The 60,948-nt window shown below is 41.0% G+C and overlaps 2 protein-coding genes and 1 long non-coding RNA gene across 3 annotated transcripts; 2 read left to right on the top strand and 1 right to left on the bottom strand.

Moving 5' to 3' along the window:
* Window positions 1–22,025: 22,025 nt before the first annotated feature.
* Window positions 22,026–33,024, bottom strand: LOC107649583 (uncharacterized). Its single transcript, XR_001623464.2, has 3 exons — window positions 32,644–33,024; window positions 27,475–27,537; window positions 22,026–23,967 (listed from the first exon to the last, which is right to left on the bottom strand). It is a non-coding gene; the product is annotated as an uncharacterized LOC107649583 (long non-coding RNA).
* Window positions 33,025–39,164: 6,140 nt separating this feature from the next.
* On the top strand, window positions 39,165–39,691 carry PRM1 (protamine 1). Its single transcript, NM_001032967.1, has 2 exons — window positions 39,165–39,363; window positions 39,491–39,691. Exons 1-2 carry the CDS (start codon window positions 39,237–39,239, stop codon window positions 39,538–39,540), a joined length of 177 nt encoding a protein of 58 aa, NP_001028139.1. The 5' UTR covers window positions 39,165–39,236; the 3' UTR covers window positions 39,541–39,691.
* Window positions 39,692–48,079: 8,388 nt separating this feature from the next.
* LOC103099669 (mitochondria-eating protein-like) lies at window positions 48,080–50,248 on the top strand. The gene is made up of 2 exons (XM_007498642.3): window positions 48,080–48,529; window positions 49,964–50,248. Exons 1-2 carry the CDS (start codon window positions 48,169–48,171, stop codon window positions 49,978–49,980), a joined length of 378 nt encoding a protein of 125 aa, XP_007498704.1. The 5' UTR covers window positions 48,080–48,168; the 3' UTR covers window positions 49,981–50,248.
* Window positions 50,249–60,948: the final 10,700 nt, after the last annotated feature.

The raw sequence follows: 60,948 nt of genomic DNA, 5'->3' as shown, positions 1-60,948 counted from the left end.
TCATGGGTGATTCATTTAATTTCTTTGTTCTTTAGTTCCCTCATCCATAAAATGGGGATAATAATAGTATTGACCTCACCGGGCCATTGTGAGTTTTCAAAGGAGATATGGACTTTAAAAATCTTAAAAAGCTACATAAAATCAGTTATTATTTTTATTCATATTCATCCTAATATGATTTTACTTCCCTAAAATATCATTTAAAAATGAGTTTTACAAAAGCACTTTACAAAAAAAAAAAATCATGGTATGATTGTCTCCATGTCCCATACCTCCTTAAAGTTGGCCCACCAGGCAGGCAACTTTTCCCCTTGCCCCTAGGTCCCCTCACATCCTTGCTACCTTTTCTAAAACCCAAGGATCTGATGTTAACTCCTTCTGGGGTGAAGGCATCTCTGGAGAACTCTAAAGCAGAGACTTGTTGTCACACTTGAACCTCTGAGAAGGAGAAAGGAGCCATAGTCAAGCTATCTCTAAGTCCTATCATCTCCCAGTGTGAACTTGATCCTGGAGGTTCTTCACACAGGATGGTAATACCTTTGGGTCAGAGAGAAGGTTCTGGAATTTGGACTTCTGTTTCATGGCATCTCTAGAAAGCAAGAGTGCTGTTGGGGGAGAGGAGGAAGAAGACGGAAGCCCAGTGTTGCCCATGTGAAAGAGAAATGCCATTTCCCTAGGTCTCATTCTCAGTCTTCCATGCCTCAACCCATCAACATCCTCCTTATTCTCACGAAAGGCTCCTATAGGGCTCAGAGGCTGTGTCAGCCCTGGAGGAAGAGGCTTATTGCACCATCCTCCAGACTCACGGCCTCCCAAAGCAAACCTCCCCAAAATGAGACTTGCAGTGCGCTTCCCCCTGTGGTCTTGGACATCTGCCTGATAACCCACCAGCCCCTTCTAGCCTCCTGTCCTCCTGCCACTTTAGCCCAGTCCCTACTTCCTCTGGGAGAAAAGACTGCTTTGGAGGGGCTGAGCCTTCCCATCTAAGCTAGACATGGGATTGGCTTGGAGCCCTGACTTTATCCTCCCCATCAGGGAGCGTGGCAGAGAGGCCGTCTGGGGTTCCAGCCACATATTACATGAATTCAGTGTTTTAATTGCCCAGAATTCCAGGAAACCTTACTCAAAGGCAGTCCTGGGTCCCCTGAGGGGCAGCCTGGGAAGTAAGTTAGTCTTTGGAGAGTGCCAAGGGAGGCTCTAAATGTGGCCTCCACATTTGGGAAGCTGTCAAGAAATGAGGCTGGAGAACCAGGAAGATTCTAAAGAAAGACTTCCATGATGCTGTCCTGACGAAGGGGGAAACTTAAAGGATGGGAGAGTGCATCACTCAGGGTTGAGGCAGGAATGATTACATGAAGGACAAGGTAAGGTAGTAGAATACTGGATGGTGTATGAAAGAGAAACCTTTCTAAATGGGGTGGGGGGGTCTCAATACTGAATAATAACAATCATGGTGGCTAGCATTTATATATAGCGCTTTTGAGTTTTACAAAGCACTTCATAAGTGCTCTCTCATTTGATCCTCAAAACAATTCTGGGAGGGAGGTACTATGGGCATCCCCATATTACAGATGAAGAAACAGAAGCAGTGCTGCCCAGGGTTACCCATTCAGTAAGTATCTGAGGCTGGATTTGAACTCAGGTCTTTCTGACCACTATTATCCAGTGTGCCAACATCCAAGACCTCATATGGCTGTAATTGTTTGCAATATTGTCTCTTCCATTAAAATGTAAGCAGAGGCAAAGGACAGAGCCCAGATTCTTGTCTCACCCACCACTAAGACTGGCACTTAGTAAGTGTTTAATTTATTTGTGACAAATTGTTGTGTTCTTGTTGACCATGTTCAAATCTTAGCTCCACTGATCCCCAGGCAAGTCATTGTACTTGACTTCCTTCCTCTCTGTGTAACCTAAGGATAATCATGCTCAAACTGGGCTAGATGGCACAGTGGATAGAGAGCCAGGCCTGGCATCAGGAGAATCCAGGTTCAGATGTGGCTTCAGGCACTTCCTAGCTGTGAGACCCTGGGCAAGTCCCTTAAACCCTCTCTGATTGCCCAACCAAAGGAGAAGGAAATGACAGACCACTCCAGTATCTTTGCCAAGAAAATTCCAGGGTCAAGAAGAGTTGGACGCGACTGAACAACAACTTCGTGAATGTGGAAGACTGTGGTTTTGGAACTTTGTATATGTCAGCCTTGTTGATGGATTGGCTAGTTTCCCCCTGTCTTCTTGACTTTTTGTCATGAATATCTTAGTGGGAAAGCATCTCAGGGGCCATCTAGCACAACCCTTTCATCTTTTACAGATGAAGCAACTGAGACTAGATAGGCTAAATGACCAGGACAAGGTCACCCCATTCAATAAGCATCAGAAAGTGAATTTAAACTCAGATCCTCTGACTTCTGAGCCAAGATGATTCTTCACCTCTTCCCTAAGGTAGCAATTAAAAATAAAATACAATTCATCTAGAAACTGAACGAGGAGGGCTTTAACTGTGAGTAGGACTCTCTGGAGTGGGCTAGGGGCCCAGGTTTGGCACCAGGTCACATCACATCTTTCTACCATTATTTGCATTCAAGTTAGGAGGAATCAAGGGAAGCCTTCAAGGCAGAATTTGTAGGGAATGGAAGGCATGCATCTGCAGGAGATGGAGGGTTTGGGGAACTGCGAAGGGACAGACAGACCTTGACTGGTTAGGACAGCTTTCATGACATGCTTACAACAGCTTCAGGTCTTTTGGTGAGCCTCCTCTATTAGGGTAAGGCGTTCCTTAGCCTTAGTTAGCAAAGCACAGGCTTATTCCAGGAACAGTTAAAGAGCTGATGATAAAGAACCTGTTTGTTCTAAGCAGAGGCTACCAAGGAAAGTGGCTCATATCTCCTTCCAGAGAAACTTTTAAGAACAGGATTCAAATCATTAGCCTTAGCTGGTTTAGCTATAATATCCCACCCCCCCCTCCCCAAGAGCAAGGAGATGGGTGGGAAGTAAGTCTGGAGAGAACTTCTCCTTTCTAATAATAGCTGAGAGGTAGTTCAATGTGGGTTACTAGATAGATGGCTCAACTGGAGGTCAGAAAGACCTAGGTTCAAGACTTGCCCCTGATACCTACTAGCTATGTGTCCATGGACAATTCACAGCCTCTTAGTATTCCCCAATCGACTTCCTAAGGTTTTATATATTGTATAAATAAATAAAAAACATATATACATATATATGCAGAGAGAGAGGGGAGAGGGAGAGGGAGAGGGGGAGGGAGATATGGAGAGGGAGAAAGGGGGAGAGGGAGAGGGAGGGGGAAAGAGTCATTGAGGAATTGCTGATTCAGAAGGAGGTTTCCCACTGGGAGTTCCATCAGTGATGAAGTCCGAAGGGTGAACAAAAAATAAAAACTGATGCTTATATTTTCAGTCATTTTAGTTGTGTCCAACTCTTCATGATCCCTTTTAGAATTTTCTTGGCAAAGGTACTAGAGTAGTTTTCCATTTCCTTCTCCAGCTCACTTTATAAATGAGGAAACTGAGGCAAACAAGATTGAGTGCCTTTGCCCAGCGTCATCCAGCTGGTAAGTGTTTGAAGTTGGATTTGAACTCAGGAAGATAAGTCTTCCTGACTTCAGGCCCAGCACTTACCACCTAGCTGCCCTGACATTTAAATAGTGTTTAGCATTTATCATCTCATCTGATCTTTACAATAACAGTAGGAATTATTATCATCACTTGGCCAAGGCTAGTAAACTTCGGGGGGGTGGGGGGCGCAGCTAGGTAGGGCAGTGGATGGAGAGTCTCCAAGTCTAGGTGTTGCCCACTGTCCATCTCATCTCCAAAGTCTCTTAGAGCCAGGTCAAAAGGCACACCTGTCCAATGGGGTCTGAGGATTACAGTCATAGTTTCATTTCCTTTTTTTAATAAGAGGAAACAACTAATAGAAACGAAATGATAGCAATCTCTACTTCATTGTTTCTGTTACAAAATGCTATTTTCTGGAAATGAGAGTAGTCTGAACCACTCATCACTGACCTTTCCCTCTCAGGAAAAGGAAGAACAAAGACTAGCCACTGATTGGCCTCAATAAGAAACGTCCAAGAGACCACCCAGGGCCCCAGACTCAATGCATACCGTAAGCTTTTAATAAATGTTTTATTCATTCATTCACTCAAAGAAAAAGACTCCAGTCAACCTAGTCTGTTTCTCAGATCTTTGTGGCTCAGAGTATATCTACCAAAGTTTTAAAAAACATGTGGAGTCTGAAGGCTAGAGAGCTTTGTCAGTGGATAACAAGAGGACAAAAACCACCTTACCTTGGTTCCGATGAACTCAAGAAATCTTCACAAAGGGGACCAGACAAAGCTTAGAGCTTCCTGAGAGGTGGCCAGTCTAGCCCTGGGCTCCTCGGCCTTCTGAAGCAGTCCCATCACAGGAAAGCACCATCTTCTTGGGCTGGGATACCTTTTCCCAAGGCAGAGCTAAAAGTGGGCCAAGATTGTGGAATTGGGGAAACCAAGGAATAGTGGAAGGGCAGCAAGGGATGGTATCAAAGAGGGTTCCACAGATTAGTGGGAAAAGAGGATACTAACTCCTAAGGGGGGAGCCCAGTCACAACCAGGAAAGAGAAGAGCAAATTCTAGAAGAGAGCAATCCAAATGGTGCTGAATCAGAGCCATAGGAAGAGAAGAAAGGGCTTCTTTGAAACAGCCCCAAAAGGAAGAAATGCAACCAGACAGAGGAAACCGACTGAATTTCCCAGTAGTAGTCTTGATTTCTTAAAATCACTTGACTAGTTGATGAATAAGAATTCTAAAAGATGAGGCACCTGGATCAGAAGGATGCCTTTTAAAGGAAAATCCGGAAGGAAGTCGTACTTGGCTTGGAATCTTTACTGGACAATGGAATAAAGCAATCTCTTACATGTTGTGATATGGTGACATGGTGTGATCTGTCCAGTGTTTTCCTTCCATCCTCCAACACTTTCATGGTCCCATAATTTCTGCCCAGTCATTCCTTTACAAGGCAACATAGGCAAGGCTATTTTTCTCTAGAAAGTCATTATCCAGATGTCAAAATGCATATTTTCTTCCCCTATTTACTGAGGAAAGACAGGAAGAGTGCAGAAGGAAGGAGTCTCTCTTTATTCTTTTTTTTCCCATTAGGACAATAATGTGGATTAACTCATCAGATTAGCTAATTGTTCTCCAAAGAGTCTTGCCATGAAGGGATGAAATATAAAACTAAACTTCAGTAACTGATGAATATTGAAGGCTGGATGAGATTATATTCTTGGGACGGAGTGGGATATCCCATGATAAGCCAGGTCAGGGAGGTCAGATCTCAAATAATCATTGCTTTAAAGCTGAATGGGACCTTAGTTATTATTTATAATAATACCATTTTTCAGATGAGCAAATTGAGGCTCCCAAAAGTTAGATGACATGCCTAAGGTCACACAGATAGTAAATAGCAGGCCAAATGCATGGATGGAGTAGTGAAATCCTGAAAACAGTCTGGAAAGCCAAAAGGGAAGGAGCCAAAGCAATACTTGGTTTCAAAATTCATCACACATATTGTTGGTTGAGTTGAATTCGATCCAAATAAAGAGAAAGGCTTGTTCCCGGACCATGAGCAAATCACTTAGAACTTGGTTGGAGGGCAATGAGGTGGCACAGTGGATGGAGCACCAGATCTGGAGTCAGGAGGACTAGGGTTCAAATGAGGCCTCAGATACTTCCTCACTGTGTGACCCTGACCAAGTCACTTAACCCCAATTGGCTAGCCTTGCCCTTCTGTTTTAGAGTTATTTTTAATACAGAAAATTAAGGTTTGGAAGGACAAGAAAAGAACTTGGATGGACATATCAGAATAGAATATCAGGTCTGAAAAGGAACTGAGAGGTGATCTTACATAGCTGAGTTTATTTTATTTTATTTTGGGTTTTTTTTCTGGGTTTATTTTTTAAAGAGAAACTGAGATGGGAAAAGTGAGAGTGACTTGGTAGGGGCAAAGTAGTAAAAGGGAGAATATTGTAGTGAATACACAGAATTAGGAGCCATATGGCTTCTTTGTGTAGCCTCAGCCACTCACTAGTTGTGTGACTTTGAGTAAGTCATTTAACCAACCTAAACCTGAGTCTACTTATTTGTAAAATAATCATTTCTGGTCAGCAAGGTGGATAAAGGGCCGGCCTGGACTCAGGAGGACTTGGGTCAAGTTTGGCCTCAGACACTGTGTGACCCTGGGCAAGCTGCTTCCCCCAGTTTGCCTAGACCTTGCCCCTTCTGTCTTAGCTAAAACAGAAAAGTAAGGGTTGAAATAAATAAAGGCTAAATAAAAAGATCTATTTCCTCTGTCCAGTTGCATTCTTCCCTTTGGGGCTGTTTCAATGAAGCCTTTTCTCCTCTGATTCAGTACCATGTGGTTTGCTCTCTTTTAGAATCTGCTCTTCTCCCTCCTGGGTGTGATGCTGGGGCCCCCATAGTGTCCCCTTACCTCACTAATTATGTAATCCTCTTGTAATTGCCCCTTTCTTTCCTTCCACTATTCCTTGATTTTCCCGATTCCACAACCTTAGCCTACTTTTAGCCATTCCTGTCTCATAGGTATGTCAGAAGATTAAATAAGATTAAAAGTACATTAAAGTATTTTGTTTCTGTAGGGTACTCTATGAATATCAGCTCTTAGGGTCAACATTCGAACCCAGATCTCCTGGCCTCCAGGTGGGTGCCTGTTTCACTAGGCTGTGCTGTTATAACCCTTTTCTGGACTTAAATTTCCTCACCTGGGAAATAAGGACACTTACCCGACCAGGATGACAATTTTTAAATGAGGAAGTGAAAGTGAAAGCGCCAAGCTATAGAAATACCAGCTATTTGACTATTATCAGTCTTTATTGGGTTGACTCCAGCTGTTCGGTCAAGCCTGATAGGCTTTGAAGGCAAGAAGTGTGGTGGGGGTGGGGAATGCTGGGAGAAGGCCACCATTTCCAAGAAATAGAAAGCAAAAGGTGACTAGATAATCATTAAGTGGCTGTTTAATCCTACAAATGATTTTATGGCCCGATGGGGAAAGATTCTCAATTGCTCTTCTTTATCATAATTAAGTGATTCTCTGATATACTACAGTTTATCCTGCATCCACCCTTTTTTCCCAGCCCATATCAGATGATCAGAATGGTCCTTACCTTTTCCTTCTTTAAGAGCCTGACTCTTTTCCCTTCTCTGTCTCTGAACTCTCAATGTCCAGGGTCTCATCTGTCCTTACAGGTATCTTTTTGTTTAAGCACATGCTTCCATCACTCCATTTGCCACGAGCCAGTGGGAGAGGCTTCTAGGAGTTCTACATCCCAGGAGATGTCCACCTAGGCACGGGGATATTTCATCATCAGAGGGGAAAGATGGAAATCTTGGGAAGATGAAAAGGGAAAAGAGGGAGCCCAAGGGGAGCTCTGTAGAAGAGCAGATTAGGCATGATGTCTCAGATGGATGGCATGAGATACAGTTGGCTAAGTAGAAATGTCTTTCCTGTGGATTATTCTTGCCACATTCTAGTGCTGGAGAGGGGAGCCCAGAGCTAAGAGCATCCTGGAATTGCCCAGGAATGGAAGGATCATTTGACTTCTGGACAGTAAACAAGAGGAGCTAGAGGAGGTGACCAACAGAGAGCAGAGTTCAAACACTTCCAAGGCTGGCTGGCCCAGCATGGAAAGACAGATGGCGGAGGGCTGCCTCTGGAATGATGACTCTAAGACGTAAAAGTAGTGTGGCTTGTGGCCCTTTTGCATAATGTGTAGAGAGGAACATGGTTCGAGAGACATGTCTTCTCTGGAATGCTGTGCTGGGGAGATAGAAAGCAGAAATACACTCATTTGAGGAATAGTTCCTAAGAATATTTGTAATGCTTCATTTCCGTTTCTTTTTCAAATTAAATGCATTTACTAATTCTGTGATGTTGTTTGCTTAGATATCTATCAGAACAAGAACTGAGTATTTCTACTGAAGGAAACTTTAGAGGCTACCAATTCCACTCTGGAGTAGGGACTTACTTAAGCTGTGTTAGAACTCTCTGCATTCATGCATAGTATGTTCTTCTAACTAAGGGATTCTTAATTTGATCAAAATATGTATATCAATGTGCTCTTAAATAGCTAATGTATCACCACTATGATGGAATGTATAACAAAGTGATTTCTTTTCTTTTTTTTTTTAATTTTTATTTGGTCATTTCCAAACATTATTCATTGGAAACAAAGATCATTTTCTTTTCTTCCCTCCCCTCCTCCCACCACCTCTCCCACAGCCGACGCGCAATTCCACTGGGTATCACATGTGTTCTTGATTCAAACCCATTTCCATGTTGTTGGTATTTGCATTAGAGTGTTCATTTAGAGTCTCTCCTCAGTCATATCCCCTCCACCCCTGTAGTCAAGCAGTTGCTTTTCATTGGTGTTTTTACTCCCACAGTTTATCTTCTGCTTATGGATAGTATTTTTTAGATCCCTGCAAATTGGTCAGGGACATTGCCTTGCTACTAATGGAGAAGTCCATCACCTTCGATTGTACCACAACAATTATATCAGTCTCTGTGTACAATGTTTTCCTGGTTCTGCTCCTCTCACTCTGCATCACTTCCTGGAGGTTGTTCCAGTCTCCATGGAATTCCTCCACTTTATTATTCCTTTTAGCACAATAGTATTCCATCACCAACATATACTCCAATTTGTTCAGCCATTCCCCAATTGAAGGGCATCCCCTCATTTTCCAATTTTTGGCCACCACAAAGAGCGCTGCTATGAATATTCTTGTACAAGTCTTTTTCCTTATTATCTCTTTGGGGTACAAACCCAGCAGTACTATGACTGGATCAAAGGGCAAAAAGTCTTTTATCGCCCTTTGGGCATAGTTCCAAATTGCCCTCCAGAATGGTTGGATCAATTCACAACTCCACCAGCAATGAATTAGTGTCCCTACTTTGCCACATCCCCTCCAGCATTCATTACTTTCCATAGCTGTTATGTTAGCCAATCTGCTAGATATGAGGTAATACCTCAGAGTTGTTTTGATTTGTATCTCTCTGATTATAAGAGATGTAGAACACTTTTTCATGTGCTTATTAACAGTTTTGATTTCTTTGGCTGAGAACTGCCTGTTCATGTCCCTTGCCCATTTATCAATTGGAGAATGGCTTGACTTTTTGTACAATTGATTTAGCTCTTTGTAAATTTGAGTAATTAAACCTTTGTCAGAGGTTTTTATGAAGATTGTTTCCCAATTTGTTGCTACCCTTCTGATTTTAGTTACATTGGTTTTGTTTGTACAAAACCTTTTTCATTTGATGTAGTCAAAATTATTTATTTTATATTTTGTGACTCTTTCTAAGTCTTGCTTGGTTTTAAAATCTTTCCCTTCCCAAAGGTCTAACAGGTATACTATTCTGTGTTCACCTAGTTTACTTATAGTTTCCTTCTTTTTGTTCAAGTCATTCACCCATTCTAAATTTATCTTGGTGTAGGGTGTGAGGTGTTGATCAAAACCTAATCTCTCCCACACTGTCTTCCAATTTTCCCAGCAGTTTTTATCAAATAATGGATTTTTGTCCCAAAAGCTGGGGTCTTTGGGTTTATCATAAACTGTCTTGCTGAGATCATTTACGCCAAGTCTATTCCACTGATCCTCCTTTCTGTCTCTTAGCCAGTACCAAATTGTTTTGATGACCACTGCTTTGTAATATAGTTTGAGATTTGGGACAGCAAGGCCACCTTCCATTGTATTTTTTTTTCATGATTTCCCTGGATATCCTTGATCTTTTGTTCTTCCAAATGAACTTAGTCATGTTTTTTTCTAATTCAGTAAATAAGTTTTTTGGTAGTTCAATGGGTATGGCACTAAATAAGTAAATTAATTTCGGTAGGATTGTCATTTTTATTATGTTAGCTCGTCCCACCCATGAGCAATCAATGTTTTTCCAATTGTTTAGATCTAGTTTTAGCTGTGTGGAAAGTGTTTTGTAGTTGTGTTCATATAATTCCTGTGTTTGTCTCGGCAAATAGATTCCTAAGTATTTTATATTGTCTAGGGTGAACAAAGTGATTTCTACCAGGGTCTTAAAATTGACCAAACACGAAAGACCTGAATTCATTGCTAAACTTCAAACAGACCTCCAAAACTGATTCTTTAGTGAGCTGTAAACTGAACTCAAGGTTTTTGTTTTGACAAAATACCAGTGAACTAGAGCCCAACCATTGTATATTCTAAAACTACTAAATGGGACAGTTAGATGTTCAGTGGATAGAGAGCCAGGTCTGAAGTTCAAATCCTAGACACAAGTCAAATCTGTCCTCAGACATTTCCCAGCTGGGTGATCCTGGACAAGTCACTTAACCCCAATTGCCTAGCCCTTACTATTCTTCCGTCTTGAAACCAATTCTTAGTATCAATTCTACGATTGAAAGTAAAGATTAAAAAAAAAAACCAAATAGGGGACATCTAGGGGTCTCGGTGGATTGAGAGCCAGATCTAGAAATAGGAGATCCTGAATTTAAATCTGGTTTCAGATACTTCCTAGCTGTGTGACCCTGGGCAAGTCACTTAACCCCTATTTCTCAGCCTTTACCACTCTTCTGCCTTGGAACCAAAATGCAGCATTGATTCTAAGATGGAAGGTAAGCGTTTAAACATGAAAAAAACCCTACTAAAAAAGAACAAAGTCAAATATTCTCTGAATTAACACTGAATAATATTTAATGCACATTTGCAAAATTGTTGACAGCAGGAGGTAGCTGGGTAGCTCAGCGGATTGAGAGCCAGGCCTAGAGATGGGAGGTCCTGGGTTCAAATTTGGCCTCAGACACTTCCTAGCTATAGGACCCTGGGTAAGTCACTGAACCCCCATTGCCTAGCCCTTACTGCTCTTCTGCTTTGGAGCCAATACACAGTATTGATTCCAAGATGGAAGGTAAGGGTTTAAAAACAAAAAATTGTTGACAGCAGTGGAGGGAATGTTAGATCTGTAGTCAAGAAAAGTTGAGTTTAAAAATGATTTCAGACATTTACTAGGTAGGTGACACTGGGCAAGCCATTTAACAGCTGTCTGCCTCATTTTCCTCAATTGTAAAGTGGACATCATGTTTAGCACCTACCTCGTAAGGCTGCTGTGACGATCAAAGGAGGAACTTAATAGATGCTTGTTCCCTTTCATTTGTTGAGCTGAAATGAAAATGAAACCTTCCCGATTCCCTTTGGACCGAGTGTCCTTACTGGAAGAAAAGAACTGTGTAAAGTGAGGTCTACCACTACATTCTAGCCAAAAGCACTTAATACAGTGTTCTGTTTCCTGTGGATATTTAGTCTAGCCTCACAAAAGCTCCGAGTGATGGACTTAGAGAGAGAGAACAGGAAGGGAACCTCGAAGTTCCTCCACTTCAGCTCATAACTCACCAAAGATCCCCTTGAACAACATCTCCAACAAATGGGAAATGGCTGGACAAATTGTGGTCTGTGTAGGCAGTGGTGTATATATAGAGCTCCATAATAAATAATAAAAAGAATGAATGTTAGAGAATTGTGAAGAGCTTGAGCTGAGGCAGAGTGATGTATCAGGTATCGCACATACCTATATACATCTATACACGTAGACATATATTTTGTAAGCAATTGGTAAAAAATAAAGATTAGGGTTCATACATGATCCTCTTTTTGTGTTCAGTTGTACATATAGAAATGCTCTTTTGTGTGTGTGTAAGTACAGAATAAAATAATTTTTAATTACAAAATGTAGTGTCCAGAAATGAGCATCATATACCAAATGTGATACAAGCAGGACATAGTAAAATGCTAATATTTCCTTCCTTCCTTCCTTCCTTCCTTCCTTCCTTCCCTGTTTGGATAACATGGCTCTCCACCCAGATAAGCTGGAATTAACTTTCAGGGCAGTTTTCAGTCCACTAAAACACCAAGATCTTTTCTCCATGAACAGTTATCTCCAGCTTGTACTTGTAAAGTTGACTTTTTGAGTCCAAGTATGGGACTTTACATTCATCTCCATAAAATCCCATCTTAATCGATGTTCCAACCCAGCAGAATCTTTTGGGATCCCAGTTTTATCATCCAACATGCTGGCTGTGCCTCTCAGATTTGATGCATCGAAATATTGTCAAGATATTCTCTACCTTGATACTGGATGATGTTTCGTAAATAGCATTCAAAATATATTCTAAAGAAATGCATCTATGTCTTTATCCAAGTCATTGATAAAAATGTTAAGCAGCACAGGATCAAGCAGAGATCTGGGGTCACTTCACTAAAGATTTCCTGATCAATGTATGTAAAAATCTGAAAACATATGCAATGTTCCATACCTGTGGCTCTCCCACTTCTGCAAAGGAGTGGAGTAGATGTCTTCTCATCTCTTGTTGGTGGATAGTTTTGTTCTCTGTCATTTTGTAGCATTCACTTAAAAAAAATAACAAACAAACAAACACAACCCTTACCTTCTGTCCTAGAACTATGTATCGGTTGCAAGGCAGAAGACGGTAAGGGCTAGGCAATGGGGGTTAAGTGACTTGCCCAGGGTCACACAGCTAGAAAATATCTGAGGCAGATTTAAACCCAGGGCCTCCTGTCTCCAGGCCTAACTGCCCTGCACATTCACTTTTGATTAGGTTGCAGTAATTGTTCCTTCCAATTATATTATTTGTCATTGTGCAGATTGTTTTCTTGGTTTTGCTTACTTCATTCTTTATTAATTCACATAAATCATTTCTTGTTTCTTTGGATCCATCACATTCTTCATTTTTTATAGCACACGTAATATTTGTTAGCACTATAATTCTCTTAAGATTGTATCTTGATTTATAATTATTTGTTAAATAATAAAAAGCAGGTCAGAGAAAGAAAAAGCACCAGCCACATGTGGCTGGCTGTTCCCTTCTCAAGCCTCCTACACTGCCCTCACAGAGCTTGCATTTTCTGATCAATGAACTGACCATTGGCTATGTGCTTTATACGTAGCAGGCAGTACATGAATACAGGCATAATAATCTTCTCTCTCTCCTTGCCTCCTCCTCAAAAGCTAACCTTAGTTCACCCTCCTTTTGCTAGTCTCATCATCCTTTTTGAACCAAAAAGCCAGATTTCCTTTCTCACCCCAAACTTATACATCCCTTTCTTAGGTCTCTCTGATTGACCTGACTTGACCTCAGTCTGGATCAGAGTCTGGTTTCCTGGATGCCAGGAGTCACATGGGATAAGAGTCAAGTGTCTTCCAAATGCCAGGGTGCCACGAGACTTCTGGTGTCCTCCCAGAGTGCCCATGCATCTCCCTTCTACAGATAAGCCTCGGATCTTGTTTTAATTCAATCAGGTCAGGTTGAATAGCAACCCCAAAAGGAAAGAGGGGTTCAGTAGAGTAAATTCTCACATATTCAACTGCATTTATGTATCACAATGTATTTAGCCATTCCCTAACTAATGGGCATTTACAATATAAAATAAAACTACAAATATTTTGGCATATATGTGAGATTTCTTCTTATCAATGAGCTCTTTGGAGTGTATAACTATACCTAACTGTATGACCCTGGGCAAGTCACTTAACCCCAGTTGCCTAGTCCTTACCATTTGTGTGCCTTGGAACTAATTAGATTCTAAGACCAAAGGTAAGGGTTTGTTTTTTTTTTTTAAAGGGGGGGTGGGGAGGAGACAATATATCTAGTAGTCTGGGTCTAGTACTCTGGGTCAAAGGGTATGAATATTTTAGTCTATATAATTCTAAATTACTTTACAAAACAATTTTTTGTTTTGGATTTCAACTCCCTTCTAACCCTGTTTATTTTATCTTCCTCAAATTAAAGATCATTTTTCTTGGCAGAGGAAAGAAAAAATAAAATAAAACAAAACAAAAGTTGAGTAGTTCTGCCTTCCCCCCATTTTCCATTAGGATCACGACGTCCACTTAAACCAGCCTTTCTTGGTTCTTTCTTTTTCCTCTAAACATAGCTTTCAAAAGTCCATTTTTTTTTTTGTGGTGGTGGTGTCCTTATCTTTCATTGCCAGACGATTCATTCTGAACTTACTATTTTTAAGGGACTCTGCCAAATTTTTATATTCGTCCTGTTGCCTGTCCAACTTATTTCCATTTTTCTGTACATGTCTACTGAAAACCAACAAGCACATAGTAAGTACTTTGCAAAGCACTGGTGAAACAAGGAAAGGATGGAAAATAATCGCTAACCTCAAAGAGCTTGCATTTTTCTGATCAATGAACTGACCGGCAGTTTCATACTTTAGACATAGCAGGCAGTACATGAATCCAGGCATAATAATCTCTCTCTCCTTGCCTCCTCCCCAAAGTGCTTATGTTCTATTGAAGGAACACAGAAACAGGGTCATTTGAGCAGGACAAATGATCACTAGAGGAATTCAGGAAGTCTTCCCATGTGAGTTGAGCCTTGAAGGAAGTCAGGAATCCTAAGAAGTGGAGATGGGGAGGGAGCCTATTCCTGGCAGCAATGGTCAGGCTGTCCCAAAGCATAAATTGTCATGTCAAATTGGGAGAGTAAAAGAATAGGCCAGCTTGGCTAGAAGGTAGAAGATATTATTGGGAACAATGAGAAATAAGCCTGGAAAGGTAGTTTAGAAACAAACTGAGAAAAGCCTTAAATGACTAACAAACAAGCCTTTATTTTATTCTAGAGGCAATAAGGAGTCACAGGATTCTGAGCAGGAGACTGACATGGTCACACCTGTTTTAGGAAGATAATGTTCAAATATATATTTTTGGTTATTCTGTACTTGAAAAACCTCTAACATGAGTGTTGCCATATATACAAAGGAACTTAAAAAGATGTTAAAATCTTTTTCAAATGTGAATCTCTGCAAAATGCAATTTATGCTCAAAGAGTTCTAAAACTGCATATACTTTTTGACTCAGCAATACCACTATTAGGTTTATTTCTTAAGGTGATCAAGAAAAAAAAAGGAAAAGAACCTCTATGTTCTAAAATATTTCTAGCAGCTCTCTTTGTGGTGGCAAAGAATTGGAAATTGAAGGGATGTCCATCAATTAGAGAATGGCTAAACAAGTTGTGTCATATAATTGTGATGTGATCATTCCTGCTCTGATGAAATGACAAACAGGTTAATTTTAGAAAAACATGGAAAGATCTACATAAAATTATAGAGCAAGAAACCAACAGAACCAAGAGAACATTATATATAACAACAGAAACATTCTTTGAAGAATGACATGTGTATATCTACCTTCAGAGAAAGAATTGATAACTAGAAATAAGTAAGTCATAGTTTTATATATATATATATATATATATATATATATATATATATATATATATATATATATATATATATTCCAATGGGAATGCTTCCTCCCTCCCCTATCTGGGGTAAGGGGTAGGGCTCAATCTGGGGTGGGGCAGGGCCTGGCATTCCATCTCCAAAAGATTTGCCATCATTGTTCTAGAATGAGCAATAAACCAGCAAGTACCCATTGACCACCTTATATAGGACTAAGTGCCCTTTTGGCTTCTTAGTTTCTCTATCTAGTATCTAGACTGTTCCTAAGTATTCTAGCCTCTGGCTACATCCTCTTTCCCAAGTTTCTGTGTAACCAGTTAGTCATTCCTCCTTGGTTATACTCCTTAAGGTACAAATATAACCCCACATTCTTTAGTTCAGTGGAAATTTCCATTATTGGTATCTTTCCCCATGTGGTAGGACATAGGATGCCCCCAGAAAATCTCAGAGACTTGACAAGCTGCCTGGCTGCTCACCTCAGGAATATGGTGAACAAAAGTACAAAAGTTAGACTGCATGTCATCTATATATGATAACTTGCCCCCTCGTGGGTATGTACTTTCTTTTATGCCTATACATCACACTCCCCCAAGCCCCTCCGATTCTTCTTCCCCCTTCTCTGTACACCCCACTTGTTCCTAATATATACTATATAAATTCTCTCTTCTTCCTTATCAGGGAATCAGCCTCCATCTTGTCTCCCAGCCATTTAACCGTTTCTCCTAATAGATTTCTCTATTTTCAAAGATATGTTGGAGCCTTGTAATTCCTTAGGTAAGTTCCTGCCAGAACCAACACTTAGACAGTGTTCCCAGAGCAGGGGCTCTGTGTGATAGGCGATGAGCATTGTCTCCCTTGTCCTGACTAAAGACGTTTTCTACTATAACTACTTTGGTGGTTCTGTTTTTCAGTTTGACAATATTGATTCAAGAATAGCTGAATAAATGTGAATATATGTGAATGTGATAGAATGTGTTTGTACTGTAAGAAATGACAAGGAAAACCATTTCAGAGAAACTTAGAAAGATTTGTATGAAACTGATGAAGAGTGAGCAGAACCATGAGAATAACAGACTAGACAATAGTGTAAAATCATACAACTTCGAAAGACTCAAGAATTCTGATCAATATAAGAATCAACCATGATTCCAGAGGTCAGATGATGAAGAATGATGTCTACATCTATCTTGATAGAAATCTGATGGACTAAATATGCAGAATAAGATACACATTTTTAAAATACAGTCAATATGTGGATTTGTTTTGTTATTTTGTTGCAGGTTGGTTGATTTGGGTTGTTTTTTTTTTTTTTAATGAGGGTGAGATGGAGGGAGAGAAAATAAATGCTTGTTTATTGAAAAAAGATTTTTTCAATCATGGACCTTTCAACAGGAATAGAAAAATATCAAGGAGAAGCAGGCTTAGGGGGAAAGATGAGTTCTATTTTTTTTTTAATCTTTATCTGCCATCTATTATCAATTCTAAGACAGAACAGCAGCAAGGCCTAGGCAACTGGGGCTAAATGACTTGCCCAGGGTCACACAGCTAGAAGTATCTGAGGCCACATTTGAATCCAGGTCCTCCATGTTAAGTTTCAGAGTTGAGATGTTCAGTTAGAAATGTCCTATAGGCAATTAGTGAAAAGGAATTAAAGTTCAGGAAAGAGATTAAAACTAGATCTATAGATCTGGGAGTTATTTGCATAGAGATTACAATCAAACTCATGAGATAAAGTATCATAAAGAAAGGGTACAGGGGGATAGCAAAGCACACTGACCAGTAGTGTAGTCAGAAAGAAGAGGAGCTAGGATAGATCAGTGTCTTGAAAATCCGTGGGAGAAAGTACCTAAGAGAATAGGAATGGTCAGCCTGCAGGTTGACTTACAGAGCTGGATTTAACACGAAAAAGGTAATCTTGTAGAGGTTAGTGTCAGTTGAGTGATGAGATCAAAAACCAGACTTTATCATATGAAATAGGTTGAAAAGTGAGGGTGAAGAGATTGGAGACAATGAATATAGAGGGTTGCTTTTTTTTTTTTAAGAGAGTTTGGAGGACATGCCTTTTAAGAAGCGGAGTTGTTTGATTATTTATATGTCTGTGAACCAATACTGATATTTTTAGGCAGTTCTCACTTTCCCACAATATTGGAATCACTTTTGTTTGTCTTCAAAATTTTAATTTTTAGAACTTTCTATTCTTCTTGGACCATCTTCCCCCTAGAGAAGTTTAGCCTATAGGATCCAATTATTCCTTTTCTAAAGCTGTTTAAAATTGTTCTTTCAAAAATCTAGGTTGCATGTTAGACTTTCACAACTTCTCTCCTTCTCTATCACAAGTAAAATGATGAAGTGGTCACTGCCCCAATGTCAACCACCACTTCTTCCTTGTCAGTAAAAATGAGATTCAGAACAGAAGCTCCTTTGTTGTGGATCTTCCAAATTTTAAAGAACAAAGTTATCATTGAGGAAAACCAAGAATTGATGTGTTGTTTTGCTTTCTGCAGAGTCAGAAAGACAGAGAGACAACAAGTTTTAACAGGCTTGCAGATAGTTTAAATATTTCATCACAAATACCTCATACCTCTGTCCTAGGTTCATAATCGGTTTCCCAAACTTTTCATCTATTTTCTTCATCTGACTAGGTGGTCTGTTGTATATGCCCATGACAATATCACCTGTTTCTCCTTTGAATGATCTTTGCTTTCCAACTAATGGTTCTTCTGCTTCCTAACATTATTAATATTCTTAATATAAAGGACTATCTCACACACATTTCTCTTTTATCTATGTTGTTCCTTACAAGTCTTATTCACACTTCTAAAGACTTATTACAGCTACTATAAGTCCCCTCTCACTAATTCTCATTGATATGTGAGGCACAATTTGCTTCCTTACATAAGGAGTTCTAGTTCATCCTATTTATTACCTTGTGCATATACAGCTGAGGCAATGGCTTTTATTGCTAGTTCCCTTCTTGGATTATAGGTCCTATAAATTACTGGACTTCTCTTCTGCTATTCTTCCTATATCATAGCTACTATTATCTTCGCTATCTAGTTTGGCAGACTTATGAAGGCAGTATTCTCCTCTAAGCCCACCTCCTTTTTTTATTTTAAAGCCTTTTTAATCAGTTCTGCAAGACTAAATAAATGTTGATAGACCTCTGTTGATTGCACTCCAATCCTGACCAAGAACTCAATATTTCTATATTTTAAATTATGGTTAACAAATCCAAATCTTCTTCTTAAATACATTCATTTTAAACTTGCTGTCGGCCTTTTTCTTCTGAAGTTCCTTATCTTCAATCAGTAGCCTCAGGCTTGTACCTCTAAAGTTTTTAATGTCTTTCCCAGGAATTTGTGATCCCTTTCAATGTTTGTAGGTTTCCCTGATTCCCATCACATTAGCAGAAGTGAGGAGTGATTTGACAGTCTGCAGATGCTTTTTGATATATGCCAAGATTCATGTCCCCACTGAATCCATTTACTCTACAAGGTTGGCATTGTCATTGAATAATCTGCCTCGTTACCTCAAACTGGGAGTCATCAAATGGGTGGACACTTTTCTTGTGCCTCTCACTGAGCCCCATTGTCATTCCCTAAAGTATAAGAAGGGTACAGAGCTCCCTAATCTATGAAAGGAGCTTCAGATTTTTTATTTAGCTCTATGTATTTAGTAGGGAAACCAGGAAGTACAGTGTATAGAACATCAGACTTGGAGTCAGAAAGACTCTTCCTAAATTCAAATCTGGCTTCAGATACTTACTAGCTAGCTGTGTGACGCTGGACAAGTCATTTTACCCAATTTGTCTCAGTTTCTTCATCTGGGGAAGGAAATGGCAAACCAAATATCTTTGCCAAGAAGACTCCAAATGGAGTCACAGAATCAGACACAACTGCAACAACTGAACAACATATATTTAGTGATCCTCTCTTTCCTTTGCTTTCACCCTCCAGACTCCTGACTTAGGTTCAGATTCTCTGCCTACTTCTTTTTTTAATTAATTAATTAAGAATATTTTTCCATGGTTACATGAGTCATGATCTTTCCCTCCTCTTCCCACCCAGAGCTGACGAGCAATTCCACTGGGTTACACATGTATCATTGTTCAAAACCTATTTCTATATTATTAATATTTGCAATAGAGTGATCTTTTAAAGCCCAAATCCCCAATCATATCCCCATTGAACCATGTGATCAATCATGTTTTTCTTCTGGGTTTCTGTTCCCACAGTTCTTTCTCTGGATGTATTTCATAAGTCCCTCTGGATTGTCCTGGGTCATTACATTGCTATTAGTAGAAAAGTCTGATACATTCGGTCATGCTACAGTGTATTAGTCTCTGTGTACAATGTTCTCCTGGTTCTGCTCCTCTCACTGTGCATCAATTCCTGGAGGTTGTTCCAGTCCCCATGGAATTCCTCCACTTTACTATTCCTTTGAGCACAATAGTATTCCATCACCAACATATACCACAATTTGTTCAGCCATTCCCCAATTGAAGGGCATCCCCTCGTTTTCCAATTTTTGGCCACCACAAAGAGTGTAGCTATGAAAATTCTTGTACAAGTCTTTTTCCTTATTATCTCTTTGGGGTACAAACCCAGCAGTGCTATGGCTGGATCATCTGCCTACTTCTTTAGATCCTCTTTCTCTTGTTTTGTTTTTTTTTAATTTCTAGTACCTCCCAATCTTTCCAGGAATACTTCATTGTACCTGAAAATGGAGGGATAAAGGAGATATGCCTCCAGCCTTTTCATTTTTCTAATCTTCATTTTGTGCAGGCCCAACAGTATTACCTTGCATTATAAGAAAGACAAATACAGAATACTCTCCGAAGGTCACCTTACTCTCTATATTTGCTGGAACTGAGATTCTTTGTCTTGGGTAGTCCCCGCTCTAGCCTCAAGTGGTCAGTTGTCATGGTGTGCTGCCTGTTGGCCACATCTATTTATTTGTCTTGCTGACCAGCAGCCAGGGTGGGTTCCTGTTGTTGTCCCAAGTAACCAAACTCAAGTGCAGCTAGCTCCCTGTTCTACCCCTGACAATAGACATTTGAGAAATATAGAACTTCACAACTGGAATGAAGGCACCAACCCCCACTTACAAAAATAGGAAGAAAAAAAAAGAAGTCCAAAGAAATGAAGTATTCTGCCCAAGATCACACAACTGTGTGAAACTGTGTAGGATCTAGCTTTTCTGACTCCTAGTTTTTCTTTCTTTCTTCTTTCCTTCCTTCCTTCCTTCTTTTCTTTATTTTCTTTCTTTTTTTCTTCTTTTTTCTTCTTTCTCTTCTTCCTCCCTCCCTCCCTCCCTCCCTCCCTCCCTCCCTTCTTTCTTTCTTTCTTTCTTTCTTTCTTTCTTTCTTTCTTTCTTTCTTTCTTTCTTTCTTTCTTTCTTTCTTTCTTTCTTTCTTTCTTTCTTTCTTTCTTTCTTTCTTTCTTTCTTTCTTTCTTTCTTTCTTTCTTTCTTTCTTTCTTTCTTTCTTTCCTTCCTTTCTTTCTTTCTTCCTTTCTCTTTCTTTTTCTTTCTCCCTTCTTAGATTTTTTAAAGTTCAAAACCATGCCAGGTATCATGGGAGATACAAAACAAATGGGAAACATGGTCCTTGCTCTCAAGGAGCATATAATCTGATTTTAGAAAAAAACAACAATTTGAGAGGATGACTTAATGCTGTCTTAAATGACTAATGAAAGTATAGACCAGCCAATCCATTGGATGCAGCCAGCAAAGTGTTGATTTCCATTCCTTGTGCACACTATTTCTGATTGTGGTCATGATTGGTCAAGTGTGATTTTATACTTAAGTATGACAGATTCACCAGCTCCCACACTGAGCTCCTGACATCCCCATGGGGCACATTAGAGAAAGAAAATATGTTGGTTTGCTTCCTAGTTCTGCCTTGGACCTTTCTTATTTGGGTGCTTATCCTCCAGGCAGAAAGATAGGCATGTCCTATAGATCAATCTCCTTAATTTCCTCAACTATAAAATAGGGATAAGCCTACTTGTCTAGAAGGGTTTCTGTGAAGATCAATTGAGATGCTTTTTATAAAAAACATTTAGCTCAGTGCCTGGCCTATAGTAGGAGCTTAATAAATGCTTACTCCTGTCTTCCTTCCCTTCCTCAACTAGATCTGACTAAATATGAATGAGATCTTTCCCTCTCCTCCCTTCCAGTGATGGAATGTTCATGCCTAAAGAATTCTCAAAGTGATTTCTGTCCCCGGGTGCCCCCAGCACCAAGGAAACATGGCGGGGCAATTTATGACCCTGGAGAAGCTGAAATTTCACAAAAGATATATGGGCACAAAAGTTGCTGGGCTCAGCAGCTGCAGTCTGAGATAAAGATGAAAAGGAGTCAATGGCCCTGAGCAAATGATTTAATAATCCAGATGGGCCCATGCACACAGCCTGCAAGCAACAAAAAAGTACTTGCTGTATGGAGATCAAACTCCTTCTTCCAGACAGATTTAGCTGGAACCTGTTAAATGGCAGGAGAGCACAACAATGTGTTCCCTAGCCTGCTCACACTCTTAGCTGCAGCCCCAGGTGACCTAGTATCTCCACGTGGACTAGCAGAGCCCGCAGGAGTGGTCAGGGGCTTGGTAAAGTCTGCTGCCTGCCCCACAGCCTCTGCACAGCCTTACCCACAAAGCCCCAAGAGGAGGAGGAGGTGGACAAACATAGACACATAGAGACATGTTTCAAGATTCCAAGGGGCTGAGACAAACCTGCTAAGGATGAAGGCTAGTCGTATGTTTTTAGCACTCCATTTATTTGGAACAGGAATAGCCAGCCGGTAATTAATCTGCCCCCTCTGTTATTATCCCCAACCTAGGGAAAACAAGAAGATTAGCTAACTGCACATCTAAGAAAGCAGAGGGAATGAATGGGCAAATCTGGGAGCAGACCAAAACTCTGCCTTGCAAGGCGAACACTCTGAGATCTATCTTGACCTGGGAGATGGCTTCTTCCACTTCCTCCCTTCCTTGTGTTCTACTTGCCTCAAACTTGGATAAGAGAAGGGGATACCAAACAACGAGGCAATGGGCTTCGTTTGCTATTATTACCTCTACTTTCATTTGATTAGAGCCAAGTGGCTGATGCCCATCTCCTCTTGGAGAAGACCACTCTGAAGTACATAGAGCCTTTTGAACAACCCACAAGACTTTGTTTTGAAAAGCATGCTCCCACACATTATCTCATATAATCTTGGCAACAACTCTATGAGGTCAGGCAGGCAGGTATCATTGTCTTGTTTTTTTTAGGTGAGAAAAAAGAAATCCAGAAAAGTGAAGTCATTTACCCGTTGTCACATAACCCAGTTCTCTTGACTCCCAGAAAAGTGATCTCTCCACCGTGGAGCCAAGACCAGTTCAGATGGGTTCTAGTTGGGAAACCAACTCCACAATGAATTCTATGAGTTTACAGGGAAGCCTAGGGGTCCAGGCTGGAATATTTCCTGGCTATATCATGAACCTGGGAAATGAATAGTTTGAGGACCAGAAGCCATCCCTCCCCCCCAGAAGTGCCTTACCTTCATGGGTGCATGAGACGCTTGGCCTGCAATGGAGAAAAATGAAACCACTTTCTGTTTTGTTTGATTTTGTTTTTATTTTTTCAGATTACATGTCGACACAATCTTAATAATCCTTTTCTGACATTTTGCAATCCATGTCCTCTCCCTTCCTCCCACCCCTTTGCTCCATCTTGAGATGGCAGGTAATACGATGTAGATTGTACCCTGTGTTGTCATATAATTCCACGTTTATCATGTGAAAAAGACACAAAATCAATTATACTAGAGCAAAATCCATGGAGGAAATAAAGTGAAGAATGGTATGCTTTGGGACAGTTAGAGCACCAGTTTCTGGAGTTGGGACGACCTGGGTTCAAATCCTAACTCCAACCCTTCTTAGCTGTGTGACCCTGGGTAATTCACTTAACCCTATTTGCTTAGCCCTTGCCCTTGATACTAAGACAACAGGTAATTTTTTTTTTTAAGAATTGTATGCTTTCATTTTCTTTCATTTCTGAATCTGCATTCAGACTCCATCAGTTCCTTCTATGATGGTAGATATCCTTTTCCATCATGAGTCCCTTGGAGTTGTCCTGGATTCTTGCCTTGCTGATAATAGTTAAGCCATTCACAGTTGATCATTGTACTTTTTTGCTCTTACTGCGTAATATTCTCCTGGTTCTGCTCACTTTACTACTTCCTCCAAGTCTTCCAAGTTCCTTGAAATCACTTTCTATGGAAGATTGATTTTATGATGAATCTGGTTTAAACTGTTTGTGTCACAGAAAAATCTCCAAGCCTCCAATACAGCACCACACCAGCTGGAACCTGGTGAGTGGGGGGAAACACGGCACCTTTAAATGATGCTTAGTTGCCTAGGATACACAAATATACCTGGCTCCATCTGTCAGACTTTTGCATCAGGACTGACATAGAATCAATCAGCCCCCAGAACCATGGCAGCCACTGGCCAAATGGTCCCTTCCTGCCCTTCAGTGTCCCTTTAAATAGTTATCAAGCTTTCTGCTGGCTGCTTCCTTCAGGAGTCTCTGCCCAGATGACCTCTTTATGTGTTTCTTGCAATGAAGATATCTATATTTTAATAAGGAACTCTGAATTGTCAATGGTTTCAAGATTCTTTCAACCTGGGAAATAGAAAGGGGGAATGAAATGGGAGGTGGTTCAGGGTAGTGTGCTGAAGAGATCTTATCCCCTCCCCCTCCTGGGTTGCTGACCTGTCCATTAAAATTTTTCAAATACCACAGTTGCACCAGGGTTTGCACCTGTGAATGTCCTGAACATCAATAAAAGAAAGGGAGCAGAGCTCATTTGGGGTGGGTGGCATTGACTCTGGGAGAGAGCAGGCAGGTAACAGGGGAGAGAAAGGTTAATGGAGGCTAGGCTACATGTGGTCTGAGAACTTAGAGTAAGAATGAGATTTAAATCTATGCTGATCTACCTTTTCTATTAATAAACCTTATGAAAATTAATAACTATGTAGATATTTTAATTTTTAATTAAAATAGTAGCTTAAACTAAACCATATAAACATTCTTCTTCCCATTCTAACTCCACCCAGAGCCATAACTCTGCTAAACGGGGCTTTGTCTCAGAGTGCCACCCTAGGACAGAGGGAAAGGAGAGGAGCAATTCTCCCCAAAGGGATGCTCACAACCTTCTGCTCACAAACCAATAATACCTTTACCCCTTAATGGTATAATTTGCCCCAGTCCCCACTTGACCCCCCCAATTCTCATTCTCAGATATATACTAACCTATTCTTCTTGGCCCCATATGGGGTACCTCTGCCACTTTTATAAGACTAGTCTTGATCAGAACATCCCAATTAATGGATCCCAGCATCCTCAGATACCAATAGTCTTTACTGTCAATTATCTCTTCTTTCACAGTTCCATCTTTCCCTTTGCAACCTGCCCTTACATGCCAAGTCCTTTATAGCTGCATTGAGCCATAGTAAAAGGGGAAAGGAAGGAGACCTACCCCTCTTGTCTCCTCTAAACCCAAACAGACTTAACATGTTTGGTATAAAGAAGAGGATTTTATATGAATTCTGAGAGTTTATTTTTTAAAAGCATTTTAGATAAGTATTACTTTTTTAAAAAACCTTTTCCTTCAGTCTTAGAATCAATACTATATATATATTCCTAATGGGATTTAGTGACTTGCCTGGGATCACACAGCTAAGAAGTGTCAGAGGTCAGATTTGAACCAACATCCACCTGACTCCAGGCCTGGTGCTCTATCTATTGTGCTACCTACAGAGCCCTGGATAACTGTTTCATTAAACTTGTATATTATTATTTAATATCATAACATATAAATTATATATTTTCGCTGTCTTCCTATGTATTTTATTTTGTACATTTCAAAACATAGTTCTAAAGGGTCCCTAGATTTCATCAAGTTGATTGTCATGGAGATCTATGATGTAATAAAAGGTTTAAAACTCTTAGAATAAAGCTTTATTCTGTTCTACCATGTTTCTTTTGGAAACAACATTGAACTGAGGGTTAGAAGACTTTAGTATGTTATTAGTCAATTAGATTTACCCTAGGGCCTCTCTCTGGACCTTCATATCTTTTTTTTTTCCTTTAAATCCTTATTTTCTGTCTTTATAACAAGAGAGAAGGACAAGGACTCTCTAAGAGAGGACAAGGACTAGGCAAATGAGTTTAAGTGACTTGCCTAGGGTCACATAGCTCAGAAGCAGCTGAGACCAGATTTGACCCTGAGTCCCTCCTGACTCCAAGCCTGACATTCTATCCTTCATGCCACCCAGCTGCCCCTTCAATATCTCCATCTGCAAACTGAGGGAATTGGACTAATACTGATCTTTAAGGTCCATCTCTCATTTCTATTCCTATTTCAGAAAGAACATGGAAGCATTGAGGTTCAAAACCTGACTCTAATCCTTACTGGCTAGGTGTAACTCCCTGCCCCCTTCTCCAATATCATTTATTTAACCTCTCCAAGCTTTAATTAGTTCCCTTCCCTCTAAAATGAGGGCAATAATCATTGTACTACCAACTCCCAGCAAAGTGCTTAAACATAAAAATGTCACAAACAGGAATTACTGTTGTTGGTCTGCTTCCAACTCCACCCCTCAATTGTTCCATAACCTTGGGCGGAACCATTTTAACTTGCTGGGCCATAATTTCTTCAGGATCTCACTACAGTCTAATCGTGAGACGGTCTCGAGGTCCATTGATAGAATGTACGTTCCTCAAGGGAGGCAGGACTCAGTTTTGCCTCAGTCTCAATGGCAGTGCCTGTCACATGACAGACACTCCATAAGGACTTGTGGATTGGTTGATCTGTTGTTGGTTGATGGTCTAAAATCTTCATATTATGGAAATGTTTGGTCTGATAACACATGTTTAATCTAGACTGAACTGCTTGCTGGCTCTGGGAGGGGGGAAGGATGGAGGGAGGGAGACAATTTGTATTGTAGAACTTTGTGAAAACTTAGGTGGAAATTTATTAATATATGTCATTAGTAAAAAAAAATAAACATTAAAAATTTTTAAATTAAAAAAATCTCATATTAGCAGTCAGTGAATGGTGTGAATAGTATCAACCCCCAAATTGGGAAGAGCTCCAGTTGGGTGGGGGTGGGGGTGACTCTCAGTCTGTGCATGTTATGAATTATGTTAAACAACCCCAAATTGGGAAGAGCTCCCGTTGGGGGGTAGGGAGGGAGTACATGGTGTGAATTGTTAACCCCCAAATTTGGGAAGAGCCCCAATTGGGGGGGGGAAGTGCATTGTGTGAATTGTGTTAACCTCCAAATTTGGGGGGGAGGGAGGGAATGCATGGTGTGAATTGTTAACCCCCAAATTAGGGAAGAGCCCCAGTTGGGGGGGAGGGAGGGAGTGCATGGTGTGAATTGTTAACCCCCAAATTAGGGAAGAGCCCCAGTTGGGGGGGAGGGAGGGAGTGCATGGTGTGAATTGTTAACCCCCAAATTTGGGAAGAGCCCCAGTTGGGGAGGGGGAGGGTCCCAGGCAATACATGTACTGAATCATGTTAAGCCCCAAATTGGGAAGAGCCCCAGTTGGGGGAGGGGCTAGAAGAGAAACCAGTAACAAGAAATGTGGCAAGTCTTAAGTAAACTAAGCAATTCCTGATTGCCAGAGACTCAACAGGAAAGTGAAAGTAAAATCAGCTTCTAGAGTTTCTCTTTCCCCAGAAGCTCCCTGGGAGGAGCTCCAGCGTGAGTGGCTGCCAGTGTCCCAAACTGCCATCTTTAGAGCAGTTTGGAGCCAAGTTGGGGCTTCCAAGGGCCGAGCTGGTTGAGTTCCCTACAGAATGCCTTCCATGCCACGGTCTTAAATGAGCATGTGCTTGGGGTGGGCAGGGTGGCCGTGTGGAGGTTGTGTATCAGAAGGAAAGATTTCTCATCAAATGAGAGAATATTTGCAAAACACTTAGTGTTTAGATTACTGTTTGAAAAAATGAATAATATGGAAATGGCTTCTGAGTGGTAACACATGTCTAACCCAGGGGAATTGCTTGTCAGCTCCAGGAAAGGGGAGGGAGGTGGGAAGGGAGAGAACTTGAGTCATGTAACCATAGGAAAATGTTTTTTAAAAAATAAAATAAAAATGACATCTAAAAAACCCCCCACTTACCTTTTAGCAGAGTGCTTAAATGCTTGTTCCCTTCTTCTGGTCATCTCCTCCCTGAAGAGGAGCCTGGAAAGTGTAATGAAAATTGGAAAGGGTATAAGAAAACTGGAAAGCTGGAAACTTGGAGAACTGGTTTATAATGCCTCTTGTAAGGCCTGCCACTAACTAGTTATGTGCTATTGGGCAAGGTCACCTCTCCAGGCTTTCCAGAGAAAAGAAGGGACAGCCGTCTGTCTTCAAACTCTGAAGGCCTGTTTTTTATCCACAAGCCTGCTATGGGGCCAGCTTCAGGCATTGGAGATACAAAGACAAAAATGAAAGAGTCCTTCTTTGCCTTTATGAAGAGAAAACAACACATATAAGAATATCCCTCATGGAAAAGCAGCCATGCATCTGTCTTTTTTTTTTTAATTGAAAAATGTTTAATTAATTAATTAATTCAGAATTTTTTTCCATGGTTACATGATTCATGTTCTTTCCCTCCCTTCTTCCTCCCACCATAGCTGATGTACAATCCCACTGGGTTTTACATGTGTCATTGATCAAGACCCATTTCCTTATTATTGATAATTGAACCAGGGTGATTGTTTAGTCTACATCCCCAATCACCCATGTGATCAAGCAGTTGCTTTTCTTCTGTGTTTCTACTCCCACAGTTCTTTCTCTGGATGTGGATAGCGTTCTTTCTCATGAGTCCCTCAGAATTGTTCTAGAGCATTGCATTGCTCATACATACTTTCTTAAGGAACAAATCAAAACAAAAAATAAAACCTTTCCCTTCTGTCTGAGAGTGGATATTAAGTATTGATTCAAAGGCAAAAGAGCAGTAAGGGCTAGTCCAGTGATGGTGAACCTTTTAGAGCCTGGGGGGCAGCCATATGCCCACAGAGATCACTCTGTGTGCTATCTTTGGCACCCATGCCATAAGTTTGCTATCACTGGGCTAGGCAATAGAGTGTTAAGTGACTTGTCCTGGGTTACAGTCAGGAGGTTTCTGAGGTCAGATTTGAACCCATATCCTCAAAACTACAGGTGCTCTACCCACTGTATGCTACTTAGCTACCCTTCTGCATAGTTTCTTAAAGAGCTGGCCTCACAATCAGAAATGTCTGGGTGGGTTCAAATTCTGCCTCTGCCACATATGAGTTTGTGTGACCCCAGCAAGTGGCTTAATTTCTCTGATCTCTGGGCAATTCTCTAAGGCTAGAGGTGTCAACTTGCACTGGGAAAGAGAATACTCTCATCTAGGAATTCCCCATGCCAATGAGACCCCAAGCTCCTTCTCTGTCTCCTATACATAAAATAAATAACAAAATTTTGGTCAAGTCAGAAGTAGCACAGCTGAGGGGTGCTTTGCAACTCTGAATGCTGTGATGTTCAGACTCATGTACAAAATGAGGATGTTGGGGGAGGGAGTCTTTCAATTCAAACAGATCGCTGTAAAAAAAAGTTTCAGCATCGTTATGATGGCTTATCGTTACTCTCTAATCCATGACCCCATCAAACCCACAGTAGGTTCTTGATATTTTGCTGTTACTGATAGGGAGTGATGACAAGTAGGTAAGACAATAACTGCTAAATTTTGGCTACCTTCTCCCCATCCCTACATGCCAAGGAGCAAACAATTATCCATTAGCACATAGGTTATCAGGCTAAGTCCAAGCCTGAAGTACTGAGGCACCCCTTCTTCATCAATGGGAGCTTAGCTGTTATAATTCATCTCTGCAAAGGATCAGCCTGTTCTCATGTCTTCCTTTATTAATACTGGTGTGGGATCAGTAACCCTAAAGGTCCATTCAGTATAGACATAAGGGACAATAAAGCTAATGTAAGTGTCTTTTATATATAAAGTTTGCATTAATCCCCCTCACCCCCAAAAAACAAACAACACAAGCTATAGTCCTTGACAGCAAAGAGACAGTGTGATCAAATAGAAAAGGGCTTTGGTGTCAGACAGACCTACATTCCAATCCATACTCCACTACTTAATAGTTGTATCATCTTGAACGAGTCACCTAATTTCTTTGGGCCTCAGTTTCTCTGTCCATAAGGATGAGAGTAATGGCCAGGATGAAGTGGGGGTAGGGAAGCATTATAGAGTGAAAAAGGTGCTGGGTTTGGAATCAGCAGACCTAGGTTGGAATATCCAGGAATACCTGGATAAGTAACCCCAATGAGTTGGCCTGTCAGCCTTGGATTCTCCTCTGTAAAATGAGGAGGGGCTAATTCTCCCATAATCTGGTGGACACCTCTGTGCACTAGAATAATATAAACAAAGATAAATCCTATGAGGCATCTGCACTGAAAAGCTTCCTCCTGGCCTCTGCCTGAATCCCATATATTTATATATATTAGTATACATATATACTAACTCTCCTCATCTGGTACATGTTCTTCTTGCCTTATAGAACAGTTAAGTCCAAGACCCACCAGCCTTCTTCTGACTCTCCTGGATTCCCAAGCAAAAGTGCTGTTGCAACCAGCCCCAATTATTTCAGATCCAAGCAGTCTCAACCTACCTGGTCCATCATGGAGGAATTTTCCTTGAGCAAACCAGGTCTTTTATGTACTTTTAATGCACCTCAGTGCCCCCATTTTCCTTAAATATAGGCAACAGAAACAGTGAAGCCCAGATGGAAAGGAGCAAAGAACACTCTGGAAAGGAGGGCAGGAAACACTGGGAGCTGATGGGGGTAAGGAGTGCAATAGGATCAGTATACTGGACACTGGAAAAGGGTTGAGAACTGGCCTTGGCTGGAGGTGAAAGTGGTTATTCACATTTTCCTTCCCCTTTTTGTTGTTATCCAAATGGAATCAGGTCAAAAATTAGCATCAAGGACCAGCCTTGAAAAGAAAAGAAAAAGAAAAGGAGGTGAGATGTAGGGGTGGGGCAGTGATAAGCATCATAAAAGAGCAACAGACTGAGGGGTGTGTGGAGAAAGGGAAACTCCAGGAAAAATGGAGGAGCTGGACCTAGCTTTGCCCTGATCACCTTGGAAGGTGGGGGTGGTGGTGAAGGAGGGTTCTGGGATAAAGCTCGGGGTTTTTTTTCCAGTGCTAGTCTTTGGAGGAAGGGATCATCTAACTCCTCCCTTGTCTATAATCCTGCCTGAATTACTCTGCTACAGAAACATGAGCTCCCCAAAGTTGGAGACCAGGGAATGATGGGCAAAAGTCACTTGGTCTTCTTAGATTTAAAAAAGTCTCTCATCTGACAATTTGAACCAACTGATACTATCTGGGTTCAAATCCCATTACCAGCTGTTTGCCCAGGAGCAAAATCTTTAACTAACATCCTTGGGTTTGTTTCCTGATCTTTAAAAGGAAGAGTTTGGCTTGATGGCCCTTCTGATTCCTTCCAGCTCTCAATCTATGATCCTATGGTTTCCAAGAGTCGCTTTCAGATTTAATGTTGGGTGAGTCTATTTTCCCCAATTCTTTGGACCAGAGGTCACAGTAGACCAGGTCTTGCTGGGTATCAGCCCTGCCTTTGTTCCATATTAGCTGTGTGATCATGAGCAAGTTGGTGCCACAGACAGCCTAAGGCTAAAAAGTTATAATTATCTGAACTTGCACAGATCATAGAGAATTGCCATAATGGAGGTTCCCCTACACTAATATCGTCATAGATTTTAATGTAATTTAAAATTTAACTTAATTTTAAATTTTAAATTGGACCTTAAGGATAACTCTGATGCAGGAGACCAAACAAGACTGGAAAACAAAACAAACAAAACAAAAAAACCAAAACTGCTTCCTTCCTCCTCAGATTTTCCTCAGACCACCCTGGCTCCTCATTACTCCCAGGTCACTTTCCTTCTTCCCACCCCTTTCCCCCCTTGTCAAAGTGATCTGTGTCTTATTTTAGAGAGTAATATCCCTCCCTCAGCAGATGCCCCTAAGGAGAGAGTTCTGTCCCAACACTGATCAGTCAGAATGATTTTTCCTAAGACCCCATTGATTCTGGGAGCACAATAAATAAGGCACTGGGCCTGGAGTCAGGAGGTCCTGGGATCAAATCTAGCCTCAGACGCTTCTTAGCTGAACAACGCTGAGCAAGTCACTTAACCCCCATTGCCTTGCCCTTACCACTTCTCTGTTTTAGAAATGATACTAAGCTATCTAGCTTGTAAGGTTCCACCAGCCACCCGGAGCTGGATCAGGCAGTCCCCAGTCCTGCCATTCCATTCCCCTGGTGAGGGGCACAGCTCCCAGTCCCCAGAATCAATCAGTCTCCAGTTCCCTTGACTTCGAGAACAGATTCCATCCAATTCCCTCGTTCAGTTGAGTGTAAGTGGCTTCAATTTTCAGCCTTGTTAGGAGAGTAGAGGAAACACTGAATTCCAGAAGTCAATTAGATTGAAGTCTGATAAATATGGCACCCAGAGACTGGCTTTAATACATAAAGGGGAAGGGGGTAGCTAGCTAAGTGGCAGAGTGAATATAGAGTGACCTGGATTCAAATCTAGTCTTATACTTCCCAGCTGTATGACCCTGGGCAAGTCACTCAACTCCATTTGCCCAGCCCTTACCCTTCAGATTAATGAAGACAAGAAAGTAAGAGTTTTACAGAAGAAAAACAACTGCCTGCTCATATGGGTTGATGGGGGTATGATTGGGGATGTAGACTCTAAAGCAGCGGTTCTCAACCTTTCTAATGCCATGACCCCACAATGCAGTTCCTCATGTTGCAGAGACCCCAAACCAAAAGATTATTTTGGTGGCTACTTCAAAACTGTCATTTTGCTGCAGTTATGATTTGGAATGTAAATACCTGATATGCATGATGTATTCTCATTGCTACAAATTGAGAGGTTGAAAGCTGCTGCTCTAAAGGATCACCCTAGTGCAATTATCAATAATATGGAAATAGGTCTTAATGACACAGATAAAACCCCGTGGAATTGCACATCAGCTACAGGGAGGGGGGAGAAGGGGAGGAGAGGAGGGAAAGAACATGAATCATGTAACAATGGAAAAATATTCTAAATTAATTAAGAATTTTAAATTAAAAAAAAAAGTAAGAGTTTAAAAAAACTGCATAAAGGAGAGAGTTCCAGGGGATGATGACTCCAACAAATAAAAGTTCACATGTGAGAGGCAGTGTGTGATGTGATAAGAATGTAGGGAGAGCCATCCCTTGCAATCATAAGGTCTGGGTTCAAATCCTACCTTTGATACATACTGGTTGACCCTGGGAAAGTCAGTCTTCTCAGTTCTCGAGCCAACTTAAAAAGTGCAAAGAAGGTGCCAACACGTATAATAAAAGGAGTTCCCTAACCCGAGAGTTCTTTCTGCTAATGAAAACACACGTGTAGGATTCAACGGGAGCCTCCTGGCCCCAAGGTCAGCTCTACGGACTATGCCACCAAACAATGAATTCCCTACCACCCTTGTCGAAGCCGCTCCCCTCTCCAGCCTTCTCGGAGCACCACACACCTAGAAGAGATTTCTTTTTCCTATGGACTCTCCCAGCAGTCATCCTCTACACACATTTGGCACTTAAGCTTGGACAGCTTTGTGACATCTCTTGGATTGTTGCCTTGACTATTATTTAATGTTTCCTGCCCCCCCCCCCCTCCCTAAACCTACCCCTTAAATTGTAAAGTCCTTTTAAGGACTGAATCATGTTTTCCATTCATTTGTGAGGGGGCACACACACACACAGGCTCTCCCTTTCTTTAATAAATGCCTATGGCTTCAATTGCTTTTGCCTGAAATTCTTTCCAGGAAAAAAGTCTTATTCCCAGATTATTAATGAGGTGCAGGCTTTACAAGACTAATCTGCACCCTCCCCCACGAGGGGACCTTTCCCTGTGATTAATGGCCAAATAAAGGAGGAAAGCGAGGCCACATGCAGTCTGAAGGAGGGAAGAGAACAGAAGCTTAGGGCATGGAAGATAAACTGGGGCAGCTTCTATGTTGGTTCAGTCTTTTCTGTGGGCAGGTAGCATTCGGATCAAATCTTAGCTACCCTTGCAGTTAGTGTTAGCCACGTTAGGAAGAAGTGAAAACCAGCCTGCTGAGATGTAGACACTCAAGTAAGAGTAAACCTTGGAACCAAAAAGAGTTTACCTTTTTCTCAAATGTTCAATGGAATTCCATTTTTAAAACTGATGTTTTCCGCTTCATTTCTCTTATCATTCATTTTGACTGGTCTCTTTTGTTTTTATTTAATCTTTGTTTCCTTGCTTAAATTCAATTCCTGCACAAGCCAAGACATTATCCCGTGATGTCACTGGTCCTCTTCAAAAACAAAGGACCAGACAATAGCAAGAACAACAATTTCCAAATAGATTTGTCCCCTGCGCAGAGACATTTCCTTTAAAAAAAAATCATGAAGTGTTTTGGTGTTAAATGATCGCTCTACTGCAAATATGAATAATATGGAAATAGGTTTTGAACAATGATACTTGTATAACCCAGTGGAACTGCTTGTCAGCTCCGGGATCAGGGAGGGAAAAGGGGTGGGAAAGATCATGAATCATGTAACCATGGGAAAATATTCTAATTTGTAAAAAGGAAAAGAAAATAAATAAAAATAATAATGAGAGGGGGCAGCTGGGTAGCACAGTAGATTGAGAGCCAGTCCTAGAGATGGGAGGTCCTAGGTTCAAATCTAGCTTCAGAATCTTCCTAGGTGTGTGATCCTGGGCAAGTCACTTAACCCTCATTGCCTAGCCCTTACCACTCTTCTGAAGTCTTAGAACCAATACACAGTATTGAATCTAAGGCTGAAGGTAAGGATTCTAAAAAATAAAAATCATCATTATGATAAAAGGAGAGAAGGGAAGAAAAGCATTTCATTGAGATAAACCAATACAATTGAATCTAATAGCTTATTCTATGCTCTACAACCTTGGGCCCCCAATTCTGAAAAAAAAGAGGGAAGGAGGAATGGAGGAAGGTATATTTTTTTCATCTCTTTGTCAGGGCCAAGCCTAAACAAGAATTTGTTAAGGAGCAACTAGTTTGCCCAGTGGAGAGAGTGCCAGGCCTGGAGTTGGGAGAACTGGGGTTCAAATCTAGCCTTAGATATTTACCAGCTAAGTAACCCTGAACTATTTATCCCAGTTTCCTTATCTGTCAAATGGGCTAAAGAAATAAATGGCCAACCACTCCAGTATCTTTGCCAAGAAGACCCCAGATAGGGTCACAAAGAGTCGAACATGACTGTAACAACTGAATATCCATAAGAAACTGCATATTGAAAAAAGGATAAGCTCCAGATCCAGGCTTTCAAAACTTCATATTATTTCTCCAGCCTGCCTACTAATATCTTATAATAACTACGTCACACTCTCTGGGCTCTCCCCTGTCTCCCCTTCTTGTCTTGTCTTTCCATGTCTTGGCTCATGACCTCTCCAAAGCCAGAAAAATGAGCTTCCCTCTCTGTGGAAGTCAAGCAGCCAATCAACATTTATTAAGTATTTACTATGTGCTGGGCACTGTGCTATGCCCTAAAGTCCCTTCCCTTCTTTGGAGATCTCTTTCAGGAGTCACCTTTTCTATAAAGGCATTCTTGAACCTCTTTTCTCCTCCCACCCCAAACCCAACCTAGATGTACACCCAGCTCTAAATGTGAAAACAAATTCTCAGAATTTCTCCTGGCACTTTGCTGGTATCTCTCTCCATCAATCCATCAATCAGCCCAAGTGCTTATTCACCGTCCACTCTGTGCTAGGCATTGTGTTGACCATTAGGGAAACAGCAGGACAAAGAATGAAATTCCTACACACAAGTTTACATTCTAATAGGAGGAGACAAGAAATGTACACAGCATAAATCCACAAGGAGGATTCAGACAAATAAATAGAGAGTAACTAAATACAAAATAGTTTGAGAGCAAGCACTAAGCTTGGAGGGATCCAGCAAGGCTTCATACAGGAAGATGGCGCTTGAGTTGTGTCTTAAAGGAATTAGAGTCTCTATGGGAGGTAGAGTGAGGACAGAGTATACATTCCTAGTATGGGGAATGGTCATTGCATTGGATACTTGCATTGCATACTCCCCTTTACATATTAGTTGGTCGTATACTCCCATTTGAGCATACTCTTCTTAAGAACAGAGGGTGTGTTGTATATGTTTTTAGATCATTAGTAGGAGTTTAATCATTGTTTTTTGAACGAACAATGTAAAATTAGAAAATTCTATTACATGGTCGGTTATATAATTTCAGATAAAATCCCTATTGGTTTTGTTTTTCTTTAGGGGAGAATACAAATATTTGTTATTTGAAAAAAAAAGTGAATTTAATTTAAAAGATTGATTTGGGGGGGGGGGGGAGTAGCTGGGTGGCTCAGTAGATTGAGAGTCAGGCCTAGAGATGGAAGGTCCTGGGTTCAAATTTGGCCTCAGACACTTCCTAGCTGTGTGATCCTGGGCAAGTCTCTTAACCCCCATTACCTAGCCCTTACCACTCTTCTGCCTTGGAACCAATACATAGTACTGATTCTAAGACAGAAGATAAGGGTTTAAAAAAAAAAAGACTGATTTCTTTCCTTAAAAAAAAAAATCTCTGCCTGAAGAGGCTAACCTTCCTCCTTCCCCTTTTCTTTTGTCCCTAAGGCTACCACATCAAGAATGGGGAAACCAAGGCCCCTGAGTAGACTGCTTAGGGCTTGGCTATGGAACACCCTATAATCTCTTTGAAATAGTAATGACCAGCAGATCTAATTGTTGAGGGGCAGCATTATAGTGAAAGTAAAACAGGATTTAAAGGAAGAAATTCTTTAAGCAAAAGACCTAGGATAGTGAAATAAAGGGTCATATCAGGACTGACTCAAGGAACTAAGAATATCTGTCACTTAAGGAAGACTGAGAGAAGAAATTATAGCTGTCTTAAAGGAAAAGCTGTTAGCTGAAATGGGATTATGCCCCTGCTGCATTCCAGATGGCAGAAAAGGAAGTCCTAGAGGAGAACTGTAAAAAGACTGATTTTAGATCAGGAAAACAGTTCTAACAATCCCAGCTGAATATGCTATGTTCGAAAGCCTGGGGAATTTCATTTTTGGCTTGTGCAGAAGGGCTTTCTCAAGAGAGGCTTGGTTGCCCTCTTCCTATCATTCTTCAAGCAGAAACTAGGTGACCCAGGTGTCCAGTATGTCACAGAGGGGATTCTGGGACGAGATGACTTCTGACTTCCTTTACAGTTTGGAGAGTCTGTGGTTCTATGATTCTGTAACTCAGGGTCAGTTCCTGGCTCTGAGAGCTTCTAGCTATAAAAGAATTAGGCAAATAATTTTCACTCTCCAGGTTTCCCCATTTGTAGAATGAGATGATTTACTAGATTATTTAGATATTATTTCCTTTCACAATACCCTATGGGCTAGTTCTGACCAGGGGCACTTTTGGACTAGTTTTCCATTTTGATGGTGACCAAATAAAACATCTTTTCCAAAATATAAGTCCACAGCAGACATAACTTGTGAGGGCTCCCTGGGCCTAGTAATCTAAGAGGTGGATATAGATTTCTTTCCTTTCTCCCACCTTCCGCTAAAGCCTAGATGACCTTCCCATGAGTTGGGGTTTTGTTCTTTACCAATAACCTAAGGCTGCTTTGAAAGTTATTTCTAGGCTGAGTCTTTGGAGCCAAAGTGATAACCACCATGCTCATTTATGGCTGGCAGATGGCCATTTCTCCCTATAGAGTTTGCTGGTCCCCAGATCCTCTCTCTATTCCTGGGAGACAGTGAAGAGGCTAGCTCTTCTCTCCTACATTCCCCTTTTTGAAGACATCTTTACCTACTCTGTATGTGGAGTCACCATCAAACCCTAAACATTGAAAGGAACTTAAACTATCTCTAGAGTATTACAAATGGAGGAAATTGCCTCAGTTAGCAGCTTCAAGAAGGCAGTCCAGTGGGAGAAAGGAAAACTGCTTATAGCTGATTAAAGGAGAAGATAAATTTATAATGAAAAGAAATCTGGGTTCTAGTCCTTTGTATCTTAACTAGCTGATAGGACCTTAGATGTGTCACTTAACTTCTGCAGACCTTAGTTTCCTCATCTGCAAAACTGGGGTAGAGTAATATTTGCACAAACTATCTCATGGGATTGTAAGGGGGACTTAATGAGAATAATGGATGGAGGAGCTTTATAAACTGTAAAGCATTATATAAAAGTAAGCAAACTTCATAGATGACAATTTAACGTGGCCCTGCTACTCACTCATAGATTGATTTTGGGCAAGTCACTTCATATTTTTGGTTCCATCTTTTTTCAAATGAATGAATTGGACTGGGTGACCTCTAAGATGATGTTTAGCTCCAACACTGAATGGCTAGCTCTACAATAAATCATTGAATTATATTTCACTTTACAGAAAGATTTACCCTAGGACATATTTCAAGAGCAAACTCTTTTGTAATTTAAAATAGTATTTTATTGATAGAAGGTTTGATTTATAGTCAGATGGCAACAATGAGAGATAACTTGGTGAACAGACAGTCTGTACACTCCTTTGGTATAAAAGAAATGTCAAGAGATCGAGAAGAAAGCTACTGATGTATTGGGTAGATCCCCATGAATTGCACAGGATAGGAACAAGTGGATAGTTTGCAAATTGCACTATTGAAGTTGATAAGTTTAAAGAGCCATCAGAATATTGAAGGAAGCTCTCATGGGACAATCAAATGAGCACTGGTTCAGAGAGGAGAGGAACTAGGTTCAAATCTTAATGCTTGTTGTCATCTAACCTCCACCCTGGGCCTCAGTTTCTTCATGTGAAGTGGAAGGACTAGAATGGTCACTGAAGCCCCTTCCAGCTTTAGTTCTATGATGCTATTTATGCTCCTGAGAATTGTTTAATAGGAGATTCTTTCAGTTTCTATATCCCATCCCCTAACACCTTCACATCTTCACAGATGGGGTATCTTGCTAGTTCTTTAGATATCCAATGGATTTGGGAAAGAGAATTGGGTCAGAGGTCCTTAATCTCATTCTTGAACAGAGAAGAATTCTCCCCAAACCTCCAGACAACCAGTTCAAAGCACTGGAGGGTCTGTCTCTTTTCTCCTACCCCCAAAGATTAAGTTCACACTGAAAAAAAATTCATTTTTGTGCTTTTTAATACTTTAGATCTGTAGCCGAAAGGATCTCTCTCCTTTGTTTTGGAGAGGCGGCACGTTTTTCTGTGGGATTTAAATTTTGGATCAAGCCTACAGCCAGCTGGTATGACTTTAAGGAATCATATTTAGAGAGTACCTGTCATGGAAGCTCAAGTCAAGAAGGGATCTAACTGAAGTCAACTCATCTACTCTTCCATCAGCATCTCAAAAGGAGGATATTGTTTTCATCTCCAGTGCCTAGCATAGCACCTGGCACATAGAAGATCTTTTTGATTGATGGATTGGCCTGTTTGATGATTATAATGGCGATATTGATAACATTAGTAATTAACATTTATGTACCAGATAAAAGTCCTCTCATCAAAACCTCCCAGTGACCCAGTGAAGTAAGAGGACAAGCATTATTCCCTCATCAGAACCACAGCCCTCTCCATCTGCCATTTGTCGCCCTTATATGGGCATGCGTTGGGGCCAGCGACCCCATAAGGAGCCTATCAGGGCAAAGCCATTGTAAACATCACAATGGTAGGTGCCCCCCAGTTGCCTATAAGAGAGCCAGGGGTCTGCCCTGACTCACAAGCCCACAACAACTACCACCAGGTTACAGGTTGGCTGGCTCAACCTCAGAGTGGTGCTCCCAACTGCTGTGAAATACAACTAAAAAGACCTCAACCTAAACCACAACCACACTGAAAAATGGCAAGATATAGAAGACGCAGCAGGAGCCGGAGTAGGAGCAGATATGGACGCCGGAGGAGACGCAGCCGTAGTCGGAGGAGGAGAAGCAGGAGGAGAAGAAGAAGGAGAGGAAGGAGAGGCAGAGGTAATTACTGTCGGAGGAGAAGATAATAATCATGTGCCCCAACCTTAAAGGTCATTCAGTAATGGAGGCCCCCTAGAGTCTTAGAACTAGGGATCTCTTTAAACCTTCATTATTCCTCTTTTCTTAGGGTACCACAGGAGATCTCCTCATCGTCGTCGTAGGAGAAGAAGAAGATAACTTAAGACAGCAAAATAGCAAAACTCCATCTGAACTCCTGCTTGAGAATTTTACCAAATTCATCTGGATCTTCTGACCATCACGAAACAGCAAATCATTTCCATGGAGATGCACACTTATGGTGACTGCCACAAGACAACAGGAGCCTGCTACTGAACAATGCCACCTGTCAATAAATTCTGAAAATTCAATCTTTTGACCTTTTTTTGCTTTTGACTTTTATTCCTTGGGTCATGGGGAAGTTGGGGGGGGGGCTTCAAAAGTGAAAGAATAAAAAATAACACAAGTCTTGGGGGAGAATAACCAAGAAGGGAAGGAAGAATATGGGGGAATTGGGTGGGGAGGGGGCTACATTAGAAGCACAGAAGAAAGTCCTATTTCCACGTGTCCAATCTCTAGTCAAAACAGTGCCTACTATGTAGGCACAGAGCTGGTGATAATAGTAAAAGACAGCCTCTGCCCTCAAGTCAACAGAGGGAGACAACATGCAAACAAAATATAAATACATAATAATACATATATATGCTACAAACAAGCTATAATCCCAGACAAAATAGAAAGTAACTCAACAGAGAAACTGTATTTAGTTCAGAAACTGCCTCCCCTACTCCCAAGGCTAACAAGTGGGTATTTACCTGTTGTCTCAGGGAATTGTCCTATTATAAAGCAGAGATGTGCCTCCTTAGCAACAAAGTACTAGAATAGATATCTATGCCTAGAAAATGTCCTAGAAAATACATTAGGAAGTATTTAAGGGGAAAAGATGCCTCCAATTTCCTCCTCCCTAATCTCTTGTGTCCAAGGAAGTAAGAGGGTTCTCCGAGTTTCTTATTTGATCAGTTTTCAAATGATTCTTCCCCACAAAAAGACTTGTGAAACTCTGGGCAGATGTCAGTATGCCTCAGCACAGATGACCATTATCTTCTCAACATGCCACATTTCTTTAAATGTGGTTTGTTTTAGGCCTAATCTGTGTTAGTGTGTTATTTGTCCAGGGTGGGGGAAACTTTGCCTTATACAACAAAGTTTCCAGAAGAAAGTCTAAGGAGAACAAGAACCAATTTAATTCATTTTTATTGAATTTATTTTCCTGCGAATCCAGATAATTTTAGTTATGACCTACTGGAACACAGCCAGAGTTATATCAATAATATGTTAGTTTGTAATCCTTTCATGAATCCTCCCCTTTTGGGGTTATATCACACATTAACCAGATTTTGCAATGAGGTGAGGGTAACTCAACCTACTTGGTTATATGTAACTATAATTAAATAATGGCTCTTACCAAATTTTTACTTTGAATTTATTTTCTATGTATTTTGTTTGTCCCCTTTAAAAGCAGTAGCTCTTAGAGGGGGAGGGAGGGAGAGAAAAGGGAGGGAGAGGAGAGGAGAGGAAAGAGAGGGAGAAGAGGGAGGAGAGAAGAGGGAGAGAAGACTCAGAGAGAGGGGCGATAAAAGAGGGAGAGGACAGGAGAGGGAGAGGGGTGAGGAGAAGGAAAGAGAAGGGAGTGGAGAGAAGACTCTTAGAGAGGGAGAGGAGAGGGGTGGAGAAGAAAGAGAGGGAGAGGAGTGAGGAGAAGGAAAGAGAGGGAGAAGAGAGGAGAGAAGAGGAGAGGAGAGGACAGGAGAGGAGAGGAGAGGACAGGAGAGGAGAGGAGAGGAGAGGAGAGGAGAGGAGAGGGGAGAGGAGAGGAGAGGAGAGAGAGAGGAGAAGGAAAGAGAGGGAGGAGAAGAGAGACTTAGAGAGGGAGGGGGTTAGGGAAGGGAGAGGAGAAGGGAGAGAAAGACAGGGAAAGAAGACTAAAGGGAGGGGGTTAGGGAAGGGAGAGAAGACAGGAATAGAAAGGCAGAGAAAGAAGACTAAAGGAGAGGGAGTTTAAAAGCAAAAAAAGATCTTCAAATGACTTTCCAGTTGTTTATTGTTTATTACAATACACACCAAAAGCCAAGAATCTCTACTCAGTGTCAAAGGCCTGAGAGAAGCTAAAATGGATCCAAGTAGCCAATAAGCAAAGTACCTGCCACCTTTGTCAATAAATCCTGAAAAATCACTTGTTGTCAGACCCATTTTGTTGCACCTAAAAGGCAAAAAGGCTGAGACAAGTTCATGGCCACTCCTTGGATGGACATCAGGGTGAGACAGGGTTCTCCTAAGGAAGAGAGTGTTGTGGGTGTAAAAAAAGGTAATGGCTAGTAGTTAGGTCCTGATCCTCAGGGTAATCCAGTTTGATATTGCAAGGACAAAATGAGACTTTTACATTTCTCTCATACGGTAATTGGGATTCTGCTCCAAATTCTAAAGATCTTAGAATTTTGCTTCAGCTTTCAAGTTTTTGAGGAGGAGAGGTGGAAAATCATTTGGACATTTTTAGCTGAAAAAAGTAGCCTCTAATCTTCCACATTATTCGAATCAGTGTTAAAGAACTGCATTCCCTGCCCCAAAGGATTAATGTTAAAGACAATTAAGTAGTCTTTAAACAGAGCTAGGAAGGATTCCCTTAATATATCCTATAGAGGTTCAGAGAAAAAGCATTGTTTTTAAAAGTTCTATGTCCAGGTTTGAAGGTTTCAATCTATCTTATAAATTGAATCTTCAAGGAAACTGGTCACGCCTCCACTAATATTTTCCAGGCTGTATCATACACCTGAGTAGGGAAAGAAAAATCACCTAGTAGCTCATTTTTTGTTCTAACTTATTGAGAAGCACTTTGAGGTACCAGTGGGTTCTGGAATTACAGGACTCTGAGAGTTCAAATTAATATGTCTCCTCCCAACAACTCTGGGAGGATAGATGTTATTATTCCCATTTTGCAGATGAGGAAATGAGGCAGACAAAGAGATTAAGTGACTTCTCTCCAGGTTAATATAGCAACCAGATGTGTACTCAAGGTCTTCCTGATTCTAGCTCTATCCACTGCCCTACCTACTTACTCAAAGGTGATATTGGGCACTAGAGTGAACTAACTTTGTAGGCTTTTAATTTTCTTATCTGTAAAAAGATATCCCTCTTTTGTTTTGAGGGAATAATATGGAGAAGTGGAAATATTGCCTGTTTCTTCCCCCTTGCCAATGATGATGATTCATTCACATTTCAACACTGAAGTTCAAGTTTTATAAAATGTTTCATTGAGCCTTAAAAGCTCAGGTAGAATTTGGATCTGAAATGCCCCCCCTCAAAAAATGTCATTTCTTCTTGTATCTTGGTTACTCCCCAGATAAATGTTCAGTGTGAGCATTTTATAGCTTGGAAATCAGCAAATGGCAAATCAATCAGGTGGGGTTTTCTGTTGTTGAAGAGGAGGAGGAGGAGGAGGAGGATCTTAGGCAAGCAATAGAGAAAATAAATGTGAATAATACAGACTAAACTTACTAGTGTATTGGGGTTGTTGTTTCTTAAACTCAGTTTAAACATTTACCAGCACATCTTTCTTTTCCCAACCAACCCCACCCCCACCCCCTCTGTGGGGATGTCACTTCTTTTCCTGCTTTGGAATAGGAATACTTTCTCTCCTCCCCTTGGGGGTTGGAAAAGTACTGCAGAGAGAGAGAAACAGTATCCACAGTTACACTGGAGTTATAGCTGAGAGCCATCCTGATTCATGAGGAGTCTCCCACCTAACAAATTTAAAGAGATTTATTAGTGAGATTGATGGCCAGGAGGCAGCCACTCACAGGTGGACATCTGCCTCCCCAAAAGTTAGAAAGGGAAAGAGCTTAAAAGTGTCTCACAGGGGGCAGCGGGGTAGCTCAGTAGATGGAGAGCCAGGCCTAGAGACAGGAGGTCTTGGGTTCAAATGTGGCCTCAGATACTTCCCAGCTGTGTGACCCTGGGCAAGTCACTTAACCCCCATTGCCTGGCCCTTACCACTCTTCTGCCTTGGAACCAATACACAGTATTGATTCTAAGATGGAAAGTAAGGGTTTTTTAAAAAGTGTCTCACCGCATAGTGACAGAAAACTGGAAGGAAAGGGGGAGCATGGACCTGGGGTTGCCATATATGACTTCAAGGACTAGTGACTTAGGAGAAAGGTTGACAAAGTTGTCTGTCAGTAAGTATGCAGATCTCCAAAGTATATACATACCATCTTTATCCATTTGTTGGTGGTTTGGGGGATGGTCTTCTCCGGCCAGACCTGTTCCTGAGTTTAGAGAAGTCCTTAAGGTCTCCCAAACTTCTGGGTTTCCTGTTTCCCACTCCATATCCCCCTCTCTTTATTTTTGGGTTCCACTACACCATTAGAGGCAAAAATAGATTTCTTATACTTCAAAGACACTTGTACCTAGAGCTTTCCATCCAAGGTAGGAGGAGAGAATGGCTTAATTAATTTTTGTACCTTCCCCAATTCTTTACTTAAATTCAATCCATCAGTCACTTAATGGGTCACATCACAAGCCTGCAAATAACTCACATTTCCTTGCTGTGTGGATTGTGGGTACAACTCCACTGATAATAGATTCCATGTGTTGTTATCAATGGGTTGTCTTTAGAATTGTTAAAAAAACAATCATTAGGGTACCAACTTGGTGATGTAGTTCCCTTGAAACCTAATCAAGCCATCTTCAGAGACTGAATCAGAAAGACATTATACAGGATATTAAAAAGTTATATTGGGCATGAAAAAGTGTTCTAAATCTCTTATAATCGGAGAGATGCAAATCAAAACAACTCTGAGGTATCACCTCACACCTAGCAGATTGTTCAACATGACAGCAAAGGAAAGTAATGAATGCTGGAGGGGATGTGGCAAAGTAGGGACATTAATGCATTGCTGGTGGGGTTGTGCATTGATCCAACCATTCTGGAGGGCAATTTGGAACGATGCCCAAAGGGTGCTATAAGACTGTCTGCCCTTTGATCCAGCCATAGCACTGCTGGGTTTGTACCCCAAAAAGATAATGAGGAAAAAGACTTGTACAAGAATATTCATAGCTCCACTCTTTGTTGTGGCCAAAAATTGGAAAATGAGGGGATGCCCTTCAATTGGGGAATGGCTGAACAAATTATGGTATATGTTGGTGATGGAATACTATTGTGCTCAAAGGAATAATAAAGTGGAGGAATTCCATGGAGACTGGAACAACCTCCAGGAATTGATGCAGAGTGAGAGGAGCAGAACCAGGAAAACATTGTACACAGAGACACTGTGGTACAATCGAATGTAATGGACTCCTCCACTAGTGGCAATGCAGTGATCCTGAACAACTTGGAAAGATCTAAGAGAAAGAACAGTATCCACATTCAGAGGAAGAACTGTGGGAGTAGAAACACAGAAGAAAAACAACTGCTTGATTACATGGGTCGAGGGGATATGGCTGGGGATGGAGATTCTAAATGAACATCCTAGTGCAAACACCAACAACATGGAAATGGATGATCAAGGACACAAGTAATACCCAGTGGGATTGCTTGTCGGCTATGGGGGGAGGGGAGGAAGGAATAGAAAATTATTTTTGTAACCTAGGAATAATGTTTGAAATTGATCAAATAAAATTTAAAAAAATCTATGTGGGGGCAGTATGATGGCTCAGTGGATTGATAGCCAGACCTAGAGATGGGAGGTCCTGGGTTCAAATTTGATGGTTTCAGACACTTCCTAGCTGTGTGACCCTGGGGCAAATCACTTAACCCCCCCATTGCCTAGCCCTACTACTCTTCTACCTCGGAAGTGGTGCTTAGTATTATCTATTCAGAAAGTAAGGTTTGTTTTTTTTTAATCGATATATAATATACTGCCAGGTTTTCTGACCTGAGTAATCTCTTTCATGGCTTCCTTTTAAACTAGCACAACTTCCACAAACCATAGAGAGGTGTGAGGTTCATCCACCACGATGACACATATATTTATGAATAAAATTTTATTGGAGCTTTTAATAAATACAAACCTGGTGGTTGAATATTTGTTGAGTGAATGGGAATGGACTGATAGATGATTTTCTTTCCACCATTTGATTCCAGGACATTAGTAAGTTTCTCATTTTGTTAGGTTGAAAATACTGGGTGGTCTGGGTGTGACGAGAGAGATAGAGAGACCAGAAGAGATCCATAGCACTTTACTTTGTGATGCGGGTCTTTCATGCCCCTCCCCCAGGCCTTTTGCTCTCCCTCTTCCTTCACCTTCCCCATTCCTGGTTTCCACCTCCAGGGGAAAATCAAGAAAGAGACATCCTTGGAAGAGAGTGGAGGTGGCTTAGCTGAAAGTGATGGGCTCCAGTTGTGCCAAACTAGGGGTTGTGCACACCCAGAATTATGAATATTCCCTGAAGAGGCTGATGGCCTGTATCACTGAGGACAACTTTTCTTTGTCATCAACTGAGGAAGAGGAGGAAGAAGAGCTTCCAAATGTTCACGGAAAACTTCTCTTGATGGAGTTCTCCCCAGAGAAACAATGTTCTACCAGTGAAAAAGAAGAAAAAACTCCCCCAGAAGCCCACTCTTCCCAGCCATAATCTGACCACCAAAGCCACCCAGAAGGAGAACAACCAAGAAGAAACCCATTCTGGAAAAAAACCCACATAATAAAAAGAGTTCTCCAAGGAATTTAATTTCTCACCCCTTCTGGTGCTACTTCTTAGCATGGTTGAGGTGGGGTTGGGGGACATCTTTAGGGACTTTGGGGTCAGAAATGAGCAGGCTAAGAAGATGCTAAGACACTACCCTAACTAGAGAGGAGCACAGAGATTGGGCCTTTGTTAGGCAAGATTTCTTGGCCTTGTTTAGAGGTGTGTTTTGGGGGAGTGAGGGGGTTTTGCTTCCTCCTGAGGGTTGGAGAGAGATGTTCTCCTCATGAGAGTCCTATCTGAGATTTTCTGCCATCCCTGTGCCTCATTATCGAACTGAAAAATCCTCTGCTGGCCTTTATTACATGGTAAAATCTCTGGGGAGGGGGGGTGTCCCCCCGTGGAATGGAGCCATGCTACCCTAGGGGGCTCTCCAGCTTCTAAAATGACCCACACCTAAATTCTCTGGAGAATAAATGACACCCTTTCTCTTGGTTCAGGAAGTCTCACCTGAGGTCAGATTTTTTTGGCACTTCCAATGGTCCCTGGTACCCTTTTCTCTTCCCTCTCCCCACCCAAGCCCCTCACTCAACTTTTTGCCCAAAGTAAAGTTTCTAATTATAGATCTACATGAGAATAAGAGGAGACTTAAGATATACCCCAGAAAAGAGAAATCAGAGAAATAAAGACAAGGTCCTAGGTAAGAGTCAAATGGGCTAAAAATCAAAGGTTAAAACTCCATCTCTGGATGAGGACCCACATATATGGAGGGCCAAGAACTTATTCATTCACTTTTTTTAAAAGGAGGTTCCATTTTTCCCTTTGGGAAGAATCAATTGTTTAATGCTTCTCCTTGCCAGATACTGACTCAGAGTTCCCTAGCTCCAGGATCCTCTCCTTTATCCTGGATGGAAGAATTTACCCTTAGAAATGGAAGAGATAGTCTCCTTTCAATAAGCAAATGCCTTTTCTGGGAGGGAGTCAATATGTCCAGAGTTCAGAGCATGCAGAGAAAGAGAGAGGGTTGGTGGAAGTCCCTCCTAATGTCTACCTCTTTTCAAAGTCTGCTTAAACACTCTTCTTGCCTCTCTAGACCCAAAGAGGAGCTACACATTTTGTTGTTGTGTTGTTTGTTCAGTAGTTTTGGTCATGTCCAACTCTTTTAAAATATGACCCCATTTGGGATTTTCTGGGCAAAGATACTGGAGTGCTTTTGCCATTTCCTTCTCCAGCTCATTTTACACATGAGGAAACTGAAAGCAAACCGGGTTAAATGATGTGCTCCTAGTACATACAGTAAATGTCTTCAATTTGGATGTAGGTCTTCCTGACATTAACCCAGGAACTTATTATAACAATTACTCATTCCTTTGCTTAATAAAAGGATACATTAAAATTGTTTTTGCCAGGGAGGGAAGAAAGAACAAAGTTAATTATGTTTTAATGGTGGAGAAACGGAGGCACAAGATGCTAGGTACCATTGAGCTTAAAAGTCAGAAGAAACCTTTAAATTCATTTAATATAAGAAACTAAGGCTCAGAGAGAGGTTAAAGTGAAAGGCTACAGAGAAGGTAGCAATTCAAAACTCAGAGAACTCACACTGTATCATAAGGTCAAATGGAAAGGCCCAAATGTCTCCCAAGGGTGCAGTGGAAACATGGATGGCGGGGTCCAAAGATATTTAGGTAGGGTCCATAAGTAGGTGAATTCCAGTGAGGCAAGGCATCAACCTGGAGAACTTTAGGAGGCATTGGCAAGACAAGATGATCTTGTAGTTCTAGGTGCCTGTAAAAGAAGCCCTTTCAACCTAGTCCTTTACTTACTATTTTGTTCAAATCACAACCTTTGGGAGAGGCATCTTTTTTTTTTCCCCAAATGAGGATATATTTTTTCCCATCCTCTCGGCCACACCCCTTTCCCTCTCTCCACCATTATTCCAGCTGCCTGCTACCCACCTCCCCTTTGCCACTGACATCACAATCCAGCCCTCTGTCCTGGCTAACAATGGCCCCCAACTATAAAACTCAGGGTCTGTAGACATTACTCTGGTAAAGCCAGACCAGACCAGACAGGGAGAGGAGAGGTAAGGTGGCCCTTGACCTCCACGCGCGTTCGTGGGCACCAAAGATGCAGGGGCTCCTTGCTGCTCAGGCCCAGAACCGAAACAAAAACAGGCAACAGAGTCCAAGTCAAAGCCGCAGTCGAAGCCGAAGCCAGAGCTGGAGCCACAGTCCCAGCCATAGCCGCAGTAGGAGCCACAGTCCAAGCGCCAGTCCGAGCCCTAGTCCACCCAGGACTCATAACAGGACCGCACACTCCAGTAATCATCACTCCTCATCCCACGCCCGACCCCATACTCACTCCCACTATTCCCATAACTCCAACCATCATCACTCCAACAGTTGTCCTAAAAGAAGGAAGGCAACAGGGGTAGCAAAAAGGAAGGCCAAGAAAGGCCGGTCAACATATGGAAGGAAAAAACGAGCAGGTACTGGAGGGGCTAGCCCCTCCTTATATCTTCCCCCTCTTTATCCCTCATCCCTCTACCCCATACCAAAGGGAGCTCTCAATCTCTCTCTTTCTCTTTTTTTTCCTCTCTCTTTCTCTTTTCTCTCTCTGCCTCTTTCTCTCTCCTGCTTATTTTCTCTCTCTCTCCTGCTTATTTTCTCTCTTTCTCTTTTTCTCTCTTTTTCTCTATCTCTCACTTTATCTTTCTCTCTCACTTTCTTTCTTCTCTGCCTCTTTCTCTCTCCTGCCCATTTTCTTTCTTCTCTCTTCTCTCTCCTGCCTATTTTCTTTCTCTTGCCTATCTTTCTCTTTTTCTCTTTCTCTCGATTTATCTTTCTTTTTCTCTTTCTCTCACTTTATCTTTCTCTCCTCTTTTTCTCTTTCACTTTCTCTTTCTTTTTCTTTCTCTCTCTTCTCTCTCTGCCTCTTTCTCTTTTTTCTCTCTTCTCTCTCTTGCCTATCTTTTTCTCTCTTTCTCTCCCTTGTTGCCTATCTTTTCCTCCGTTTTCCCTTCTCTCTCTTGCTTTCTTTCTCTCTTGCCTATTCTCTTTCTCTTTTTCTCTCTTTTTTCTTTCTCCCTTCTCTCTGTCTCTTTTCTCTCTCCTCTCTCTCTGCCTCTGTCTTCTCTTAAATGTTTCTCTGCTCAGATCTCTGTCTTCTCTCTCAAATCTGTCTTTCTGTCTCTTGCCTTTCTCAAATCTATCTCTTTCTTTTCCCCAAAATCTCTCTGTCTCCTTCCTCAAATCTCCTGGTCTCTTCTTTTTCTGTCTCTCATCTGTCTCTCAAATTTCTCTGCCCCTAACTGGTCTCTCAAATATTTTCTTTCTCTTTCTCTTAAATCTCTCATCTCTCTATATCTTCTAGCCTCTCTTTCTCTGTTCCTCAAAAATCTGTCTGTGTCTGTGTCTCATATCTGTCTCTGTCTCTCAAAATCTCTGTTTCTCTCTTGCCATCCTGCCATTTCTGCCCTCTTTTTTAAGACTGGTCATCTGCCTCATTAAACTCACTCTTTGAGGATTCCTAAAGGGAATCTAGGTATTGCTTTTTTTCAAGACCTAATCTGACCCCTCTGGTTACCTGAGCTTCCCCCCCCCCCCAAAAATATAAGAGATTTAAATAACTATATGTTACCTGGGTCTCATTATATTACATGTATGTATTTTTCTGGTACTGTAAGTCAATGGGGGGAAGCCATGACAATGTTCAAGTACCTGAATTTTTCAATAAATTTAGCCAGCCATACCCAAAGGTCTTTTGTGCCCAAGTAAAAAAGGAAGAGATGGAATGGTAACATTGGAGGAGGAAGAAGGTTGCTTTGAATTCCATCTTAGTCAGAGTGTACACTCCTAATAAGGAATATTCTAATTCTACAGCGACCCCCAATTCTATTGACCTTGTTTTTTCTGTCTGGCAGGGAGGAGAAGAAAATGATAGCTCTCCACCCCCTACCCCCTGGGGGTCTGTTCCTGTGCCATGGCTTTGACTTACCCGGAGGAACAAAACAACTTGAAAGCTAGGAAGGAAGAAAACAAGAACTTTTTACAGGAACACACATCAATGGTGATTTCTACACAACATCTTAAAAAAGAAAAATGGAAAATGGAAGGCTAGCCTCCCACTCTGGCATTTCACTTCATCCCAAGAAGATAATAAAGGTCACCTGTTGTGAAACTAATAAAATCACCATTTTGTTGTTGAATTGAGGGTTTTTTCAGAAGTCCCTTCTTTAAAAAAAAATTTTTTTTTTGGTGTGGAAAGAAAAAAAAGATCAAGGAAATAAGAAAGACAAAATCCCTTAGACAAAGTTTTTTTTTTTTTTTTTAACCCTTACCTTCCGTCTTGGAGTCAATGCTGTGTATTGGCTCCAAGGCAGAAGAGTGAGTGGTAAGGGCTAGGCAATTGGGGGGCCAAGTGACAAGGGTCACTCAGCTGGGAAGTGTCTGAGGCCACATTTGGAACCTAGGACCTCCTGTCTCTAGGCCTGGCTCTCAATCCACTGAGCTACCCAGCTGCCCCCTAGACTAAGTTTAAAAAAAAATATTAGATATTTAATATTCAAATATATTTAATGCTCATAATTCTTATTCTCCACAGGGAAATTTATTTACTTTAAAATTTAACAAGTAAGCTTGCTTTCTAAATCATATTGTATCTAATATAAAATGATCAGATTTTAAATACTGGCAATACTTTTTTAAATTGTCCAAAAAAACTTGTCACTGTCATTTTAGGCTTTTTGAGAATGTTATGAGATATCTAAATTTAAAAATTTCACCAAATTTGGCTTTTACAGTAATTTTTGGTTAGTGGTTTCCGAGACAAGGGAAAATAACATTAATATAATACCCATGTATAATATAAAAAGTAATATGAAATATATAATTAATACAATGCAATGTTTGAACATATGGGGAGCGAGGGAAGAATCCAGGAGTTCCAGGAGGGAAAGGGGAAAAAAACCATTGTATAAAATGGAAAGAATTAGAATAATATTGGGAACAGGGTTTTTTCTTCCTGGACTCTAAGGGTGAGTTTGGAATCCTCTGTTGAATACTGGTAATCATTGTCCATCATAAAAAGAGCTCTCAAGAGAAGGGTACAGTAGGTCATGAAAATGGGTCTCAGAACGTGTGGTAGGCACTTTCATATTACCATGTTGGCAAACCTTATAGCACATGTGGGGGGCACGGGGGGGGGGGGGGGAGGGGGGGGAAAGAGCTCCTCTCCACCACACCTGAGGACAATTCTCATATACCTTTTCTGTCCAGCAACCCAATGGGGGAGTCTCCTCCTTCCCCTGTCTGGGGTAAAGGGTGGTTCACATGTGGCATGAGGGTACAGTTTGGGCACTCAGTCTTCTTAAAAAAGGTTTGCCATCACTGCCTTAAAGAATGTTAACATATGAGCTATTGTCAAACATGTTTTGAAGGATGGAGAGAAGGGGAAAAAATTACTAGAGGTGAGCAGAAGAGAAGAGACTGCAAAGGTCAGAAGAGGGAAAAAAAAACACCCTAAGGCTCTTATATAAGCATTTCTACTCTTATTAACCACAATTTATAACACACCAAGGCCAAGTTTAAACTCCCTTGGATAGGCAATTGTTTGCATGAAGATGGAACAGTTACTTCAATTTAATAGGAACTAATGAAAGTGTCAAGCCCTAAAGACAAGAGTAGGAGCTTAAATTATGAGCCCTGTTTAGAGAGCTGAATCAATGACTAGTCAAAGTATAAATATATTAGGAATAAATGGGTCTTTTCCTGTTTCTGACCTTCAAATTTGATTGGTGGCACTAGGGTTTTACTTTGTGCCTAGCAAAAGCATTCTCAAACTGCCTTCTCCTATCCCAATGTGACAAAGGATAAAGTTACCCAGACCTCACAAGGTCCCATTCTAAATGAGTAAAATCCAAAGTCTTTGGGGGAAGATTGAGGCCCTCTCAATCCTTACTTGCTTCTTAACATTTATATTAGCCTTTCTGGAGAGGAATGACTTGCAGCCAACAGTTGTGTAAGAGCTTTTTTAGGAGAGAGTGATTAGACTGATTATAAATTGTCCACCCATCAGCTTTGGATTGGTTTCTCCTGAGTGTCATTTCATTTGCTTGCCACTGCCAATCAAGGACTTTTTTTAGGGAGAAGAGATTCTAAGATTGTTTTTTAAAGTCCCTGACTTTTTCTCTAAATTCTCCTTATCTATCAATCTTTCCCCCTTTGCATTGCAAATATGAGTTGTGCAATTAAGTACCTTTCAAAAACCGTTGCTTCCAACTCATGTTGAAAGGTATGAAAATTAGCCCTATCAATCATATAATTAGAATCCAAGGACTGGATTAAGTTTTGCCACATAGGTAGGCAATTTAATGTTTCTTGAATGAATATCATTATGAATATATCAAGAACAGCAATATGTTTTGGAGATACAAAATAAAAAAAAAGGTGTGGGCTATCTTTATGTTCCTATGGAGAGGAGGAAGAAGGGGGAGAGGGAAAGGGAGGAGAAGGAAAAGAAGTTTATGAATTAAGTATGAAATGAACTTTGTGGAAAAAAAAGAAGGAAGGAAGAAAAGGAAGGATGAAAGAAGGAAAAAAGAAAGGAAAGATGAAAGAAAAAGAAAGTACAAAGAAGGGAAGAAAATGAAGGAAGGAAAAAAGAAAAGGAAAAGATAAAGAAAAAGAAAGAAAGAAAAAAGAGCAATGGAAAGCAAAGACCTGGTTCATTCAAATCCTGTTCACTTATGCTTATACTGGATTAATACTTCTGGATGTGTGATAGCTGGCAAAATCACTCAATTCTCAGTACTATAAGGCAAGCTCTACAAATTACAGAGAAGAACAGTGGTAGTTTCTTCTAGGAGTTCCCTATATTGATATCAGCTCTCTCCCTATTTTGTGGGAAAATTAACATTATCTTGGACTCGTACTATTTGATTTGTAAGACTGTTAATTGAGTCTTGCTTGTCCAAGGAAATCTCTTCTCAGCCTCTACATCTTTAATGTCAGACCTCTCACTTCCTTAAAGGGGGAGGGAGAAATCAAAATTCTACCCCAAATCTCATGTCCATGCCAATGCTGTCCTTTATGACCAGACATGGACTTTAGTGGTCACTTAACTTATCTTGACCCTTAAATAGAAAGCTCAGAAACAGCTTTTATAAATTCTTATATGTACATATACATATAAATATATTTGTGGTAAGCTTGTTTTTGCCTCCCAATGCATGGTTTGATTTTTATGATTAAACATATATATATATATATATATATACATATATATATATATGTCAATGTTTTTTAGACATTCCCAAATCAAAACCTGTTCCTCTTCCCTCCTACTTTATTAAGCTCCATTGAGGAAAGGATCAAACTTCTTCTCAAATCAAATCATCAGGAATGACACCAAACAAAAATTTAGTGGTTGCCTTTATTATCAATTTTGTTGTTCTCTTAAATAAAGATAGAAGGGAGCATGGGGAAGAAGCTTCTTAAATAATAATTGTTCAAAGTAAGGAAACGGAGTATAAAAATAATTGTAATGAAACATCTAAGTAGTAGCTAAGCCATTTGCTATCAAAAGTAGAAAAAAAGAATCATTTTTCTGTGGAGTGTTACCAAGAAAAATCATCTATCCAGCAGCCAGGAAGAGAGAATATGTTTATGAACTTTGAATGAAAAGCTTATTCTCAGTATTCTAGCCTCTCACCAACATATATCAGTTCTTGGATGATAAAGAGGAGTTCACCTAGCTTCTGACACCCCCATTATCCTCAACACTTGACCCTGACTACATAGTTTTCTCACTTTATGATAGGAAACTAGCTAGAACATTCAACTTCCCTTCTCAGAAGCCAATTCTAAATCTAAATTTTAAAAGACAGCATCAAACTGGCAAATTGGCACAGTCACTTGTCACCACGGTATTAGGCAGGCACTTGGAAGCCAAAGGATTTGTGGAAAGATGAAATATGACAGACCTTGCCCTGATCTTATAGTCTAATAGACAAATTACTATGATACAAAGCAGAGTTTGATTAAAAGAAAAGTAGAAGAAGAAAAGAAAGGGAGAAAGTCCAGGAAAGGAATAGGAAGAATGAGAGAAGGGGAGAGGAGAAGGCAGGGGCCCACAAAATAAGGACAAAGAAGGTGAAGAATTGGGAGAAATTCAGGATGGAAAATTCATTGTTCAAGATCTTAGAAGTACAAAAGGAACTTTGCAATGGCAGTGATATAAGACAAACAAATCTCAAATAGCTCTCAAATAGGTAGAAATATGTTAAAAAATGGAGGTAGGGGTTGAGATTCTGTGGAAATGTCAAAGATCGCATCAGTGTCATGGAGATGTCTCTGAAGATAATTAGCAAGCAAAAGACAAAAAAGAAAGCTGAGCTTTGTGTTGATAGATATTGAGATTGATTATATTCTGGAAATAAATAGAAGTGATAAGGACCAAGGAAGGCAAATCGAATGGATGGCCTGAACCTCAAAGGAGGAGCCACTTCAGCATGAAAGTATGGCCACAAAGAGAGATGAAGTGTGCTACTTCCTCCTTAGGTCCTGTGATATGGAGCCTATGAGGACAGGAGAAAAAAGAAAGCAAACAGTTTAGAATGTTATCAGAGACAATGAAGTCCTCAAGGGGATATCCAGGTTTTAATTAATTCAAGAAAATAGGGATAAAGAAAGGGTGGAAGATGAAGAGTTTGAGATGCTGCTCTTTTCAAATGTCAAGAAGTACGAGGCAGGAGGATAATAACTGAGAGGGAAGGGATGGTGATTGAGGAAAGGACAGGGCAGGGTGAATCTGGTCATTCAAGAAGGTTAGCAAGAAGAGATTGCTGTCCAGAGTTAGTGGGGGATCATTGCAGGCAAACTGGATGGGCAATGTTAATCATGAGAGGAGGATAGGTGCAAAGGGAGCAGTCTTCTAATTTAACCCTCATGAGTGAGATTAATAGACAAGTAAGCTTTTCTTTGTAGAGTGTACAATTTCCGTTCATTCCCCTAGTAGGAGCCAAGGTTTTCAACTCCCTGACATCGCTGGTGCAAGCCAATCCATTAGAGCAGAGGAAGGGCATAGATAACCAAGAAGAAAATAGCCTCAGTCAATATAAAGACCGACCAAATAAATTCCCTGACCCCCAAACCCAAGCAAGTGAACAGGGGCTGCCTTGGGACGTAATTGGTTAACTGCTCCCTGACTTCCCCATTCTCAGCAGAGCAGTTAGATCACTAACAAAATAGCTGAGACAGAATCTTAGACTATATATAAATAGCAGTTGAAGTCCCTTCCAGCTCTGAGATTCTGTGATCCTGAGAGGAGGCAGAGGTGAGAGTTAGGGTTTGAAATGAGATCTCAGGATCAAATCCTGAAATCCTATAAGGGCCAGAAGAAGTGAAGGGTTCAGAATGCTTGCCAATCTGGCCATAAACTAGTTGAATTAGATAGCATGTGAGCAATCTCAATTTGTTCTTCAGCGAGCTCATGTGAGATTTAAATCCAGCTCTCAGTTGCCAGGCTTTGCCCTCCAGCCTCTCCACACCCCTGTCCCAATTCCTTTCCCAGAGAGACTCACTATCTGCTGCTGCCCTCGTTTACTTCCATAGAATTCGCAGGCTGCCACAGCTGGCTCCATGGTTCTGATTAGACCTGCTTCCACAGATCAGACCTGTGATTCCTTGGGAGCTCTTCAGCATTGCTCTGTCTTTTGGCCAGATGCCCACAACCCCTCACTGCTTGGATTCAGCCTCGGAACCTTGCTGAATTCTGCCATCTTTGGGTCCATTACCCCTTCCTTCCCTTCTGTTTCAAATTCATGGGGACCTTTCTGCCAAGTTCTTGCCCTTCCTGTTTTGCCTTTCATTTCTGGCTGGGATAAATGTGGGCAGCTGTCTATGTGATGAGATTTCAGGGGCTTTGGAAGACTTCCCCTGTTCCCACTCAAACACATTCCCTTACTAGCAGAAGGATTCTTGAAATTTTACTATTAGGTAAATTCTTTTCTTTTGAAACCCCCACCTTCTCAGAATGGATACTAATATTGGTTCCAAGGTAGAAGAGCAGTAAGGACTAGGCAATGGAGGTTAAGTGACTTGCCCAGGGTCACAAAGCTAGGAAGTGTCTGAGGCTACATTTGAACCCAGGACCTCCTATCACCAGGCCTATATTAAGTAAATTCTTGATTTCTTTGGCCAAACTTTGTCCTCCGTAGAAATTATTCTGCTTGAGAAGGGAAGGGGGTATAAAAACTGCTGTGAGTTTTAAAAATCTGATCATTCATGATCCTGATTATTATTCTTTATTTTTTTATACTGTTACTTATAAAAAAGAATTAATGACTCTCTGGGAGGGGGGGAGAGAAAGAAAAGGATACTAGGGGAAACCTATGTGATATAAAAACAAAAGAAATCTCAAAATCTATTTTAAAATTTTATTCAAGGCTTTATACTGTTCACTTGGAAATAACACAGAACGACTAAAGTAGCCAATAAAAACCAAGTCCTTAATCAGGAAAGAGATAGTGTTCAATAATCGACTGACACAGAGAGAAGCACTGAAAAACCACATAAAGCCAAGGGCTCTGGGACTCTGGAAATGGTATCTCTGGGAGAATACACTCATTGAAATGATTCCCCGAAGAGTGACAGAACTTGGGGGGGTCTTTGATACCCTCTGGAGAACTTGGTACAGCATAGATGGGCTGCAAAGAGACTGCAGTGGTCAACTACAATGAAGACAAAAGGTCAAGCCAAGAGCTGGGCCTCCTGAGAGAGGACTCTAGTACCCTGGGAGAAGCTACTAAGACAAATAAGGGTACCCAACATTTGCCTGTCTACCAGTCCCACCCAGACTGGGGTCACCAAACACTCCAAGGTCTCTTGTGGCACTTCCTTTGGGGTGAGTTCTCAGGGGGCAGGGGCAAACTTGAAACTTGCAGAAATCCCACTTGGCAATCCTATAGCTTGGAGAGGTGTTACTCACAAAGGAGCTCGATGATCCCTGCAGCACAGAGGAGAGAGTGGTACCCTGGTGTGGTTCCCATTTTATATAAAGGTCTCAAAGTAGGTGTCAACAAGGAACTTGAACCCAAATTTCTCTTTCTCCTTTTTGAATTATACCAGACCCTGGGGATTCAAGTCCCACAAATGAAACTATTCCTGCTCTCAACGAGTTGACGGTCTAAAAAAGAAACACACAGAGATTTCAGTGGCGGTGAGGAGAGATTATTCTCTGGAGATAAAGTAGGGGGAAAGAGTGAAACCTGAAACTTGGAGGACTCTGAGCTCATTTTTTCTGTCTTCCCTCTCCCCTCCGAGTTTTGACCTGTCTGTCCAAGATGCTCCTTAGAGCATCAGCCTCTGCATTTGAGCGTGGGCTGACCACTCTAACCACCACCAAGGCAGCTGGTGATGCAGCTCCAGACATGGGGCCCAATTATATCAGCCGGCTGGTTTGCAAAACGGACAACAGAGGGCCACCCACATCCCCAGCCCCCAGCTGCAGCAGGTGACTCATTGTTGTCAATTCTGAAGTTGGGCCCAGGGGGGAAAACACCCACAATTCTAATTAGTTACATCCCAAAGCAGGCCAGTCACAGAGACTCCCCCTAGCAGGAGGAGGCTGGGGAATTGCCCTGCTGGGGTGGCAGGGCAGGGAAGGGTATAACGTGAGCAGACCCGGTAGCCTGGTCATACTGAGATTGGATGGTCTTTATGTTCTGAGATGATCCATACAAAACTGTGTGTGGTGGTATATGTGAGATGGAGTCCAAGTGATGGAGATCTCTTGACTATCACCAATGGCTTCCCATTCCCAATAGCAATGGTGTCAAAATAAACAGAAATGTGAGCCACAAAACCCTACATAAGAAGCCCCGAGGACCAAATATTGGCTTAGTTTGAAAAACATAATATTATCCATTTTTGGTTGTATTTGAATTTAATTAAATACTTCCCAATTAGATTTTAATCTGATTTGTGTTGCAATATGAGGGCCATGACTGGCTGAATGTTTGACATTTCTGCCCTAGATGTGGCTTGTCTAGGGTGGAGGTATCCATGGTATAGCAGAGACAGGGGTAGAGTCTAGACCTGTGCTTTTCTTGATAGAAGTAACTAACTCCCCGATGAGGACCCTTCTACCACCAATGCAGATCTGAATCTAACTTACACTTGTAGAAAATTGCCCAGAACACTAAGAGCAACTCATTCAAGGCTCACACTACCCATACGTCAGAAGTTGGCCTTGAACTGGTTCCAAGGTTAGTTCTTAATCCACTATGCCAAGCTGCCTATATTATAAACTCATAATAATTACCAGACATTAGACCTGAAGGGGACCTCAAAGGAAAACTTTTCCAACGCTCAGATAGCGGAGGAACCTGAGAACTTAGTGAGGCATCTCTAGTCTAGGGTAGAAAGTTGAAAAGCCAGGATCTGAACCCAGGTTTTCATAACTAAATTTTGTGTTCTTTCCCCATGACTCTTTGACCAGGTATCAGTAGGACTTTAGTTAGAAGAAACTTTAAATAACTTTAGGTAAATCCTCTCTTCCGTCTTCCCCAGTTTTGCAGCAGTTACACTTAAAATATTAGAAAGACTGATTTTTAAATAAGAATACCAATTAACCAATAAATTGGTGGTCTATGATCCTCTGGAAGCTCAAAGACTTGGAAGTTCCTCCATGCACATCTATAAATAAATACCGTTAGGGAGCTCTTTATTTAGTCCCTCCCTTGGATATCCCAAGATATTTATAATTGAGAAAAAGCTAGTGAAGAGGTGGATTTAGAGACGTCAACCTCTCCCTCATTACCCCATCACAGCAGAGGTGGATCTTTGCCCAAATGAGGAAGATGTCAGCATGCTCTCCTCCCTGCCTCCTCTCCAGATGGCTGGGCCAACCCACTTTCAAATGGGTCAGAGTTTACCATGGCTGATCAGCCTTGCCTTTAATCTTTTGGAGGATTTATTAAAAGACTCGGGTCCCAGCCCATTTTGAAAGCAGGGGGACTGGAGCAACCTTACCTTGGAAGCAGGCTGTTTTAGCCTGACTTTGGGAAAGGTGATTTCACCTAGAAATATTACTAATAAATAATAAATTCAATATTATCCCAGTTGAGGAAGTTTCTCTTGGAGAGAGAAGATAGACATTACCTTCAGTCACCCAAGAATCTAGAAGGAATTCAAGGCAGTAACCTCATGGCCCAGTGACTACTTTCTATAATCCAGCTCTTGGGAAAGCTGGGCCAGATGAGAGAAAATGATTAGCCTTTGCCTTAATGATCCTGGGCACCTGCACAGAACCCCTGGGGCTTCTTAAGTTCAGAACCAAAGATTATCTAGGCTAAAGTTGGAGCCAGAGCCGGAGTCCCAAATACAGCTTAAGTCAGATTGGAAGCCAAAATTCCAGTCTCTCCCCAAATGACACCTAAACAGCATCCCTCACCCCCAGCCAAACCATGGCTACTTCGGCCATTGTTCCAAGAAATACCCCCCTCTATTTAGACTTTATTTGTAATCTTGACTACCTTTGAAATAAGATTCCCAACCAACTTTTAGTTACCTTTTCAGTGGGGTTTCTTTACCCTCTACCAAGGGTCAACCTTATTCTTAGGTAGCCAGACGATCGTAGATAGAGAACTGGGAGAAAACTCAGAGGGCAGTAGATTCCAAGCCCCTGTTTTATTTATGAGAGTGAGGACTTCAGAAGATGAAGTGACTTCAACTATGACCAACATGAAAATATGTTTTGCATGATCATATATGTATAACCCAGATCAACTTTGTTACCATCTCAGAGAGAAGGGAGGGAAAGGAGGAAGGGAGCAAATATGGATCTTATCTCTAAAGAAAATGTATGTTGAAAATTGTCATTATATGTAATTGAGAAAATAAAATATTTTAAAAAGAAAAGAAAAAAAGATTAAGTGACTCATCTGAAGACACACAACATTTAAGCATCTGAGGTGGGATTTGAACGTAGTTCTTCTAACTCTAAACCCTTGAATTGGGGTTTGGATGACTGCCTACACATTATGACTTCAAAAGACCAAAAAAGGAGGAATCCAAACTACTTCTCCCACCTTTTCCACTAGAACATCTATTTTCACAATGAGGTATTCAGTTCTCTGATTTAAGCTTCTTAATTTCAGCTGAAATGTAAAAATAGCCCGGGCAGATTTAACACATTAGAGTTATCAGTCATTTAAAACAAACCAAAAAAGAAAAAAGGCTTTTTTCATTGAAAACTTTTATTTAATTAATTAATTTAGAATATTTTTCCATGGTTACATGATTCATGATCTTTCCCTCCCCTCCTTCTACCCATCTCCAGCCCCTCCCCCCCCATGCATTTCTACTGGGTTTTACATGTGTCATTGATCAAGACCTATTTCCATATTATTAGTACTTGCACTTGGGTGATCATTTAGAGTCTCCATCCCCATCCATATCCCCAAGGACCCATGTGATCAGGCAGTTGTTTTTCTTCTGTGTTTCTGCTCCCACAGGTCTTTCTCTGGACAAGGGTAGTGTTCTTTCTTGTAAGTTCCTCAGAATTGTCCTGAATCATTGCATTGCATTGCATTGCATTGCTGCTAGTAGAGAAGTTCAATTCCATTCAATTATCAGTCATTTTTAACCTTAGCTTGAAGGAATTTTTAAAGCCTTCCCTTAGAGATTGTTGCTATTCAGCTGGATCACTCTTCCTGGTCCTATTTGGGGCTTTCTTGGCAAAGATACTGGAGTGGTTTGCCATTTCCTTCTCCAGTTCATTTTACAAATGAGGAAACTGAGGCAAATAGGGTTAAGTAACTTGCCCAGGGTCACACAGCTGTTAAGTGTCTGAGGCCAGATTTAAACTTGGAAGAACTGTACTCTACCTACTTTGCCACCAAAGAGG

This window comes from Monodelphis domestica, chromosome 7 (genome assembly GCF_027887165.1).
Source record: "Monodelphis domestica isolate mMonDom1 chromosome 7, mMonDom1.pri, whole genome shotgun sequence".
NCBI classification, from domain to species: Eukaryota; Metazoa; Chordata; class Mammalia; order Didelphimorphia; family Didelphidae; genus Monodelphis; species Monodelphis domestica.
Note: the sequence above shows the minus strand (reverse complement) of the source record. Positions and strands in the feature narration are given on the sequence as shown.

What these genes read in the sequence shown, in the direction of transcription:
- LOC103099669 (XM_007498642.3), top strand. Translation starts at nt 48,169, where the DNA reads ATGCAGGGGCTCCTTGCTGCTCAGGCCCAGAACCGAAACAAAAACAGG.
- PRM1 (NM_001032967.1), top strand. Translation starts at nt 39,237, where the DNA reads ATGGCAAGATATAGAAGACGCAGCAGGAGCCGGAGTAGGAGCAGATAT. An exon ending in GAGAGGAAGGAGAGGCAGAG is followed by an intron (nt 39,364 to 39,490) that starts GTAATTACTGTC and finishes CTCTTTTCTTAG; the next exon opens with GGTACCACAGGAGATCTCCT.